General features: G+C 36.1%; 1 protein-coding gene across 2 annotated transcripts; it reads right to left on the bottom strand.

Moving 5' to 3' along the window:
• Positions 1-13,919: 13,919 nt before the first annotated feature.
• LOC141432045 (gremlin-2-like) lies at positions 13,920-46,783 on the bottom strand. 2 transcript variants are annotated; one of them, XM_074093413.1, is made up of 2 exons: positions 46,539-46,783; positions 13,920-15,746 (listed from the first exon to the last, which is right to left on the bottom strand). In XM_074093413.1, the coding sequence occupies exon 2, from the start codon at positions 15,744-15,746 to the stop codon at positions 15,075-15,077; it is 672 nt and encodes a 223-aa protein (XP_073949514.1). In that variant the 5' UTR covers positions 46,539-46,783; the 3' UTR covers positions 13,920-15,074. The 2 variants fall into 2 exon arrangements, with proteins under 2 accessions (XP_073949514.1, XP_073949513.1); XM_074093412.1 differs by lacking the exon at positions 46,539-46,783 and adding an exon at positions 15,872-16,004.
• Between the last annotated feature and the right edge of the window lie 15,415 nt (positions 46,784-62,198).

A 62,198-nucleotide genomic window follows, 5' to 3' on the forward strand; every position in this document is an offset into this window, starting at 1 on the left:
GAATATAAGCCCGATGTAACTAGTTGACCATTAGTCTTCAGTTGTGCTAAAAAAAACCGTGCAAATTTATGTTTTGACTATGCTCTCTCATACAGAGAATTGCGGTTTCGAGTAACAAGTTCTCTAAATTTTCGAAAATTTATGATTTTAATATTTACCGTGAAAACATTCGTGAGGAACCCTGTTTACCAATACCAGAGGAATTTTACTCCGTCGTTGTTCAGAGATTATTACAGTGTATTTACGTATGTTGCAAAAACGTCATCACATTTTGAAGATTGAAGAAAAAACGAACGCAGTGTTTTAGCCGTCCTGTTGGCAACACTGCTATGTTCTTCATTACGGTGTTTTGTGTCAAAACGCTGTCACTTTTTTATTTTAAAACATCAACAATAATGTTTAAGCAAAAATAATTACTTCGCGCGCGCCATTTCTTCTTTTTCTTTTCTTCTCAACTCGAAATAAAGTGGATCCAAAGTTAACGGAAAGTACGAAAAATCACAATAAACTACTTAATATACTTAACAATGGGGAAAACCAAAAGACATTCAATAGACCCGGAATATATTAAGAAGAAGATTAGAAAGATTACAAAGAAAATTGGAACATCAAGAAGAAACCTCGACTTCACCACAACGATCTACGTCGCCAGAACCCATAACACTACCACCACCACCGCCCCAACAACCAACGCAACCGCTACCGCCAACACAACCACCTCCGAGTATAAGCAAATCCTGAACAAGGGACTTCAAACGGAAGGTGTGTACAATAAATTTTTTAATCCAAAACTGACATAATACTAAGTACGAATGTTTAAATTTACAATTTTCTTGACAAATGCGCTATCACAACACATGCGGATAGACAACTTGTCAATACTACACCACACCATAAATAAAAGGAAAAGGTTTGGCCATAATCAATCATTATTTTAACTGACTAATGCGCTATCACCTGGCGGATAGACGATAAGTCACCACTAAATAAACATCGTAACTGCTATACTAAAAAAGTTAAAAACATTTTCAGGAAACATAGAACAAATCCCCGAAGAATTCCTAGCAGCTCTGGGCAACGAAGGAGAGGAAAAGTCGAAGAGGAGAACCAATACAAAGTGAGCTGGCCACAAGATGGATGCGAATTATGGCGGAGGGACTCACAAAAGAACAAATACAGACTCTAATCAAAAAATATCCACACCAAAAAATTTTCCAGCTGCGGTAGCACCAATCCTTAATAAGGAAATTGGAGCAACACTCTCAGAACTGTCCCTCAATAGGGACAGAAGAATCATTAATCGACAAAACATGATAGCAAAAATATTATCCTGTCTGGGGATGACATTAACAGACATCCTAAAAGGAAATATTAATAGCAAAAAACTGATTGAGCAAATCAGCGATGCTGCAAAAATCGCAGCAGAAATACACTGCAACGACAGCAAATCAAGGAAATTCTTTGCTCTCTCCTCGGCTACAAAAATAGTACAAGATGCCTGTAAGGAAACAAAAACAGGAAAACTACTATTCGGGGATGGCCTTAGTGATCAGCTCAAAACTGTACAGTCAGTCAGACGAACAGCCGCACAAATCCAAGGCACAGCAAATAAAGCTCCATCAACAGCATCCAAACCTTTAAACTGGAGAGGCCCATCGCATTACCAGACAACCAACCAAGGGGCCGCGGTGGCAGAGACCTACGAGGCGTCCTACTACCAACCAGACACCTCGCCGCCCTGCACCAACTCGGGGAAACAACATCACGGAGAGCCAGCCAGCGACGCTATTAGACCAGGTACATGCAGGTAGACTAAAAAACTGTATACAAAATTGGCTTACAATAACAGATGATCATGTTATATTAGACTGGCTACAAGGTTACAAAATCACATTCGCTAGACCAGTTCCCCCTGAAAACACAATTAGACAAAAATGGTCTCTAACTGAACAAAATTGTTTTGAGTTAGAAATTAATAAACTACTTAACCTCGGTGCTATATCTGAATGCTCATTCTGTAAAGGGCAATATACATCTCCAATCTTTCTCAGACCAAAACCAAATGGAACCTTTAGATTCATACTTAATCTGAAAGAACTAAACAAATCTATTGATACAGAACATTTTAAACTAGAAGACATAAGAACCGCATGCAAGTTAATGACAAAAAATTGCTTCATGGGTACTATCGATTTAAAAGAGGCCTATTTTTCTTTACCAATAGCCGAAGAGTCTAGAAAATACCTAAGATTTTATTTTAATGACAAATTATTCCAATTTAATGTGTTACCTTATGGATTATGCACCTCACCTTTTATATTCACAAAAATACTTAGACCTGTCACAACATACTTAAGAAACAAGGGCACACTAGTAACACTCTATCTGGATGACTGGATCTGCTTTGCCCAAAACAAACAAGACTGTGAAATCAAATTAAAAGAAATCACAAGCCTTTTAACAGACTTAGGATTTGTCATTAATTTCGAGAAAAGCAACCTTATACCAGCGCAATCATGCAAATATTTAGGTTTCATACTAAACTCCAATAACTTATCACTTTCAGTGCCACAAGAGAAACAGTTAAAAATCAGAGAAAAAATAAACTCATTTAAAAACAAATCCACATGTAAAATAAGAGACTTTGCACAAATCCTAGGTCTGCTTAACTCCTTATGCCCTGCTATCCCTTATGGGTGGCTTTACACCAAAATACTAGAACGAGAAAAATACTTAGCTTTATTGGACTCTGATGGAAACTATGATAACAAAATGTCGTTATCGACAATGATATTCCAAGAATTAGATTGGTGGCTCGAAAACATTAATAAACATAACTTAACTAAAACATTCAACTTTAAAATCGAAATTCACACAGATGCGTCAAACAGTGGATGGGGAGCAGTGTGTGGCACAGAAACAGCTTCTGGTTCATGGTCTGCAACAGAAAAAATTACCATATAAATTACTTAGAGTTAAAAGCAGCACTGTTAGGACTTCAATGCTTTACTAGTAACATACATGATTGTGAAGTACTACTCAGGGTAGACAACACTACCGCAGTCGCTTATATCAATAAAATGGGAGGAATCCAATTCCCTCACCTAAATGATGTTACCAGACAACTCTGGAAATGGTGTGAATCCAGAAATATCTGGATTTACGCATCTTATGTAAATACCAAGGACAACATAGCAGATGCAGAATCAAGGAAAATAAACATAGAGTGGGAACTTTCAAAAGACGCATACCAGATAATAATAACTACATTCGGAGTCCCATCCATTGACTTGTTTGCATCAAGAATAAATACAAAATGCAAAAAATTTATATCATGGAAAAGAGACCCCGAAGCCTTCGCAGTAGATGCATTCACCATCAGCTGGAGTAATGCATTTTTCTATGCATTCCCACCTTTTACATTAATACTAAAAACCTTACAAAAAATAAAAAATGATAGAGCAACTGGGATATTAGTGTTTCCATATTGGCCTTCACAACCATGGTTTCCTCTAATACACACATTGTTATCAGCTGATTTAATTTATTTTGAGCCAGATAAAAACTTATTATCATCCCCTTTCAGGAAAAACCACCCGCTGCACAAACAACTTACCCTGGCTGCAGGGCTGCTATCGGGGAAGCATACATAAAAAGAGGCGTTCCTGCAGCCTCCGTTAACGTCATGCTAAGTTCGCTCACAACTAACACATACAAACAGTATGATGTAGCGTTAAAATTATGGTGGCAATTCTGCAACAAATATTCAATCAACCCATATAAAAAATCAGTTACCTCAGTTCTCAAATTTTTAACTGAACGGTTCCAAAATAGTGCTTCATATGGAACAATTAATTCAGCAAGATCGGCCCTTTCGTTATTACTAGGACCCGACATAGGGAGGGATGACTCTATTAAAAGACTTATGAAGGGCGTTTTTAAATCAAAACCCCCAAAACCAAAATATGATTTTACATGGGACCCTGCTATAGTTCTAAATCACCTAACATACCCAAACAACAATATAAGCTTAGAACGCCTTACTAAAAAACTAGTTACAGTCCTGGCCTTAACTACTGGGCACAGAATCCAAACTCTATCTCTCATACCATTAACAACATAAAATTTCTTTGCAAAACAATACTGTAAAATATACTTACCAGACTTTATAAAAACCTCAAAACCAAGAGTCTCACAACCTACCTTGCTGTTGGAATCCTTTCAACAAATAAACTGAAATATGCCCTGTGCCTAATATTAGAATCCATAAATTAATAACATGGTCCTTTAAGTAGGTAAGCTGAACAGGTTCTTAAGGAGATTTTTTTAAAAAGCCATTCACTTACACAATGTCAGTGTACAAACAATAAGTGTAGATAAAAACAACAATAGGAGAAGCAGGAATAGATACCTCAATGTTTACTGCATATAGCACCAGACACTGCCTCTACTTCTGCGGCTAAGAAGTGGTTTTAGCATAGAGCTAATTCGGAAAACCTAGTTTGGACAGCTCTGTCTAGCACTTTTGCTAGATTTTATAACAGATTCTGTTAGATGTAATTTTTTAGCTCTGATATTTGTAACTCAATTAATAATTAATTTAAGTACTTAAACACGACTCAACTTCTATAATTAAAATAAGAAAGATTGTTGATTATACTATTGTGAATTGCTTCGTGTTATTGATGATTATTGTTGATTAGTCATACTAATTGAAATAAATATCTTATCATTTTTACATTGACAAACTCAACCCAACCACCTGCTGAAATACTCCTTGTAAGTAAATATATTACTATCACTCGGATATCTCTCTTATTTTCGCAAACTGTCTGTTCCGCAGAAGACCAAGGCTGTCTGATCGAGTTCGAGAATACGGCAGCGTTCAGTCGCGAGTACCAGCTGGCTCAGCGCTGCATGTGCGACGGAGAGCACATGTTTAGTTGCCCCGACCAGTCCGAGATGGAGTTTCGACTCCCGGAGCGCAAGAACTTCAAACCTAATGAAGAATAAGCGAGTGTTGCCTTCAGTTGTGCTAAAAAAGCCGTGGCAAATTATGGTTTTGACCTATGCCCTCTCATACAGAGAATTGCGGTTTCGAGTTAACAAGCGTATCTAAATTTTTCGAAATTTATGAATTTTTAATATTTACCGTGAAAACATCGTGAGGAACCCTGTTTACCAATACCAGAGGAATAAAATTGTAAAAGTGAAGTTCCCAATCCGTACTGGGCCCGCGTGGGAACAGGCCAGGCTCTCTCATTTTGTGAGGAGCTCTGTCTCAGCACCAGAACGTATATATAGTCCGGCAGGATGTGATGGACGATTTTTGCCGTTATAGGTTGATGCTATCGCAAAAAAAAATTGAATAAGAAGACTAGTGAGGTACCTATAGGTACATTCATGATCATAAGACATGCAGTACCTAATTATAACGTTGGTTTGATTTAAAATGTGAAAAAGTTATAATTGAGGCAAATTAATCAGACTATACGGTAACAAATACATATTGTGGCTTGTTTTGTTAAAACGTAGTTTATTACTTACATATTATATATATACTTTTCAGGTAGAAAATCCTTATCTGATGGGCGAGCGCCTGCCGATCGCTGCCAAGAAGGGTTTTGATGTTAATTCTTATTAAATTACTACAAAACAGTCTCTTTACTTTCTTAGGCCGGGTCTTGTAAAGCATCCGTTAGTTAAATGTCAGATTATATTTATAAAGTCACAAAAGTATTCTCTTTGTTTTGATATTATATTATATTTTGATATGTATATCAATCCGTTTCATTTCTGAAGACACAATTATTTTAAACGAAAATTATCAATTTCGTAAAATTTTAGAGATAATATTTTTAAAATTTATAGATTAAGCTAACGGATTGTTATAATAGCTACTTTAAAAGAAGCATAAAACGTCTTCTAGACGGTATCTTGTTGTACTTATTTTTCCTCGTATTTTCTGCAACCTTATAGGATTAGAATGGATAAAATCTTAGAAAAGTAGGTGTCAATTTACTTATTCATCTGAGTTAACTTAATTTTTGCGTTAGAAACCTAAATTGATTAAAACAAATATGTAAACAACGGTTGTAGATTGTTTTTGATGTTTAAAGTCGTTAGAGAGAGCCTTTAAATTTGTAACAGCTTGTTACCAATGTCAGCTATTTAAAAATTGAATACGTCTTTCATTTTTCGCTTTTTAACCGACTTCAAAAAAGGAGGAGATTCGGTTGTATTTTTTTTTAGAAGTAATGAATTAAAGTTGTGTAATTATTTCAAATTATTGCTACGTATTAAGTAATACTAGTTAGGAATATTTAATACCATTCGCCCGAATCGTACCAGCGAGATGGGTTATTGTAAATATATTACAAAACGGCAGTATAAAAATAGTAAAAAGTATTTTAAAGTTAAGAAGCCGAAATAGGTCAGCAGTTGGTTGATAAGTTCCTTTTTAAAAAGGCTCATGTTGAACGTCTAAAATAGTCTAAATTATCATCTCAGAACCTGATAACATTAATTAGGTACCTACTAGTCATATTTTGCTTGTTCAAAGTATTGTGCTTTTATCAACCAGAAACTTTTTTTTGTAAATATGTTGAATCCGCAATTTTTTCAAAATTAGAAATTGCATGATAGGTATAGATCTCACCGCATTGTTTAAAAATGAAAAATAATCTAAAAGTTAGTCTTAAATTATGTGCATCATAATAATATTTTTAAGGGTCTATATTTCATGGGTTAATGTTTCATGCCACTGAAATGTTTATCTAAGAGAATCGATCATCAAATTATGTCATGTATGAAATTACATGAGCAAATTGGGGTAGTTTTCACAACGTCACTGGGTAAATTTATCATCCTAAATGGACATAAATAAAATACTACTGAGAAGTTTAGCAAGCACTTAAAAAGACGATCGTCGCTATTATCAAACATTATGGGGCTGTTTCTTTCACCATCCATTGATTAAATTTATTCAACGGATAAATGTGATGCCGTCTCTGTTTTTTTTGTTCGAATAGACGGAGACGGCATCACATTTATCCGTTGAATAAATTTAATTAATGGATGGTGAAACAGGGGGCAAATCTCGCTAATTTTACTAAACTACTTAGCTTAGTTGAAGATTTTATGTAACAAGAGGCCTTATGGCTAACCCATTTGAAATTACGTTTGTTTTCACCACTTCTTTCTGTCACAGTGTAGCATGAGGGTAGAAAGATATGATGAATGCGATCGCAAACGTGAAGCAGCAGTGCTTGCACTGTTGTGTTTCTTCGTGGAGATTAAGACAGCCGGTGAAATTATTGGCACTTGAGGTATCCCATCTTATGCCTCTAGGTTGGCAACGCATCTGCAATACCCTTGGTGTTGTAGATGTTTATGGGCGGTGGTGATCTCTTACCATCAGGAGACCCACTTGCTCGTTTGCCATCCAGTCGAATAAAATAAAAAAAGATCATTTTATGTCGTCTAAAGCGATTAATTCGGATTTTGTCATTCAATAATTATCAGGAATGTCCAATTAAAGTGTTCTATGGGCTTCAAAAAAAACAGCCAAGTGCGAGCGGACTCGCGCATGAAGGGTTCCGTATAATCTATACAACATTCATTAGACATTAGCAAAAAACGGCAAAAAAGACACGTTTGTTGTATGGGAGCCCCCTTAAATAGGTATATATTTTATTCTGTTTTTATTATTTGTTGTTATAGCGGCCACAAAATCAGTGAAAATTTCAACTGTCTAACTATCACGGTTCATGAGATACAGCCTGGTGACAGACGAACGGACGGACAGACAGCGAAGTCTTAGTAATAGGGTTCCCGTATTTACCCTTTGGGTACGGAACCCTAAAAAGTGCTCTGAGGTCAAAAGATACTCTCCCCTTATTCCCAGAATTCCTTATTAATCTAGTCATGAAAACCTGATGATGGTTATCGTAAAATTATTTTTCTAGTCATTTCATTAGTCCTTCATGATGCTTGCAATTTAAAAAATTATGATATAATCAAATTAAGTCATAAACGTAGTCTTTAAGTATTTAAGATGTGTGTAATAATAATAATGTAATGGAACGAAAAGAAGTTGTTGCGATGCCATTATAAATAGCAGTAGCTTAATTTGTATTTAATTGTAGACGTCCCCCAAAATACGTCTTCCTTAGTCTTTATAAACCATAAAATAAATCGTATTACGTATTTTTTCATTTAGTTTATTAAAAATAAATTTAAGTATATTTTGGGTTTGATTTTATATTTTATTTCTCACTTGAATATTTTTAACTAATACCGTTGCAAATATACACACGATAATCAGTTACTAATAAGACTAGAACATACCCAATAAGAAAACAAAGGTTACCTCAACCATAGCATAAGACGTGTCATTTCTTTAAACTTGATCTTCTTTAATACGATTTGTAAAAAAAACCTATTATACATTATTTTTTGTTCAATAATATAATTAATAATACAGACTTATTTATGCAACCGAAGGCGGTTTAGTCACTATTATTTTAGGTACATAGGTATTTCGAATAGTTTTGTAAGACGCTAATGAGTCGGATCTAGTCAAAAAAGTAGTTTGTATATAGTTAGTAAAAATAAGGATATATTTTTTTATAAAAGTTGATATCAGTTGATTGAGATACGACTGCCATCCAAACTCTTAATAGGAAATAACCTAACCAAACTTAAAACTCTACTTTTTTAATACAGGCTTAGCAAAAAAAGTGGGTCAAACTTGACATACAATATTCGAACTAAACATACTAAAGATCTTTAAAAGAAATTCGCTTAGGTATCTACCTAACAACAACATAAGTAACAAAACTTTAAAACTTCAAAATCACTCTTTTATTTTAAATGCATTGCTAGCTGTGGTTGTGGTATGCGAAACCAAATTACAACCAATATACAGGATCGACGTAAATGATATATTTAAAGACATCCAAGTGTAACTGAATCCATAAGACTAGACAGAAATCAAAAATTATCAGAGTCACCTAGTTCCTATCTTAGTCGTATCTCAACAACACAAAACATTATTAAACATTAGAATTAACGGACGACATTTCGACAACATGTTGTAGGTTATGGTATTTATGTAAGTAAAAAGCAAGGCCGTTTATTGCCTATTTTATATTCACCTGTGCTAGATTCAGAACTAAAATTTTAAAACAACAACAAAATAATCACTTAAAAATCATGCTCTTTAATAATTAGCTGGGTACTTATTATGTCCTACTAGTGATCTTGATATAATAATTTTATTACGGATTTTCTATATTTTTTTTTTAGTTTTACATGATAGATTTTTTAGTCAGTTCACATATTTTGACATTTACATATAATAACAGTATCGTTAGAACATTTTTAAATTTTTGAATTTTGCGTCGTTTTTTTTCTCTATGAAATTATTTATTTAGCAAACCATCTAGTCACAATAAATAAAAGAACAACCTGAATTTCAAAATGCTAAAAAACACAATGCAAAAACAATTTGAGCACTTATTAAAATTTCTTTCTGTAGTGGTCTGTCACAGACCGCTAGGGATTCAACATAAGCAGCGTCAGTTTAGTATCGGTACGCTGTTAAATATCGTCAGTGGGAATAAGAGCTTTTGTTATTATCTACACTGCATCTATTTATTTGCAAGTCTTAAAAACGTTGATACTTCGATTTAACAACTTTAAACTTTACTTTGCATGATTTTTATATCATGGTAATGATAATACACACATACTGTTAACACTTATTTTTATATGTATTCTGCAATGAAAGAAAATAATACTTCTATTAATGCAGCTAACCGACGTACCTCCTTGCAAATATTACTGTGTGTTAGGATGAACCTTTATGGCAAACATAAAATAATGCTGGTCTACAAACGTTCCTAGTACTCGTAGTACCTATAGCTGACAAAATTCAATAAGTTAAAAAAAATCTCAACGCAATTGTCCTAAAGTACTCATATTTATTACAAAATATATATTCTGCAAGAACTTGATTATTAGATTATTGTTTTAAACATTTCTGTAAAAAAAACATTAAAATTGTTAAGTACATGTACATTAAACAAATAAATGCATGATATAGTACTTAATACCAAATTATCCATAAATTTTTCAGAGACCTGTTAAAATTAACACGGAAATAGAAGATTATTTATAATACGTAGTAGGTACTTATAGGTAGTATCGACGAAAGAATATTTATTACACCCGGATCAGTAAAATCATAAATAGTGAATAAATTATATTATAATTGAATGCAATACATATTTGAAGTTCTGGTCTGAGAAATAAGTAAAAAAAAAAAATTAGTACGTACATAAAATAGTAATTTTAAGTGCCGATTCATATTTTTTGCGCTTGAATAGCATAATAACTATTGTATATAAATTATTATAACAATCGTACAGTCAAAAAGATGTGAAATGGTAGATAATATTACAACGTAAAATAAGTAAAAAAAAAGTTAAATCGTAACAGTAATTTCTTTGAGTGAATTTGATATATTGACGCCCTATTTCTGAATATTTAACTTATGGCTATTCTTCTTACTGATTTACTTTCAATATTTTCTTCTGTGAAAGAAGCGATTATTCTTAAATTAAGTAATTAAGTATTAGGTAAACGTATAACCTTTGTTATGTTAGCTGGATTTAGATCTGAAACAATCGCTCACAATTCGCTCGCAATTATATCTTCAAAATTATGTATGTGACCAAAGAAATACGGTCTCAGGAAATAAATTGAGATTTATTCATTTACTCTTATTTTATATTTCAATCCTGTAAAACTCAGCTTAGAAGATACTCATTACTGTCTACTATTTTTAGTTTTCAACTGAAGTTACAAGTTTTAATAAATGCAATAGACCTAACAAAAAGCTGACAATACAATCAGCAGTTAAATTTTTAGAAGCACAAGAATAATATTAAGATAGCTGTAAGTTGTAGTGTAATTAGTAATAACTTGTACATTTGAAGCACACCAATGCGCAGCAGACCAAAGACAATTTTTATTTGCGAGGGTTGAACGAAAGAAAGTATGTCTCTTATAAGATAACCTATAACCTAAGAAACCTTAATATTAAATATCCTATTAATCGGCTCTACGATCTGTCATATGTCTATAGAGCTATACGAGTATGAACACAACAAATGAAAGTTGGAACAATCGATTGAAAATCCACTGTAATTTCCAATGCTGGATACTCTGATTGGCCGAGAAACTATGCAATTAAATAACTGGAGATCTGTAAATAGTACCTATAGATGAAATTTGTGTCGGTAATACCCAAAGTTATCACTGTGGGTGGTTGTTGGCTGTAATGCTTGAAAAAGATAAAAGACGTATCGTTTGTAACAAGAAGTGGGGTGGAGTACAGTACAGTAAGAAGGGAAAAAAGAAAGGACCTTTGGCAAGTAGCGACACACAGTGGCTATTGCCTATTACTAAGAATAGTCAGAGTCCGCCTACCATGTGACACTCGTAAGAGCAAGTAGGTGCATTTAATAACCGTCATAATATAATATCATAATTTACGAAATCACACTAAAACGGTACAAACTCGCTAAGGAACTAAGTTTTCACAACAAAAATTATGTACATATTTTACGTTATGTACCAGCCAGACTAACTTGACAGCTCTAGGTGGCTATTTCAATGTTTAACACCAAGTTCTGCGGACATTCCAATTTATTTAGTCGCATGACTCGATAAGCGACAACGTTTGAACACGAATATATTTGGACTTGTAACCTGAATACTGCTTAAGAGTTGAGATGTGTAGACCTCCAAGGAGTTGAGTAGTGCCTACAACTTGGTGGCCACCAGTGATGAAGGTTTCACTTTTACTTTTTCAACTTTGGATTTCACAATGGGAACATGCTCACTTGTCAAGATTTTTGACTACGTCCGCCAAATGTGGTACTCTGAGCAACTTTATATTTCCTACAAGTATAGGACGACTGACCTGAACGTTGTGGTCCATCATTTAATGGCATGACATGAGTTATTCTGGCGAGTTTGTTCTGCCTATATTTTAATGCCAAAGCTTGTTTGCGCTATATATTTTATGTAACCTTATTTATTAAGAATTAATTAATCCCTATTATAACTTTGTAGAGGTTTCGCACGATAACGAACGGAATAAAAGGTGGGCTTACGGCTTCGAGAACATTATCTCATATTACCTTTATTAATTTGTATAATTAAATATTATGTACTCACAGAATCAATGTTTAACCTACTGAATCATATGTGTTTACTAAGTTGCTAAACGCCCTTAGATGATAAGAGCTGTACTTTTCTTAAATTTGATGTCTTTCATCCCTCGTTGTTGTATTTAAGGTTTTAATGAATTATGGATAGTATAATACTTGATATGTCGACATAAGGATAAATTAAGGAAGCTTATAATATACTAGTAATCAAAGTGGGGTCTTATATGGCAAATATGTACCTAGCTACGTAGTAAACAATTGCTTAGGTAAAAGTTAAGGTTGGACTTCTCGAGGTAACTATCGGATTTGAGAGAAAACAAAAATGAAATGGTGAAATGGGTTACTACTCTTTGCTAGTGGCAAAATATTCTGAAGGAGTGACAAAATACTTTCACTTTAACTGAATAGGTTACTACTAATGCCACATGTTTGTAAAAATGTACCGAAAAAGTTTTCATACGGATGGATATTATGCAGGCAAAGTAAAAATGGAATGGAATTGATTGAATTATTAAATCAATAGGTAACACTCAAAATTGTTGAAAATTAATCACATCATATCGTTAATAACTATGTAAAAGTCTCATGTTATAGCTGCTACAGCTATCTTGCAAAGTATAGTTCGTAAATAAAAAAAAGCAAACGGATTCTCTCCGCGTAATTATCGTTAGCAATTTAAATTAAAGTAATAAATTTTCTAAAAATTGAAGAATTTTAAAAGTGCATTTTGTTTTAGTTTGTAAAACCAGTAGACACAAATTAAGTGACAAAACATTCAGAAAGTTCAATTGAATGGTTAATGAGGTTGCAGAAAAATACGAGTAAATCGAGTAAATTGATGTTCTATACTTATTCCAGTGAAATAAATCGTATTACTATTGGTGTAACTGGTGTTTTTTATTATCAATTCCTACTAATTTTATAAACGCTTACGCACTATGACGATATAAGCGGCCAGCACTTCTTGCACATGACAAACCGTGGCGGCCTAGATGATCCACTTCCTTACCACACTGGCATCACAACTGCAACTTAGGGCAAGTAAGTAGATGATTTTCGGTAGATAAATTGAATGCCGTTTCCCATAAAAGGACTAGGTGATTGCCCTCAATTATTGTGCACAATTTTTGAGATATTTTAATTTATCATACCGGAGACAATAGCAACTACATAAGAATGTGATTAGTTTTTTGGAGTCTTTTTTTGTATTTTTTATTTCAATTCCAAATTTGGTATGACATGCGCATAATATAATATAACCAATGAGAGGTTATTTTTACTTTACCTTTTTTATAATCTATCGTGCAATGAAGTGCCGAGACCTAATACTGGATCATCCTATCTTACTAATCGTAGACAGGTACTAATATAATCAATGTGAAGTTTGTGAGTGCGGCGGTAACATTTTTACGCTCAACCTCTGGAACAACACATAGACTAATTTTTATACCGATATTCCAATTTGATCCACGTAAAATTCCGAAATCTTAACCATTAAATCAAGGAACACGAATTCTGCACAGACCTCCGTTCGTCATAGAAAGTAAAGGAAGTCCACATTGTAGTTTTTTTTGTTTTCAATTCAACTGACAGATTAAATAGTTTACACGAGCGATGCCGCGGGTAAAGGCTAGTAAAATAATAAATTGAAACAAAAATATGTGAACACCATTTTTATTTCCAAACAAATTAGGTTTCTTATGTTTCTCACGTTATCGATGCGTGCCGCTTAGGCATGGCAATGATTTTTAAGCTGATACAATGATTAAATACTCACTAAGTAGTTTTTCTTTAAAAACTTTCATTACCTACAACCATTAAATTTCTTAAAATATTGGTGTCTGCCTCTAATACCATTTTGACGAACCACCGAAAGCGTTAAGAATTTGCGAAGTCAAGATTGGCAAGATCGTTCACGCCTCATATCTACTCATATTAATATACAAAACTAATTAGACCACACTTTAATAATTATGTAGTCTATTTTTTTACTAATTTTAGACATTGTTTAAAACAGAGCAATAGCAATCAACTTTAACTGTTACATTTTTTAGCACTTGTGACAGGTACATACTATTATTATTTTTTAGAGCAGAGATCAAAGTGTCTTATTGAACTTTAAAACAAATGAAGAAACCACTTTTAACATTACGTATCTATGATAAGCGTATTTTGTTTTTGCAACAATATTAGTATCTACTTAACTCTAATTTCATAAATAAATAAAACTACGCAGACAGATTGTACGTATTGAACGCAGTGTACTGGTTAATAACCCTCCTTCGGGCAGTCGGGTAAAACGTACCTAAATGCTATGACTAATATCACACTTGACAATTCCTAATTATTCTGTACTTTGAGAATTATTAAGAAAACTTATAACTGTAGAGATACGAGTGTTCCAAATGCGTATCTTGCCTCGAAGATATGTTTGGAACATCACTTGAATGCAAGGTCGCTACACTACGCTGCCATCAAGTCGTTCTTGCTACGGATAATTTAAAGCTCTTGCTTGACGGCTTGCAATCGAAGCCGCTATTTAGCAAACTACACAACTACTTGTTCAATATAGTAGCGTCTCATGACGTCATGTCTATTGACGTATGAGAGCACGCGATACGAATCTACTTAATTAACCAGTTCGCTTCGAGTTATTTGAAATGCACGAGTAATACTTATCAAAAGAATGGATAACAAATGTTTAGAATCTCTTGAGAGCTGTCGCCTCCCTCGGATCGTGATCCGGGTCGTGGCTTGCGCGCGGCGCCGGCGCGGGCGCCTGTCCGACGGTTGCACCGCCTCGGCAGTGGAGGGTCCACACCGGGCTCAGCGTCAGTTCACTCCTACCGGTAAACACTTGCACTGTTTAATTTTTTGCAGCCGCTTGCGCTTGTACGGCGGGCTCTGACCCGGACATCTCAGCGTCACTGTGATCCAGGTGAACTTCTTAGGTTTGCAGAACGAGCACGACTTGAAAGCCGGCGCGGGGCGCTCGTCGCTGCCGTCGCGGCGTCGCGGTCCTTTCGGGATGTAGAACGAGTTGCACTGTCCGTAACAAAAGTTGTTGAGAACCGTTGCCGGCAAACATCCCGGCTCCCGAATTTTCTGCACCAGGGGCTCGGTTTTACACCAATCCTGTTTAAGATATTCTTTTTTCGTAACTAAGAGCGCGTTTTTAGAAGACTTGAGTATTTTTCGATAATCGACACCGGTCGGTAGCTCCGTGCTCTCTTCCTGGTCTGGCACTGATACTATCATGGTGTCGGGATTGCCGTCGCCGAGCTCGTTGTGCGCGTAGGGCGGCGCGGCGGCAGCGGCGGCCTGGTCGGCGCGGCGGCGCGCTGCCAGGATGCGCTCCACTTGCTCGGTGTCGATGATGTCAAGGATGGAGTCGGTGGGCGTGAACGGCCTCCGGCCACCGACGCCGGCACCGGAGCACCCCCCGCAGGCTGCCAGGAGCGCCGCTGCGGCGAGCCAAATATGAGATTTCGACAAGTTCTCCATCTGTAACAAAAATATTTCTCAATAAATTCGAGTGTGCCGTGCTGTTTCGAACGAGGTCATTGACGTAAGGCTGCATTAGTTTTAGAATAGGTTCTGATGGAGAGGAAGTCGTAGGCGAGACTCACGTTCGGAGCAAACATCGTAGGTTGGTTCGGTGTCGGCGGGTGGCGGCGGCGAGCGAGCGGCGCGAGATGCGTGTGCGCTGGGCCGGCCGGCGGAGCGGTAATGAGGCGCTCAATGGACCGCCGTCGCCGCCGCAGCCGCTCAATGGACGAGATGACTCACACACACCGCCAAAGAACCGTTACTACAGAACGCTTTCGCAGACCCACCACCCGTCTGCCGGCATGTGGTTCGGATTACGCCTTTGCGAATTACGTCTTAATCCTGTCATTGACAAACAAGATAAGTCGTTCATATTTAAACAATGCGACATTATGATATTCGCAGAACAAAATTCCTTTAAATACCTTCCATGTAACTCAATTGTTTACCTGGCTAATAAATTAAGATCTTTTCTTCAAAGGCGACAAAGATAAATAGAATTCTAACGGTCTAAATTACTTTCTATGAATTTGTTATCTTTGAAAGAAAGAAAGAAAATACATTTATTGCCAACAATTAGGTAGGAATATAATAAATATTACACAAGAAGGGTACCTACACTAAAAATTAAGTTAACTTACTAAGTATGCGGGTTCTATAAAAGTTCGTGAGACCTTATTTCTAATGTTGTTATTGAAGGGGTTAATGAACTTTTATAAAAATCCCGCTTTTATTATAATATTTCTTCTTACGCTGCGGGGCTACTACTAAATTCGAAAATCGAAGTTCGTGTCGTTCCGTCCCTCTGACGCTTATACTATTTAATATGAGAGTGAGAGGGGCGGTACGACACGAACTTCAATTTTCGAATTTAGGACTAAGCCCTCTGATCCCTAGGGTAGGGAGATCTACAACAAATCGTGCGTCAAAAAACATACTCGCTCCACCGAAATCAATCAATAGGTCCGGCGCAGTTCTAAGTACATTAATGAGGACGTAACGCGTAGGCATCTTTTGACGCTTTTTAATTTCGTAATCTTTGTCCGGGCGAAGGCGGAGAGATTTTCTCACCTCGGCGGCGCCAAGCAAAGCCAGTGATGCGCGGCGGAGGCGCGTCGCAGGCGCCGGTGCAGATGCGGACACGGCTAGCATGTGCGACCGAGCCCTCGTAAACGCACTATTAATCTATATAAATCCGGATAAGTCCACCATCATAGTTATTTTATTCGGTAACTAAATATGAATAAGAAGTGAACATTTTGATGGCATGTATCTTTTGTAAGCTGCTAGGCACTCAAAAGCACACACACAGGCACAGCTAGTCTATATAAATAAAAAATAATCGACGAAATGTATGTACACGCATAACTTCTGAATGACGGCACCAAATTGGATAATTATTTTTTGTGTTCGTTATTGTCAGCACCAGGTTTGTGTTAAACTAAATCAAAGAAAACGAGAATGGGGACGAAGCCACGGGCAACAGCTAGTAAACTATAAACTCGAGCATATTTTTACTAAAACTTATTATCCCACTTCCGACTTACATTATATGTAGATGTAGAAGTTCGTATGTACGTGTGTATGAGACAAGAATCTACAAACCCAAAAATGTATTGAACAAAAAATACTTGGCAAATGCGATCTATTATATTTCTGTAGATGGGTACGGGCCGGCCGACCATATCAGTTAATTGGAGAGGTAAATCGGGAGTTTGAAAATCGCTGTCAACTCAACTCAAATCAACTTAAGGGGGTGATTAAAAAATTATCACTTTTACTTTTGTAGGGACGTCCCCAACCTGCGCAAGTTCACAGTTTTGTAGCGGTCAGGAAATATATTTTCACATCACTCAACATCTGAAATAGAGGCTCTATGCTAGTCGCGGAGAGCATGCTAGCCCTATTGATCAATACGTTTCCGCCCATTGCTTCCCACAATGCCCATAGAGACGTGCAACCGGAGCCTTCTCAGAAACTGCGCGGGCGCAGTGTGGGTGCGCGATTCAATTATATTTTTAACAAAATATCGTTAAAATTGCCATCATAATGTTAAATAATTTGTCTTTAAAATCAAAATTATATGGTACGGTACAGTCGAGCTCATAAACTTGTGAGCAAAAATTTGATCAAAAATATCTGAACACTTCTACACTTAGATAATATATTAAAGCCTACGGTTGGATTTGGCTAGTTTTCATATACAAATTATATTATAGCCTTCGCAAGTTTTAAATCTGTAAGTTCTTATATTATTTTATTATATTAAATTAAATTTGGCTTGGTGGTAGAAACTAGCCATCGAACATAGGGCTCTTCCATGGCTGTTTTAGTAGGTACTTAATAATAATTCGTATATGAGAACTAGCCAAGTCAGACCTTAGGCTTCAATATAGTATCCTAAGTTATAACTGACGAAATGCTAATATATTTTAAATTGTTATAAAATATTTCATATTATTATAAATAAATTTCAGGACTGACCATTGAACTTGGCACCTTGGTACTTGGCACCCATTTAGATCCCACTTCTTTTGTCGTTTAAGTAAACAATCAAGGCATATATCATCATAATATTGAACTTGGCTCTCATTTCACATTTATATTTTGATGGGATGTAATTAGTGATTGTTATCAACGTGCACTTTTCGTAGCAAAGGGTATGGTTGGCAGAAAAAACAAATACATTTGAATATTCACTTTTGTTCTTAACTATAAAATATATACTTACCTTTTTACAAGCTCACCTGTCCCGTTGTCTGTCTGTCTGTCTGTGATCAAATCTTACAAGTTAAATTTGAACAACTTCCAGTAGTCAGATTGACTTGAAATTTGGAATACTTATGTAAATCGTGTGACAATACAATAATCTAGTAGTGACATCCTGGTAGTCCAGCCAGGATCATCTCCGCAGGACGGGACTCTTCAACGGTTAATAGCATCGACTTGAAATTTGGTAAGTTATGTAGTTTGGGTGACAATGCAAGTGCAGTCAACAAAAAGTACAGTCAGAAAAAAAGCTTATATTAAAAATGTAATCCTTATATATAAAAAAACACGTCAAATGACTTCAAATTAATTTATATATTAATAATTACATACTTAAATTACCTTCCTGTCACTTCTGTTAACGTAAATAGAAAGGTCATTTAGTTATTTAATTTGGAATTTCTCTAATCGATGTAAACGACTGACACCCAAACATATTGAACAAATTTTAGTCGTTTATTCAGTACTAGCCGTTACCCGCGACTCCGTCCGCGTAGAATTCTTTTATCGCTATCCCGCGGGAAATATGCAGTTTCCCGGGATAAAACTATCCTATGTCCTTCCCCAGGACTGTATACCTACCGAATTTCATCTAAATCGGTTCAACGGCTTAATATTAGTAGGATCATTTGAATAAATGATTATAAATATGTTAGTATATAAATCGCATAATTTGTGAAGAAGAAGAAGAATATACTTGACTAAGTATGTTTATCAGTTATCTAGCACCCACTGTAGGAGATTTGTTCAGTTTAGGGCGTGTCAGTAGGCGTAAATTGTCCCACGATATTTTTTAAGAGGAACTAAAATTGCTCATTCAGGTAAAAAATACCTACGAAGAAATAGGCAGTATTTAGTATTCAGTCATTTTTTATTTTAAAGAATTCCATGCAATACAATATAGTTCAATTTTATTCAGATAATTACAGTGATACAAAATTTCAAAAAGTATCAATAAAATTCTACCTATGTTGTATCTAACTATTATCTACGAGTCAAGAGAGAGCCCGGTGACAGACGGACGGACAGACAGACAGACCGATAGACAGCAGTCTCAGTAATAGTACCTTTGGGTACGGAACCCTAAAAAGTTTAAACTGTGTAAAAAGTATTATATGGCTCGAAAATAAAAGGATTTTATAGTAACTTACTCCCGTTACAACAGAGTTGGAAATAATGTCAAACCACCTTAAATTCCTTAGCGCAAGCCCGGGCCTGAATAGAGAGGAAGCGGCCCTAAATCGATGGTTTTTTTACAACCGAACCGCTTAGCGTAAGAATTTCATTCATGGCCCGTTCATTCAGAAGGTTTGCTTTGTTTGTAAAAAAAGCCCTTAGAGACATGCCGTCTGCATAGCGGACATAAATATACCCATTATCTACGGGTGTTGTATTTTTACTACCCCTCGACGTATTAAGTAAAATGCCTTTCCAAATTGAAGTTGGAAAGCTATCATCATCCATCATCATCATGTCAGCCGAAAGTCGTCCACTGCTGGACATAGGCCTCCCCCAAAGCTATAATTTTGATAAAATATGCTAATTTATAAATGGTTCATACTAGTCCCTCTTGTCGTTATTATTTTCAATCCGTACTAATACTGGTACATATTATAAATACGAAATTAACTCTGTCTGTCTGTTATCATAAATAAGCCGCTGAACCTATTTATCGGGATGAAATTTGGTATGGAGATAGATTGAGACCCTGATAGTTTTATCCCTAAAAATAAACGAATTCTTGGCCAAAGAAATCGCGGGCAAATTCTACTCTACAATAATCACGTAAATATCGAAGCATTGTTATAATTTAAGCTTTAAACATTCGAAACAATAATACTTAATACAATGACTTTTAATTGATCACCACATACTTAGTAAGCAATACAGAAAACAGGTACTTACATAGGTATATTTGGGTGCGCCAAAGTTGCTATAATTTTTCAACCCCGATTATTGGAACTCCGGAAATGTTTGTCACAATTTTCTGTCATAATACTCACTATTCATACTTAGTCACTATTACTACCGATCATAACTCCGACCCATTTCAAACCATAATGGCAGTTGTCATAAATATCTCTGTAGAATAGGTCACGTCAGTCAGCCAATTTATTTATAAACAAACAAATAAAATATGCACAATAATTAACAGAAATAAATAAAAAAGAACTAAAATCTCTTATACTCCTTTTTTTGTCATACATTTTTTAAGTATATTGTTTTGTACTCATAAAACTCCATTATCATATATTTTTAAAGCAGACTTATTTGTAGCTATAAACTTCACTATCATACAATTTATGGCCTGCGTTGCTTTTGTTTGGTGAAAAATAATGTGATAAAATAAGTATTTCGATGACAACGCCATCAATGGGCGAAGCAATCAAAGTCTGTGGGATGTTATTACTGCAGACATTATATAACCACAATAGATGTAAGTAACAAAGAAAAAAAATATTATATTACATATGTACAAAAATCTGAATCATCTGAATCATGAAGTACAAACCAATATGACCTGAAATACAACAACTTTGTCAAGAACAGGCTTCTTCGTATAGGTATGTACTATTAAGGACTTTATTTGGTCAATATTTTACCAGGGATTACCAATTTCACATATGACAGCATTCCACAGTGATCCCACCATAAATGTCCATGTCACAAACTTATTATAAATAACGGATTTCGAACGAATAAAAATAACGTATCGTCAACATAACATATACTAACAAAAGTTAACAACATTTTATAAACACACCCTATATACCTTGCCTAATCTGAGTATAATATCACAAATAGCGCCTAAGTCCGAGGTATTCGGTTAAGAATGCCGCCCTTCTCAGAATGGTACAATCATTCGGATGCCCCGCTTGACACGTTCCCTGAGGCACATTAACTTTTTATAGTCCTGTCTCAAATTAATATTAATTTCATGCTTAATATATTAAAGAAACTGACCAAGTGTGACTTGGAAACGCACACGAGGGGTGCCGTACCACCACACAATTACCTACTAAGACCGAGAAAAAAGGCCGAAAAAAAAATACGTATCGTATAGGGACCCCGTTATTTTTTAAAGTTGTCGTTATGCCACTGGAATGGTATATACTCGTTCGTAGGATATAAAATACCCCTTACGTATTTTTTACGTGCCGATTGGGATTATTATTAGTTCAGAGGCCAGTGGACAGAGGTTCGTTAATGCAATTGAAAATTTTAATTTACTACTATCATAAAAAAGCGCATGACAGTTGAAAAAATCAAATTCTTATTATATAATCAACCAATTAAATTCTTTGTCATTTTAAGGCAGATCCCAAATCAGAAGAAAAATAATATTTAAGGCTCATTGACTGAATTATTGTATATTGATTGTAAGTCAAAATAGCGTTTGATGTCGCGATAGCTTTACTACTGAGGTTGAACCTTATTGGGATAAAGGAATTTCTTAGTTGACTATACATTATTAGCTAATCGATAATTACAGGATAACTGCAACAAGATTCTTCAACGATTGTTTGGCAAAAACTCAAATAGAATATACTGAGTGAACACAAATTATTCCGTGAATACTGAACAAAGGCTCTATTCCTATAATTGATTTCTATAACGTGCCACATAGAAGGTAAATGGTACAAAAACTAGCAATTAATTACTCTTTTCAAGTTTCGCAAGAAATGGTTGATCAGGCACGTGCTTAGAATATTTTATAAAAGATATTAGCTTTTGTCCGCGACTTTGTCCGCCCAGAAATAAATTAAAATTGATCCCCTCTTACTTATCTCCGAAACTGCGCCAACATTCTAGCCATTATTTCATCCCTTTTGGGGTTGATATTCAAAAGATATTCCATTCATATTTCACCCCTTTAGGGGTTGATTTATGATTGATACCATAATTTCTTATTTACAATGACATAGCTTTATTAGCGGTTTCAATTTTAAATACAACACTTCATCTGTTAGTTTGTCTCCTTTAGGGGTGAAATTCCCCCAAAAATCCTACCTTAGTGCTCGCTTACATAAAAGCTTGCAATCACGATAAGTTGGACCGTTGCGTTCATATATCAGTCAGTCAGTCAGTCAGATTTTTCTTTTGGATGTATAAAGTAGATTTACAATTGCGTGGCAAAAAAATGAACGCATTTTACTATTATCGTACAATTGCATTTTATCATGGTTTGACGAATGCCCGCATTACGCTCGAAACGCAGGCGACGCTCAGGCGCCGCGCCTTTTGTAAACCTATACACTGCGCTAGCTTTAGCCGGGGAGTGGGAATGAGAGAGTCCACTTTATACTATCAAACGAGCAACATTTTTACTTAAACATCGTATGCACGCGTATATGCTTAGAGATCTCAAAAAAGACTACCGGTTTTGTAGAAATTTGCTATATAAATAAGTAACTAGTTACGCCTCATCTCTCAGCAGAGAGAAAGAAATGCGAGTCATTACAGTGATAAAAACTTAACAGATTCGAACAAAATCGCTACCTGCTTTGAAAAATACTCATACGTAAACTAAATTGGATAAAACAGAAATGAAAAATTAAATACACGTAGCTTTTTTTAATTTTGTGAAGATATGAAGACGATTTTTTCTCACAAAGCACCTTAAAGCTCCTATAGATTATGTTTTAGAATTGATTTCGCAGCCCTGCTCTCTGACCTATCGTGCCCAATCGTTTCGATCGCTATTCTGAGCGCGTTAAACATTTCTATGCCGTCTATTTCGTAGCCAACAATGAATTATTGTGTGCTTACCTATTGTCAATAATTAAGAAGGATGTTATTGTGTTTCGTAAAGAGCTTTTGAAAATGCGTGATCGATATATTTTGGGAATAGATTTATGTGTCATTGAAATGTTACTAGCCCGCTATTATCTATGTACATAATTATATTTATTTTTAACACATTTTATTTAACCTCTTATTAGTCATCGCGTACTTTACAAAGTACAAATTTAACTTAATATAAATTAAAAACAATTTAAAAAACACTAAACTGGTAATACCCGGCTCCATCTGTAGAACTATGTATACATGTATGCTTAATAAGATTTGTTAAAAAAAATGACAATTTAATACAAGCTTTTTGCTGACTTTACTTTATGTTAACTGTACTTGCATAGTTATCCAATATTTAAACCAAACTTCAGGTCCGATTCAGATCGTGAATCAAAAAGCTTGCAAGGTTGGAAGCAAACAAACAAATACAAGGTGAAGTTAAATAAAAGCTTGTAAAAAAGTCGAGAATTGCAAGGTACATTAACTGTGCAAGTGCCACTACACTTACATACCTACTATATGATGTAATTTAACATGTAGGTAGGTAATCTAATGGGAAAAAGTTGCTGAGATGTTAATAGTACATAGATTCGTGTTATACCTACCTACCCAATGCAGTGTCACTCGTTTTTGGGATTCCATGCCCCAAAAGGAAAAAATGGAACCCGTACGCTCAGGAACGCGTGGAGGTGTCTAGCTGAAATTAATATAAAACACTCAGGTCTGCTACCCCATTAAGCAGTGAAAGAATCAAACTTATTTCAACGCAATCAAAACATACATTAAAAAATGTTTCCATACGAATTGCCCTGACCGCTAAACCTTTAGGGTAGTTAGGTTGTCCAGAAAACTTGAAATTTGGTATTAACGTAGCTGTTATAGCACATCCAATAAGAAAAACTGAAAAGTCTTAATTTTTTTAGGACTCAAGTATCATCAAATGACCCCACAGTACGTACGTTTTTCTTGGGAAAGGGGCTCTGCTAACACTGGATATGAGTATATGCCTACATGTGCGGAACCATCGGTGCGCGAGTCCAAATCGCACTTAACTGGTGTTTTTATCTTTAACTTACACACACTGCAGTGTGTCCTGAACATGACGGACGCTACGCGTTCACACTTAAATTCAAGTTTTTTTTTTACCCAGTTTGCGATTTAAAGCTATGGCTATGACTATCAAACTTTATGTACCTATATTCCCTTTCCTACCAACAAACAATTAATATGTATGTAACACCGTTGAAAAACTAAAAATGTATACATATACATACAAGTAGGTATTCCATATCAGAATAGTGCCGCTTTAGCGGCGCCGGCGCATTGCAGCCACCATCGAGCAAAAAATGACAGAAAAAGGTAAAGAAGTCCAAACGCCAGGTACAATACGAGACTTATAAATCAAACCGGGGGCTCTAACACCTCCTGACATGAAAACACTTTGTTATTCGCATGTACACATTATAAAATAAAAACACGTGTAAAAATTCGGGTTCCGTGATGTATGTATATTTTAAGTCAACACCAAATAAATTCAAGTTATACATATAACGTTCTAGTAATCTAGGTAATGTGTAAGTAAGTTTGGATATTTGTTACTTAAACATGCTTGCTTGCTTGTTTCTTTGAAATATTCATGGTTCACATATATTCGTATGTTTTGAGATCTCGAAAAAAGCTCTAACGATTAGGGTCATAACCTTTAGGAAAACAATAATTTTGCAAACGTCTAGCAAATCTTGATCGTCCAACTGCTAATTGATTTTAAAAAATCATTGTGACAGTAAAATACATGTAAAAATCAGTAAACCAGCATCTTTTGAGTGCTCTCAATCTTCTTCGCGTTTTTCCTTTTTGTATTAATAACTTTAAATTCTTATTGTGTAGTCAGTTTCACAAATGCAGTAGCCACGATATGTTCACCAACCTCACACTATTGTCGCACTCGCACTATTTTAATTTACTCCTGCTAATAATTGTGTTTGTGTCTGTATCTGTTTTTTCCCCTATAACGAGAAATAGAAACCTTACCTACCTACAATTTTTACCTTACAGGTATTATTACTTTGGAATAATAATTTGACTTTTGCTACCTACTTAGCAGATTACAAGAAATTTATAGACATTTGAGTATGTTGTAAGGTTCACAACATTTTTTTTATTACTCTAGAGGAACCCTAAGACCTTTTGCATGGATCGTCCCCACACGTATCGAGTCGAATATTGTTAAAGGATTAACACTTTTTTTGTGAGGAACGATTAGAAACGGATGTGAAGCGGCTGACAGAATAAAACGTTTGATCCTGTTCAGAATCGCGTTATGCATTGATGCCTTATGAAAACGTTATTAACTTGTTTTTAGCTTATTGGAACTATTTGGAACTCTGAGCAACACCAGCGTTAGTTTTCATGATCATCATCTGCCGGAACACGTCCACTGCTAAACAAACGCCTCCCTCTTAGAACGCCACAATGTACAGCAACTCTCCGCTTGTATCCACCGGCTGCCCGCAACTTTCACGATATCGTCAGTCCACCTACTGGGAAGCCTGCTAATGCTTCGCCTTCTGGTTCGTGCTCGCCACCCGAGGACCTTTCTCTCCCAACGGTTATTTCTTCTTCGAGCGGTGCGCCCCGCCCATTGCCTCTTAAACTTCCATATTTCTGACTGTCTTGCTCTACGCGCTGAAACAACAGTGGAAGTACAAGTGCTTCGCGGCAAAATTAATGAGTAAAACGGTGGTAGCGACCCGAACGGACCTTGTATAAATTGTTAATTGATGTGCCTAGCCTTAAAGCATTTATAACAGAAGACGGCGACAAGGACCACTTTCTCCTCTGACATTAATTATGACGGGCTTCATGGGGCATGGGAAAAACTTAGTTGTTTGCGTGTTTCGTACTCGTGTGACGGTTTTGCTGTAGTATGACTTTGTAGGAAGTGTGAGTGAAAAGACCATTGATTTTATCAGAAACGCTTTGTGTTCCGAAACTAAGTCGAGGACGAATCTAGTATATATTGAGATAATTATGTAACTTGCGCCCGATTTACTTTTCGTAACTGTTCATAGAAACGATTATTCAGTAAATTGATTTGGTAGCTCTATAAAAGTTAAAAAATATTTTATTTAATGTAAAGAAACAACGTACCGTGGAAAATCAGTTTCGGATACATTATATGACGCCGTTTGCTTCCGAATGCCGGACGAAAGCCCACAGAATCGGTTTTGTTTTCAGTCCTAGATTTGGCAGACTGCGGAAACTCTAATTTAACACCGAAACCGAAAGTTCAGTCGGACACACTAATCCTATAGACTCTATTTTTTTATGTTCAGCGACACCGCGCAAGTTCAAGCTCTTAGCTATAACTCTTTTTTACAATAGGCAACGGTAAAGGATTAACGTCTTTAACAATTTATTATTTTGTATCGATATTCCCAACGGCTTATTTCTGAAAGGTACATTTGCTATTGGACTTAATATATTTAATATTAAATGCGTATTTAGTGTAAGTTGTAGAAGGGACCTATGCAAATTCAATTAAACTGATTTACTTGTTAAACTATTTATACTTAGGTTAAAATGATATTTTGTTCTATCTTACGATAACTTTAAAAAATTACCGTCACTTTGGCCAATAAACATTCCCACCAAATAAATGTAGTATGCTTCTTCTTAAAATGGAAAGCTATAATAAACTTCTATTACTTATTACTTTTTTACTAGAAAAGCTGTATTTCTCATTAAGATTGCTAGAACTAACCAGTACAAACACTGAACAAGTTTGATGTTACATGAGCACTTGTCAGATGTTGCATAATTATAGGTTTCCATCTAGTTTTATAGCTGGTTAGTAAACATCTTTTTATAAAATCAATTACATCTCAGCTAATCAAATTAATTAGTTGCTTAAAGCATTCTTTATGGCGCCACTGAGCGTCACTGTATTCGCCGAATGCTCGTGCAAATGAAAGAGATGCACTATAAATTATAATTTGTCACGTGAACGACGGAGGTGAATTAAGTGAAACATGAATACAAGTAATAAAGCAGAGCTTGGATCAGATGTTCCGTCGAATTTTGCATTGTGTTATGCAAACAATTCCCTACAGTTTTCCCAGAAGAAAAGTAACTAGTTTTAATACAAGTTTACAATTTGTTATGTTCGTATGTAAGTAGATATCTATCTACCTATTTATGTAAGTTATCTTCAATTTTTGCAAGTCTAATTTCGCTTACATCTAGTCTGGGCTGTTTTGAAATTTGGTATGTATCTGTAATGTAGTTTGGACGAGAATGCTACCCGCGGAGTCATCAAAAGGTACGGTCAGCAAAACTTTTGTTTTTTAACCGACTTCAAAAAAGGAGGAGTTTCTATTCTGAGGTGGTCCCATTGTCACCAAGTCAAGATCTAACCATGGGATCCTAGGGAAATCGAGGGCAAACCTCAATTTTTATTGGCACACCTATGGCGATTTTGGCATTTTTAGCATTAAGATAATTTACATTCGGAAAGTATCATTTGGTTAACTGTACCTGATGAAGTAAACCGTAGTTGACCAATGGAACTAGTCAAAGCTAAGTAATGCTCGCTCGTCTATAAACGATCTTTATTAAGGAAGGAGCATTAAATTAATGATTCTTTCGAACTGATCTAATGCTGAAGGCGGAAGGCAGGCAACGGAACTCTGTTATAAAACAACGTAACTAAGCCGTGTTTGGGCTTAATGGAATCGTTATAAGATGTACTTCGGCTACGAATCACGATACGTAAGATTGTTTTTTTTTTAATCTTTTTGTATTTTTTATTTCAATTCCAAATTTTTACTTTTACGGTCATCCCGTAAAACCTAAATTGAAAATACAAACTGAAAAATAGATGCACAGAAAAACCAGAAAAATAAGACCAACACTGGGAATCGAACCCAGGTCCTCGGTATTCCGTACCGCGTGCTATACCGCTACAACACTGTTGGTCAACGGCACAGACACGAATTTCTCAGCAGGATGGGTTGAAACCCATAGTATGTAGGTGAGGTAGACGACTATTGTTCCATTCCTGCTGGCTTGTGCTGAGGCACCGACTTCAAGCTAGTAGGTACCTAGTGCTAGTAAAATATTTTCAAAGATTGTGTAGTCGGTTCCATTGTTTGTTATTTTTTTATTTTTTTGGAGTCGGTTTTACTTTATTGTTAAAAAAAATATTTTTTTATCGACAATCGACTAGTAGCCGTAGTAGTCTTGGGAGCCTATTAGGTTGACCTATGGCCTCTCTAGCAGATGGTCATTGGTTCGAGCCTAGGCATATCTCTGAGTTTTTGGAAATGGTGTGCGAAATTACACCATGAAAAAACATCGTGACGAAACGTACACAACTATGACGAAATCATCTCATCATCTCTCATTCCAGGAGGAGGCTTGTTCCCTGCAGTGGGACTCTATAAAACCGAGATTATGATGATTATCGAAAACTTTTATATAAATCTGCTTTCCGTAACTATATAGTTACGGCATAGTTAATAAGTAGAGCCGAAATAGAACAAGAGGCTTTTTTATAATTTACTAAACTTTAAGCTACATTTAAGCATGAGGTATCTTAAGAAACAAATAGCTTTAGGGCTACTGATACCTACTGAGTTGGAAATACTTTTTTTTGGGCGACTGATATGGTCAAATATACTTTATTTCATGCTTTAACATGATATTCACGTTGACGATAAAGCCCGATATAGAGAAACCGCGGTGACGATAACATGCTTACCTATTAAGGGCTGGTGATTTAGTGTACAGCTACGAAACTACGCATGCAGGAACACTTGCTATTTTTTGCACTGAATTATTTATTAGTGGCAACATTGTAACCTAAAATGTTATCTTTTTCGAATCGGGGAAAAAATCTTGCGTCGAGTTAAAAATTTATGAACATTCTTTATTTTTAAATTCAGTCTAGTTATACAGCTAGTTATATATCATGGCTAGTTTCCAACAGGAGACTAAAGATGGATTACACCTACATTGTATGGAATAGTTTCAATCGATTCTGGGAAGACTCTAAAGAGATTGAGATTGTTATATTAATACATAGTGAGAAAGATTTTGATGATTTTTTAATGCAATTTTTATTGTATAATTCTTACCTGTTACTTTGTAGGTACTTTATAATTAGTAAAGGTACCCACCATAGCTTGGAAAAGCCAGCAGAAAACGCGCTGATTGACGCAAACGTGTATTTGAGGGTCGCAAATATTGCGATGGACCCACTTTAAGATGCTTGCTGACGAGAGACAGCAAACACATCAAGGCGATTCTGTATCAACTTTTACAAACTTAACATTGGTTTTTTGGAATCTTTTTGTATTTTTTATTTCAATTCCAAATTTTTTGTTACTTTTACGGTCATCCCGTAAAACCCATATCGAAAATACAAACTGAAATATAGATGCATAGGAAAACCAGAAAAATAAGACCAGTGCTGGGTATCGAACCCAGGTCCTCGGCATTCTGTGTCACGTGCTAAAGCACTACACACTACACCACCACTGGATAACACAAACCACGACAAACTTCTGTTGTTAGGCCTGTGGTTGAATATAGTGCTCTCACATCGGTGAAGTCACCCACGAAAGACGTCGGGCATAGGCAAGGCAACATGCCAAAATTCGTCTGAAGCAGACACATTTGTCGAATACTAGGTTGGAATAATACCTAGGTTGTACCTACAATAAATCAAATAAGAAAACATTGTCGTATTTGAAATTTAATAATTACTATAGAGCAATTACTATCCAAGTAAACAAGTGATGACGCAAACACGGCACTTACTACCTCGCATATTTAGGATCATGACGTATTTATTAATTGTGTATTGTTGACTGCCAACGACGTGACATCTTGAGGGCAAAAAACTATGGACAGTGACCTCTGTTAAGGCTTGTGTCGTTATGACTCATTATATAGTCTAATTTCGTCTTAAAAATAATAACAATTAGGTGCCTCAGCACTAGCCATCAGAAGTCAACCTATAGGTCGTCTACCTGATGGGCTCTTGTATCACTCCTCCTGGCTCGTGTTGAGGCACGGACTTCAAACTTAGTACTTACTTAGTAAACTTAGTAGTACTTTTTAGTTTTTTCGGCGGTTTAATTATTTATCGCATTTTTTTTATTAAATAAACTAAGCGGTTAATTTTTCTTAATATTTACTTGTAAACGTGGAGAAACCTGAGATAGTGCTACGGTGACTATACAAAATGATGAGAGCAATGTATTTCCCGTGGACTCATTATTGTCGTCATCGTTGTACTATTTTTAATAAACCATTTAGGTACCTACCTACTTTTATTTGGTTTTAATTATACTATATGTGGTGCGTAAAACGCAAATATCTGCAGAGCTACTACGAAACTCGAAACTCGAAGTTCATGTCGTGCGGTCCCTCTGACACTTATACTATTTAATACGAGGGCGAGAGGGACGGTACAATACGAACTTCGAGTTTCGTGTTACGTACCTAGTAGCCCTGCTGTATTAAGTAATTTTGGTCATTAATATTTTGTAATCATTTTGTTATTTGAAGGTGCAAATCGATAGAGTTTTATATAACTGTCTTTTTTAGAACGTAAACTACCTAAATTAATTTAATAATGTGTGTATGTATATTAATATTAAGTTACAATAATTTTAATAAAAGGGAAATAAATGACACAAGTTAATATTTAAGGTTACGTTTCGCGTTACAAGAAAAAATACAGTCGAAACTGTATATAGCTACAACAGTTAGAACGACGTACAGTCAACTACAAAGATATCGAAATCGATACGGTCAAAGTTACAAAAATATGTGTACACGACCTTAACTTTGGCTTTATCGTTTATTTTTAGTCGACTGTACCTGCTTGCCGGATATTATAAAGATTTGTAGAGGTCTTTGTTATTGTTACTGGTTTAAAATTACTATTGTCTTAAATTATGTAACCTGACGGTTCATTTAAAGTCGGTCTAATCTAAACGGATTTGACTGTGCATCTAAAGAAGAATAAATATTATCTCACCTGAGTATCTACTTAGGTCCTATTAAGAAGCCAAGGAAGGCTTTAGCAACATATTAATAGTAAACAACTAGCATTCTTCCTTACTATTATCTAATTAAACCAATTTTGTTCAGTCAAATGTATAATCAACACTTCTAGATTGATTTATTGCTATTAACTTATTAAGACGTAAATCAAACTCGACGTACCTACAACCGCAACGCACGTTTATGCCGCTTAAAGTTGTCACTATAGCGCGCTCAGGCGTATAGGAGTCATAAAATCAGCATAATTAGCGACTGCCGTCGTTTACATTAATTCCTAAACAATTCTCATTCGAACAACATTGAATTAGAGCCGTAATTTGTGCGGTTCGCCGAGGCGTTACCACTGAGGGATGTCATTAACGACGACTTTTAATGTTTACTTGAAGCAGTTTAGCATAACAAATAATAGACATGTGACATTCTTCTACATATTAATGCAATTGATGGAATGTTACTTGTATGGTAAACAAACCAAGTGCGCATCCATTGTTTTTGTCTTGCTTTCTCATATTGTTATGATATGAGAGCTACAAACGATCAAACCTTTTCGAACCTTTCTAACTACCAAACTTGTTTTTCTTCTACAAATAGGTAGGTACTGCGTTACTAGTTTCATTAAACACATAATTAACTCCAATTTGTTTTTTTTATTTCTCTACTAGTAGCCAATAAATACATGCATCACGACGAGTCCTCAGATTATGAAATTGAAGTCATTTGTTTACGTAAAACTGACCGTGGTTGACCCTTATCACACCTGCTGAAAAGTGCAGGTAAAGCCAAAGGTGTACCTATCTCATTGCATCAGTAATAGTCTATTCACTCAGGTCTTGGGGATTCTTTTCATTTTGTCGTATTTCTTAATATCTTGTACATATTGATAATTTTAATAAGCTGCTGAAGGAGTTCCTCAGACATGAGGGACCGACCCAAGACAGAGAGAGATGTTTCCATAGAAGAAATCAATGAAAATGTACCAACGGCCTTTTCGCTCACTATTTCCTGTCCATCAACCCGACAGACGCTATTTGCTCCAAAGCCACTGATAAACACAGTGAGTCATCGTATAGAACATAATGGCGATACGTGAGCACAAGTGGTATCCGTATTCATCCGATACTGAATCAAATATGAATTATCGACAATCTTGGCTTAACATCCACTGAATTGACGAAGCGTGTTGATTTAGTTCGCGGCGTTTAATAAACATAGCAAATTGAAAGTGTTATCAAGTTATATAGTCAATCAACTTGATTCCTAGGCCGCCGTAGAACCTTGTCATTATGACATATTCGTTTATTATTATGCCTATGTTATTTAATAAGAATTGTCACAAATAAATAAAACTATTAATTAAGGTAAGGTTCCAGAGTGGCCCAGGAACCAAATTGGTATTTTGCTAATAGCATAAAATATCTAGACGTCTAAACAGAAAATTCCAAGCGCCTAAGTGTTTTTTTGGGGGTGGGGGACAGCTATATAAATGGTAAAGCATTTACATGATTAACTATAAGACACTAGTGGCACTACTCCTACTGATTAAAAGATAATCAAGAATAAAAATTTGATGAATCTCTTTATGTATCACGTTAATATTACTAGTGAAGTTTGTGAATTTTACAATATTTTTTTTTATTTCAATTTGACAGGTTAACGGGAATGAAAAAATACAGTGTATAAAATCAAACTCTCCTCGACACTGGACATAAGTACCAAAGATACGTCATAGCACAAAACTCAGTACGAGTACAAGCTCAGTACACTGTGAAATTTAGCAGATGTCATCGGCCCGTAAGATTTGTAGTCTGTCTTCGTCTACGGGGAAGTCCTGGGTAAAAAAAAAACAATATTATAACTGGTTCATCACTTAGATTAGAAAAATGCACATGTATTTTTTTTTAAACTGAACAAAAATTCACAAAGACAAAGCGCGTCTAAAAGCGCTCATAAATTGGGCAAGCATTTATATACTACCAATAAGTTATCCCGATATAGGTACCAATATTATAAATGTGAAAGTATCTCTGTTTGTCTGTTACCTTTTCAAGCTTTAACCACTGAACCGATTTAAACGAAATTTGGTATGGAGATAGTTGGAGTTCCGAAGAAGAACATAGGCTATTTTTTATCCCAGAAATATAGCGATAAGCGAAATCTACACAGACGGAGTCGCGGGCAACAGTTAGTTCATCGTATGTCATAGTGAATAAAATTCTTTTTTTATGAAAATAAATGTAATATGTACTTAACTACTACAGGAAAACGAAATATCATGAAAAAACTATTGTTAGTAGGTAAGTATGTCATCATAATGGTTACCAGTGACAAATTACTAATGACTTTCCGAATTGGGTGTCCAGACCACTCGATTGGTTATATACGATGGTATCAGGCAAGCAGCATATTTATTTGCCACGTGATAATAAGAAACTAATAGACAAATATAGTGCATTCGATGTTTGGGTGTTCAGTTGCAAGGAAACAGGGCCGCGTAGCGCGTGCCTTGAAGGCGTGGTTTGTGCAGATTTTATCGTAACACAGATCTCGTTCTAAAACTGGATATGACGCATTTTGAAGGCGTTGCTTGCGTTTTGGTTCGAAAATAGCCACAAATAAAAGTTTATTTAAAAATGGTCAATAATAATTGACGCATTATGCCACCGCTTTGCTCTGAAATCGTGTCAGATGCATCTGAACCATATGGGCGTAGAATTTGTGGGTAAAAAGCCCGTTTGGAGGAATCAATTTTTACTCGCCTAAATTCAATAGAATTTAGCAGAACTATTAGGTTAGGATAATACCTAATGCTACAAAAAAAATCTTGCCGTTTTATTATCTCAGCACTTTAGTTTATCAGGATAATGATTGCTTTAATAGGTTTTCCTCCCAGAGTATTAATCTTACCGACATGATTTCCCGGCAATGAGGGCGATGATTGTTCCTCTTTTCTTGGTATTTTTCTGAAAAAAATACTTAAAACCTAACATATTTTACAGCAGGTACTTATAACAAAAAAAAATACGACCAATACAACATGTAGCAATATTTATAACGTCGTTACAAAAAAATTTTTTACCGCAGAATTAATATTACACGTTACTACGAGTATTATCACAACCTTTATGGCAAATCGCAGCGCTGATTTTCAATGTAGCACCCTTTCATGAATTGTCGTCTCTCTGTGTGTCGGTCAGTCTGTCTCTGTTTAATTATGGCTTCACAATTCTCTATGATCTTAGTAGAGCCACTGAACAAGTTGGTTTTAAAAGTTAACATGGACAAAACGAAGATTATGTCCAACATCCAAGATAATTATCTATTTTTGGGTGATATGGAATGGACCTCCGAAAAGTACCTAACGCCTGAATCAATAAATTAGGTATTTATAATGCTGAGACAAAAATGTATTGGCAGTGCATGTAGAAGACATTGGCTAGATTATCACAAAGTGGATGGGGCATCCTTTCCCGAAATTTAAACTGAAGTTTATAATAAAATAGCCACTTGTGATACATCTAGGTCTTTGACACGGCCGTCTGACGTAACCTAGACTCACGCTATTGAACTCATTGAGGCTGGATCGGAGCAGGATGACTGATTGTGATTGGTTTGTGCCGATTATCTGGCCGTGTCTGCCTCGAGTCACATTGTGGCGAATAGATAACCGACGCAGATAACGGCAATGAGATCATGTATCGATTTATCTGTCTTTCTGTTATGATTGAATACGACGTTTACTTCAAGCTCGGAGTTTGTGAACCTACCAGCCGTAGGAAGTCTACTGTTGTATATAGGCCTCCCCCATAGACCTTTAGTTGCCTCGGTTACAAGCGGCTTGCATCCACCGTGAACCCGCGACTTCAAAACTACAAAATGAACAGTACAAAATTGAAAAAAACGAACACGTATTTTTTATACGCTCATTACTTTCGCAATTAGTTATTCGTACTAATCCATCCTACGACTATTATAAATGCGAAAGTTTGGGAGTGTACGATGAGTGTGCTTTCTAAGCACTCATTCACGCTAAAAGGGTTGGACGGTATTCTCATGAAAAATTGCAAATTCTCAAGAGTTAAGTTTAGAGATGTAAAATTACGACACCGATATAATTTTTGGGAGTCTAGAATGTACTGTAGTTATGGGGATGGGATCTTTGTGCTTTAACCTAATAATAGTTTACGTAACTAACTGCAGCTTACGGCTGGTATGTATATTTTATATAGCCTAAAAATTAAAGATTTTTGAAATATTTCCCTTGTTCTATTAAGCCTCTCTTTATGGAAAGTTTCATGATTTTATTATTTATTTATATACTGTTTAATTTATTACTATTGATACGGACCAAAATAACCCTTATACCTCGTAGTACCACCAATAAAGCTCAAGGAGTAAAACTAAAATGTTTTGAAGTACATATACTGGTAAAATACAAACTGTTACTTTAGTACTATGTCGCAGGTGTACTAACACATAAATTGACAGTATTTATGTAGGTTGTCCCACCCGTACCTCAATTAAACAACGAATAAATTTTCCAAACACGCAGCTTAGCAAGTTATAAATCCTTGGAATGTAGTAGATTTATAATTTCAAAGCAATTAGAATTAAATAAATGGCTCAATCGGTTTTAAGATTAGCTATTTCTTTTTAATTTGCTGTAAAGACACAGGGGTCCTCGAAATCACCAATAAGTACTTTCTTTATGTTGCATGTATAATTTGCAATAATTTGGTAGTCCTTAAGTATTTTTAACGTTTCCTGTTCATCAAAGTGCCGGGATGTTTATCCTTTTTTGGCAAGGACACTACCAGCCGCATATCGGTAGTGCCGTTTATAATTAACGACACTACACAGCCTTCTTAATTTCAAAGTAAAAGTAGACTTCTTAATTTCTAAGTAAGTAGCTCTTTGAGCTTCTAATTATTGTCAGTCATCGAATCTACTTTATCGGTCTTATCTTAACCTACGGTTTCATCGTATTATCTACATAGCATACATCTCACTGCTTGATACTGAACCTTTTTACACAGAAGTAAGAATTATGCCCTGCGTACTCGTTAACATTTTCCTCTAACTAAAAGATAATTTAATTATGCAAATGAATTATGGTTACAATTTGAATCGCTCTTTTTATGGGCTTACTTCCTCTCTGGCTAAAACTTACGTAATGTTTCCATGGGTGGTCGTCACCGAATGAGGTGAATTACTTTTTGTCACGGGGCAAAAAGTATGCTCTCTTTTTAATTGGGCCACGTGTAATGTCGTCATTTATGGTGAAAAACTATGGTGATGTCATCTACTGATTTGGACCGGCGAGGACTTTAGAACGTGATTCTTTATTAAATCCTTTGTCTAATGTAAATGTCGTAAGTCGTGTCCATTCCTATGTCAATCAATATTTGTGTTTCTGTCAAAGAAGATTCGGATTTACAGAAGTATAACAAGTAGCTTAATTCTATCCCGGAATGGGTAGTGCCGCAAGCTTTTAAAATATATTATTATATTTTTTTATATTTATAAATAATTATGACCGCCTATTATGATAGTAAATTACCAAATTAGGGTAATACTGAACATAGAATATATGTACTAAGTATATATAGGTAAGTCATATTAAATGATAATATATCGGATAAGTCACCTCTGCAATCGAGTTTAGCTCAACATGTTTCGGGCTAATCCGTAACCCTTCATCTGGGATCAATGCGACTCGGCGGCTGCTGCAACACGCGCACTGGCGCGCCACCGCTCTAGTAGATTTAGGGGCTGTTTCACCATCCATTGATTAGTGTTAACTGATGGTTAAATGTGATGCCGTCTCCGTCTATTCGAACAAAAGATATAGAGACGGAATCACATTTAACCTTCAGTTACCACCACGTTAACACTAATCAATGGATGGTGAAATAGCCCCTTAAGATTAGATACCGTGGCTACCTTTCCGCTTTATCATGAGATAGTTTCACTGTACCAGATTATTTTCACTGTCACCAGACTTACATAACTGAGTATACTAAATTTCACATCAATCTGACCACTGCAAGTGGATCAAATTGGACTTCTAAGATCTGAACACTAAGTACAGGTGAAAATAAACAAAAACTTGTAATAAGTTTTTGTTTAAACTTACATTTTTAAAACAAGATTTTTTGCTGACTGTACTTTTTGTTGACTGTACTTGTATTGTCACCCAAACTACATTTGCATAGGTACCAAATTTCAAGTCGATGCCATTAACCGTTGAAGAGTTCCATCCTGAGGAGACGATCCTGGCTGTACTACCAGGATGTCACTACTAGATTATAGTGTTGTCACGCGATCTACATAAGTATTCCTAATTTCAAGTCAATCTGGCACGATTTGATTACAGACAGACAGACAGACAGACAACGGGACACGTGAAACTAATTAAAAGCTTGTAAATAAAGGCTAGTAATAAGAATACTAGATAAGCCATCGTTTGAATTTTCTTTGAGAACCTACATCTGCAGCCTGTCCTGTTATTAATGCGCACGCGTTTTTAATCATTGTGTTTCTCATAGGTTATTAAAGGTACCTACTCACTGAGCTATAAACTTTGTTATAAACTCATCATCATGATACTGCGTTGGAACAATAAATTTTTATTTGGCTTTTTAGCCACATTTACAAGAACCTCGCGCTTATACCACGCGTGACATTGTATACTCCAGTTATTATTAAGTTCTATGGGTTTCTGATTGTGTACCATAGTTGGCGACTGACGTACGAGAACGTACTACTATTGTAAAAGGTACCTACCTAGTCATCCGTTAAGCTTGCAAATATAGCCTAATTTGAATGCCTGAAATATGGAACAAAATCACCTGCCATGTTAGTAAATTGAAATTTTCCGTAACTTTTTCCGATTGCAATGCGGGGTGTTACCCTGCGTCACATGGCCATCGTGGTAGGTATTATCGCTTATGACTTCACCGGACAAAAACTCACGGCGGCCCGGTCCATTGAAGTCAACTTTAGATGGTGAGCGATAGACGACAGTCACGTAGGTACTTCCATGTTTCTGATAGTAGGGTTCCATAAAAAATTATATGAGTGAAATACGAGTGAAATACAAACACATGCTCAAAGTTTGTGAAACAATTGCTAGTATACGAGCAAGACAACCCTCGTAAAGCTGCAATTCCACCACTGTATGGCACTGTGCGGCGGTATCCAATCATTTGGCAATAAATATTCATATCAAACTACGTTTCGCGAACTTTTGTTTCACAAATTAATCGTTTTATAACACCACATTTTCGTCATTTGGCAAAACCTCGTTTATCAAATCGATATTTAGCAAAAAACGTTTAATAAAATGCATCATTTGGTATACACTTTATTAAGAATAATTAGAGGTGGCTGTAGCTCAGGTTAACTTGGTTACGAAATAGGTTAGGTTAGGTTAGAGCTGAAGACCCTGAGAAAAACTAACTTCTGCCAGTAAAATTGGTTAGGTTGGTTAGGTTAGAACTGCGACCCTAAGAAAAAACGAACTGCTGCCTGTACAGTAGTTTAGGTTAGAACTGCGACCTCAAGGAATGCGAAACAAAAACGAGCCACGAGAACTAACAATCTATCCTAACCCTACCAATTTAGACATGTTATGTAAATAGTTTATCAAATAATCATGTATATTACTGATGTTTTGTAAAATAACTATTTTGAAAAAAGACTTGTTTGGGTAACGGACATTTTTTAAACGATGATTTATCATAAGATATGTTTGTAAAGAAACACTTTATTGATGAATTAGTAGAACAATTAATAAAAGTTAGAATTTATTATTAAGTATAGATTAAATTAAATAAAATAATAATAATAAGAAGACAAAGAAAACTTACCTAAGAAACCTTAACTAAATATATCAATATGTTACTATAAAAATAAAAATTATAAAAAGAACACCCCGTCCAGAAAGATTCTGCACTGTGGCAAGTTTCCCATGATGCTGATGCCGCAATTATCCAGTGGGAAACAAGGTGCGATCCGCTGGGATAATAGCCTGTTTACCTTGGGGCGTTGATATCAAGCAGCGGTGGATGCGCGGACGAGATCAAGCGGCGCATGGCTATCACCAGGTCCGCCATGGATCGGCTCCGAAAAATATGGAAAAACAGAAATATCACAAAAGCCACTAAAATGCGACTTGTCAGGGCATTGGTGTTTCCCATATTTCTCTACGGTGCTGAGACGTGGACGTTACGAGAAAGCGAAAAGAAAAAGATAGACGTTTTAGAAATGTGGTGCTGGAGTAGAATGCTTGGCATATCCTGGACGCAATTCCGAACCAACATCGCAATCCTCCAAGAACTCGGCATCTTCCATCGTCCAATGTCGCATTCTCACTTTCTTTGGCCATATCAGACGTCGAGAGGACACATCTGTGGAAAGGCTTGTGGTTCAAGGAAAGGTTGAAGGCACGAGAGCACGCGGCAGATCACCCATGCATTGGACGGACCAAGTTAAAGCTGCACTCAACGGTCCACTCCACGAGTGTTCGAGAAGGGCTGCAGTGCGGGAGGAATGGCGACGTATTGTAAAGCTTGCCACCACCCCTGATGTGACGACCACGACCGCTCTGCCAAGAGTGTGACGACTAATAAGAAGAGGAGAGATTTGTGCTAGCAAAACCCTAATGTTCAGACCAGCAGTGACCCGAAAAGGCAGTGGTTTGGGCCATTCCCTTTCAGCAAAGGATAAAGGTACCCAAGGAGCCCGTATTCGCACCTCTGCGTTTTTCCTGCACACGTACAAAAAAAAACTATGGCGACTTAGTCACAGTTTCCAGGCTCGGTTTCTCTTGTCGTCTTCTAAGCTAAAATCAATGGCAATTTTCTTTTATTAAAACTATGCAGTTTTAAAGCGAAAAAGCTATTTAATACCTATTGATTACTTCCCTGGACTGCTTCAGTCACTAGAAGTTAAAGACCGTTGGCACCATGTCATATCGAGAAGACTATCGACTGGCGGAAGAAAGGGATAAGTGGCAATCACTCCGCCGACAAGAGTAGGTATCTTTTATGATGATGATAATTTGGGTAGAGTAGATACAAATGGGCGGTGCAACACAAATTTATTTGTGTGCTACTTGATAGACAGAACGGCGATACAAATCACTACATGGAAGATTTACCCAACGTGGTGACTAAGGGGAATTCATATGTTTTAGTCTAATGGAACATAATAGAGCTAAATTGTATGAATTCTTTGATTGTTACGTACGTATTTAGTAAGCGTCTATGAATAATGTTCTTTTTGTTGTAGAAAATTTTACACGTATAGACCATCTGTAGCTCCGTCCGCGATTTTTTTTTTTATTCGACTGGATGGCAAACGAGCAAGTGGGTCTCCTGATGGTAAGAAATCATCACCACCCATAAACATCTGCAACACCAGGGTATTGCAGATGCGTTGCCAACCTAGAGGCCTAAGATGGGATACCTCAAGTGCCAGTAATTTCACCGGCTGTCTTACTCTCCACGCCGAAACACAACAGTGCAAGCACTGCTGCTTCACGGCAGGATTAGCGAGCAAGATGGTGGTAGCAATCCGTGCGGACCTTGCACAAGGTCCTACCACCTGCAAAATGCGATTGGGTGACAAATGAAGTCTTGAAGTAATAAATAAGACTTCAAAAACATCAATATCCATACTAATATTATAAAAATGTGCTATATATAATATCCATACTATTTTTATATTTGTATTATTTTAAGTTCATGTTTGTCTTGATTGTACCAACCTACTAACACCTCTATGGATTCTGTCCGAAATAAATGGCTTATTATTATTATTATAAGTTTTTCCTTCTTTCACGTTGAAACGGGGCGACGAATCGACGTGATTTTTGGCATGGAGATAGTTTATGGGCCAGAGAGTGTCATAAACTACTTTTAATCCCGGAAAAATGTACAGTTCCCGAGGGAACAGCGCGCGATAACCGAATGCCACGCGGGTGAAGCCGCGGCCAAAATCTAGTATGTCGTAAAGTTGCAAATGAACAAGTAGGCCATCTGATGGTAAGTAAAGACCATCATTTGTGGCCACTCTAAGCTAAGCTAAGGTAGAATACCTCTTACGCCTGTAATTAACCGTCTGTGTCACTCCATGCATCACACACAACTGCGCAAGCACTACTGCTGGCGAGTAAATAAAATGGTGGTAGTAATCGATCTAGACGGACCTAGATTTGTGTAAGGACCTGATATGTTCCTGCCACCATTTTCAACACATGGTATAGGCGTATAGGTATTGTTTAAAAACTTGATCAGGAATAGATATCTTCCGTTAGTGTCAATACTGTCAATCGTGCGTTACGTTTGCTAGTAAACATGTCAGTTGCGAATGCAGCAAATAGGTAGTAAGCAGGCGGCTATTAGCACGCGTTAGTGGGCAACTAATTGGCAGATTTGAATCAAGTCAATAATATAAATCAATAAACCAATGCGAGATCGCGGGTGTATTCGGTTACTGCAAGCGCTAGATTCGGCGTCTGGATATTAACAAGTCAATCGCTGTAATTAGTGCGACGCGCGTCATCGTTGCAATTTACGCTTGTTCTTCGTAGATAACCGACTTTGTTTAGTTGACCGGCCGGATCTAGTAGTCAGTGACCCTTACTATTGGAGGTCTAAGATTGAAATTTTGTGAAGGACAGTCACTTATTGTGATGAATACGAATGTTTTGCTGTCAAGGATGTTCTGTATATTAAATAGACTTTATTTCAATCTACATATAAGTATGTATATCCATTGCTTAGTAATCATGGTATAGCTTTGCTGAGTTTTGGACAGGTCAAATGATATCTTTAGTCAATTAGGAAAAATATTTCGTTGTGACGTCCATACCAAATAAGTTTTTTAGGGTCAAATTATTGTCATCCGGATTATTCCCACGTCAAAGCTGGTCACAACGGAAATAGCTTATTTATTGTTTGGCGGATACCTTTATATTCACTTTTTTAACAAATATTTTTTCTAATTGTATTAAGATCCACATTAATGCAAATAAAAAACTTACATACTTAAAGTCAACAGCGAGCAAAAGTCAGCCAACATCTGCTCTGTATTAAATGTTTTGACTTCAGTAACGCCCAAAAAAACTGTAAGAATGGGTTATTTCAATTTAAACCCTTTCTGTGGTGCCCATGTACCCTAACTATGCTAGTTCATTTATTTCGAAAAAGATTACCAAATGAACTAAGAACTAATGGGGATAAATCCTAACTTATTATCCCACAATTTGTGACGTTATAGCTCAAGAATATACATCTTATTGCAATTGTTTATTTACGCCTTTTCATTTATAAAGTAACTATCGTGGACAGCACTGGCTATGTATTAATATACGTATCGAAGTTAAAAAGACGTAACTGCGAATAGTAACAAGGTTCGTGTTCAGTAAGATCTTATTTTATTCGTGAGTTTTATGTACCGCGTCACAATATTCGTGACTTCGCTATACAAGTGACAAGAGTAGGTGTGTTGTATAACTTTATTACAGGCTAGTTTAAGACAAATTTATTACAACCAGCTGACAGGGTCCTAATACCTACTACATTGATCTGTCTGATTATTCAGTTGGTAATTACTAACCGGGATTGAACATACGACCCCAAACAGAGACAGGTCAGTAAAAAAATATTGTTTTTTAAAGTAAAGTGCTAATAGTAATAAGTTTTTAATACATGCTTCTCCTGCTGATTTCGCTATCATTGTCATCCAAAATTTTCGTACCAAATACGTCGATGCCATTAACCGTTGAGGAGCTCCGTCTTTCAGAGATTATCCTGGCTGAGCCCAAGCTCACTATCAGATTATCGTATTGTCACCAGATTACATAAGTATGCTAATTTCAAATCAATTCGACAAATCAATTGCGTCAACTTTGACTTGCAAAATTTAACACGCACTTACTGACATTGGTACCTACATACATTGCAAGTTAAATAAAAGCTCGTAAAACTGTTAATATTTAGTAGCATTTTAACCATACCAACGTCATTGATATCTAGTGACATAACAGTGACACGAAAACCTTATTTGAGAATTTTTCCCCATTATTAATATAATAATAAATACCTACGTTACTAATGTTTCATATGCAACAAAACAATAGGTAAGTACATGACACATTGGCGCTATGGGTGTGTACATTACCTCATAATTAATAATAGAAATCAATATGAGCTGAGTTAATTGATCTAAGCACTTCCTCATTCGTCATGTCAAGAAATAAAAACACAAGGCGAAATGCATACCTCAGTGTAACGTCAGTGATACAGCAGTAATAGCGTAATAGACTTGCAATTTGGTTCGTCATTGATTTAGACTATGCACCTCTGCAATTAAGCGCTTGCATCTAAAAATAGCTTGATTTGCCCAGCAGTGGGACATTACAGGCTAATTAAAAGAAATATTTTTTTTGCTTTTAAGTTTCAACACATTCTATAGACTTGGCATCACTCCTATTAGATACCTAGATCCAGGAGTCATTTATTAGGGAAACATATGTAGAGTTGTGTTAAATGTTTCTTACTTTATTCGTTCACTCTGGCATTACGCGTAGGTATATATAAATTAGTTCGGATAAGTATATCAAAAAACCTACGTAATTGTCGGCTCCATTTTTCCTTCTGTCTATGAAGAGTGTGTAATTAAAGTATTCTTTCCTTAACTTATCATGGGAAATAACCTCTGACGCACCAGGAAGTGAAATAGAATTAACAATTACAAAATTAATAAGGTAAAACGAACGGACGTTAAACGAATAGGTAGGTACTTAACCAGGCTCGTGCCTCAAATACATGCGATCTATACGAACTTTTTGTCAACTACCCTAGGTGTGTAATATAGTGCCACATAACATAATTCTAGTTTCCAGTCATTTCCGCCTATTTTAGTGCGACCGTATAGATTGTATGTCATGACGCAGTTGTTATTCGGGCCACTCGCGAGACGACTGTAAAACAATCTCGTAACTTCCCTGGCGCCACTTTACAATGTGTCTTTATGATCTTTTAACTTTCAACTACTTATTATTGTCTCATTTCAATAAACATAAGTACTAATTAGAGTTATCTCGGATAGCACAATCACGGCAAACGATTTCGCCTTGATAATTGTTGAGATGGTTTGATGCGTTCTTAATTGGTAACGGTCGTTTAGCGCGAATACGTAGTTCGAGACGATTGTGCGCTGTTAGTACACACGACATACATGATTAGTTGGTTACACTCTTATTAGTCCCTCCACTGTTTTATTACTTTTTTGATTCCTCCTCCAACCTGGCTACCTCGCGACGCGACCATACGTGCATGCCGGCTGCGTCTATGCTTTAGGTATCATCAGCCAAATATGTGGTTAACCACCCTAAAGTTGATAATCGTTTGCATGTCATAAAACAATAATGCCAATAGACGTGCCTGTCAACTTGAAAGTTTGACTTTAGCGACATAATAGACCACTTATTTGGCTGATGGTACATGTAAGTATGTCTTCGTCCACATCAAGTTTAAGGATCAAAAAACTATAGCGAATATGTTAATTTATTCTTAAAGTCTGTTTTTATCTTATCAACAAAGATGACAAATCGAAGTCGCGGATACTCGCGGACAAGCTTGTAAGCTCAAAGTAGGTAGGGTCAGCATCAAAAGTAGCTACACACTTTTGTACAACACAAAATAACTAACAGTATATTAACACATTTTATTTCTGAGAAAACAATTAAATTGATTACAAGTACAGTATTAAAGATTGTCCACGATAAAATCCGAGCATGCCTGATCTGGTGTATCTTTGTAATGAATGTTAATTTTCAAGCAGCACTTTTTTAAGTAATTAGTGGTTATGAAACTGCATAATAAAAATGTAATCATAATAAAAAGTTAGGGCGTCTGTGAGTTTTAGCTTTATAATTAGACTGTGCCTAAATTATTTTGTACAGCGTCTTCTGACGGTCTTTTCTTGGTTTTTATGTAAAGTTTATATATATATTTAAATTGGACTATCCACTTTATAGCTTACAACATTGTCTTTTCACGACAGTTAATAAATTTTTCGAATTGACTTCAGATTAAGGTAGTTTGGAAGTGTTATAACTTTGGTGAATTTGCCTTTTTGACAGAAAAATGCCTCCCATAAAAAAACTACTTCTGGTGCTTGGATTATAAAGTTTTCCCGACTCCCTCAAGTAGAAAACATTTACATCATGATTTTTATTGAAAAAATAATATTCTAATGAGCGTAAAACAGCTTGTGAAAATATAAATAAGTACAATACAAAATATAAATACAAAAAACGTTGTACAGAGCAATTTAGGCACAGTGAAATACATAAAGCTAAAACTCACAGACGCTATAACATTTTATTGTGATTGTATTTTTATTATGTAGTTTCATAACCACTAACTATTACAAAAAAGTGCTGCTTGAAAATTGGCATTTCATTTAATTACAAAGATACACCAGATCAGGCATGCCCGGATTTTATCGTGGAGAGTCTTTAAGTAAGTAATTATAAATATTATTGTAACTTGATTTATTTTAAGTTTCGATCTAAAATTAAAAATCGTAGTTTAGATGTAAATATTATGATAATATTTACCTAGGTACTCGACGACCAGCCGGAATTTTATTTTAGTAATTTTTAGTTCTTAATCCAGGATTGTTGACGAACTTTACATTGTTCTTTACTATGATATATCTACGAAATATTGTCTTTGCCTTGTTTTCAGTGAAAAAAAGTTAATCAGTTTGTAAGTTTGTTTGTTTATTACTTCATCACATCTGAAGCACTGAACCGATTTAGATGAAATTCGGTATAGGTACAGATATATTGAGTCCCGGAGAAGGATGTAGGATAGTCTTTATCTCGGAAAATTGAATAGTTCCCGCGGGATAGCGATAAAAGGATTCTGCGCGGACGGAGTCGCGGGCAACGGCTAGTAAGGAATAAAACTAATACCAATTTAATTCTCGGCTATTGTCACAAACCTGGTAAGATTTATTACTGAATGCAACACTAAAGTCAAACTTTAATAAAACTCTACCTAAAACTTTACAGAACAATCAAATTCTTACCTTCAACAATCATATCCAACAGCCAAGTGCCAGAACAAACCACATTGTCGCTCTTGCATATAACTTTTGTCAAAGTACTTTATTAACTTTCTATCTTATTCGGCGTAAGGTATTCGCGTTCCCACGGGAGACACGACCGCTTTAGGCAATGGATGGACTGCAGACTATCCTGGGCACTTCGGAGATCTGTGCCGAATGTCTGGCGGCAAACTGAATGAGAACCGACAGTATAGGTCTTGGGTGATACGAAAACGAAGTATGTACTAATACTACGGACACCATCGTTCATTTGTAAACTATTTTGAAAAAAAGTTTGAATTATTATTGAATTATATTTAATTATTTTTAGACGACCGTATGACCAAGTGGTTAGAGAACCTGACTACGAAGCTTGAGGTCCCGGGTTCGATTCCCGGCCGGGGCAGATATTTGTATGAATAATACGAATGTTTGTTCTCGGGTCTTGGATGTTTAATATGTATTTATCTATATAAGTATGTTTATCCGTTGCCTAGTATTTATGGTACAAGCTTTGCTTAGTTTGGGACTAGGTCAATATGTGTCAAGTGTCCCATGATATTTATTTATTTATTTATTATCATACAATACGGCAGATGTTCCACCGCAAGTTGTTTCTAAACTATAGTTCGCGACTGTACTTGAATTTAAGCAATGGTGTTGCTACTAAGCTGTGTACACTTCAAATTAGGTGATACAATACAAGAGGACGACAATATTACGGAGCCGTTCAAAAACATTTCAACACGTACTTGATAGTCTGATATAAGCAGACTAAATAATTAAAACATATAAATAAATAAATATCACGGGACAATTCACACCAATTGACCTAGTTAGTCCCAAAGTAAGCCTAGCAAAGCTTGTGTTATGGGTACTAACCAACGGATAAATATAATTATATAAGATAGATACATACTTAAATACATATTAAACATCCAAGACCCGAGAACAAACATTTGTATTTTTCATACAAATATCTGCCCCATTTACGTTTTTAAACTTGGAATAATTTCGTACAAAATACGAATTCCTTAGAAAAATATTACTTAATTTTTTCGCAATGGCTACGGAACCCTATTTCGGGCGTGTCCGACACGCTCTTGGCCGGTTTTTTATTTCTATTACACTGTATAGTTTATTCGAAGAAGCAATGTAAAGCATCGTTTTTGATGTTTATAGAGTGACAGGCGACTTCAAATTCGGCTCTAGTATTACGTACATTGATAATACTTTTTGTAGAAAAAAAGGAAAATTTAAACTTTTTCATTATTTTTCAAACTTGCTTAACTCTGTCGCTGATATCGTTTAGTAGTTTGACAAGGAGGTACTATCTATATTTTAATTATTTGCTCCTGTTAAAGGGCCCACCCGGAATAAGTTTTGAATACATAGTAGACATTTATCATATTATTATTGGACTTAAAAATATCAATCACGTAATTTGAACTCATTTCATTTTTCTTTTTTTTTAATAAAATTGATGTGGTTATTTCATTTCCTTCAGTAAATGTAAATAAAATTAACCGTTGCACGATGAACATGATTGAACTGTGATTTGCTTTACAATTCTCACAATGGTGACCGCACAACGTTTTGTAGCGTCCGACAACAGAATCCAATTTAATTCTGGTTAAGTACCACCGTGCAAAATTAAATGATCATTTTAAAATCAGTTCAACCTCTGTGGTTTAGGTATAAGTTTTACTGTAATGGAAAGGCCATTCAGGGTTCACCACTTATTTTTCATCACACTTGCTCGTAAACAGTGTCGTAACATGCAGGCTACCTTGGTTGCAACCCCCCAAATAAAACCCTCGACCTTAATGTGCTTGTCATGAAGCCCGTGGTCGGTAAATGAGTCATTGCCCGTACACATTGTCTTGTCATGAAGCCCAAGGTCGGTAAATGAGTCAGTGCCCGTACTGATGGTGCTGCGCGCGCTGCTGCAGGACTACATGGACCACATGCACAGCACACGCACGTTGCGGCGCATGCCGAGGGAGGTTGAGGGCGACGCTGCCAAGAGCACTGCCTAAGGTATCGCCAATATTTGGAAGAATTAAATTTTTTCTTTTACAAATATAAAATTTTACTTGCAAATGTGATGAAAAACATTGTATGTCGCACGGGCGGTACTAGAATTACGAACATCGACTCATTAAAGCCCTCAGTCTTCGACTTCGGGCTTCTAATAGACTCTCGTTCGTAATTCCTTATTTACCGCCCTTAAGACACAATGTACTATAATTTTGTATCAGATATAGGTACGACTTGATGCATTGTCTGTTTGTTTTAGCCGAACAAAAAGGGACGGCATCATATTTTTATCTGTCACATTAAATGTATCAATGAGTGATGAAATAGGGCATTGCAGAATTTGTGAAGAGTTAGAAATCAACTAAAAGTAGAACAACTGACAGCAAAATATTCAAAACATTCAGCGAAATATTTTAAACAATTGAGGTATTGGAAAATCCTACTAATATTAAAAATGTGAAAGTTTGTGAGTGAGTGAGTGAGTGAGTAGTAAAAAATCCGGCCAAGAGCGTGTCGTACACGCCCAGGATAGGATTCCGTAGCCATTACGAAAAAATCAAATTATATTTTACTAAGGATTTCGTATTGTGTACTGAATCTTCCAAGTTTAGGTATATTTTATACCTTAGGCTGCTATTTACTCTTAAACTAAGTACTAATAATTCTCAAGCAATCTTAGCCGCTATAATTTTCCCTGTAAATTTGATATATTTACTTACCATTCTGAATTTTTTCAAATTTCTCCACCCAATGAAAATTTGCACTTTCAATTTATTGAATCAGGCGTTACTTTGCGGAGGTCCATATCAATGAAAAAAGAATTTCCTGCTTCCCGCGACCTTACGATAGCTAAGCTTATGCAAAATAATGCGTGTATCATGGACAGTTCCGATCCGACCTTCAAATAGCGAACCTACTGTGTAAAGTTGTGTTAAATACTTGTGATGTATACACATTGTAAATCAAAAAATACCTCGTTGAGTTTCTTGCCGGATTCTTCTCAACAGAGGTTTTTCCGAACCACATTCATAAGTGCTTGTTGTAGCCTAAATTGAATAAAGATATTTTGACTTTCACTTTGACTTTGACTTTCGAACTCAACCAGATCTTCAGATTAACACAACCGTACACCACGCAACGCATTATTTTAGTTCATTGCACTTTAAAGTTTAATATTTCGCAAACAGATCACTGAATAAATAAAAATTATCTTCGCAACCCCCCAATGGTTTTAAAAGGCCTATCCAACGATACCCCACAATATAGGGTTAGTCGAGAAAAAAAATCACCCCCACCTTACGTCTATGGGAGGTACTCTAAAAATATTTTTTTAACTTTTTTATTGTACCACTGTCGCCGTGACTGATATGTATATTGTATATTCATGTCAAATTACAGCTTTCTAGTACTAACAGTCTCTGAGCTTACCCGCGGACAGACAGCCAGACAGACGGACAGACATGGCGAAACTATAAGGGTTCCTAGTTGAATACGGAACCCTAAAAAGGTTGTGGTCACAGCCACTTAAAAATCGGCCAAGTGCGAGTCGGAGTACAAACTCGCTCATGAACAATCATGACTCATGCATGAACGACTTTTGAATGTGTATCGTTACTAGTCTATTTGGGTTGTGGGCATGCCCATCGTGCCCACAGCGGTGGATCCGCAGCCATCGCCATTCATATCTCTTTCGAGCCATAAGGTGCTATTAACAAAAGAGTTTTCTCAAACATGCTATGTAATGTTTATGTTGTGTTCCTTAAAACAGGCTTCAAAATATACTGTTGCAGGCCTAGGCCTGCAAGACAACAGTCTTTTGTTTTAATGCAAAACGTCAAATATCCACGATAAAGGCCATTATACACGATTTGAAATTAATAATCTGAATTGCTGTGGTTCATTTATTAGTTACTGAATAATTTCACAGGACCATGAATATTCTATAGGTAAATATATAAATATTGCCGACGCGTTTTACGTCAAATTACAGTTTAATTTAAATAATAAAGTATTAATGTAGCTGATTAAATGGGCTGCAGTTCGTGTATATGGCCCTAAAAACCGAACAGAACACTATAAAAAAGGCAGAAATATTGACAAGTGTCATTGTCTTTTTTTTTTTGATTGACTGGACTTGGGCTTTAGCCACTTTCAAGTAAATACCATTGTCATTTCAAGTTTCATTTAAAAACGTGATACGTGATTTTTTATTTTTGCAGCCCGTTATATCTACATGTTTTAAACCAATTAGATTTTTTTGGAATTACGTTTTAAAAATTCATGTTAGAATGAAATAAACACTTATATAGATGGTATTTATAATTTGAGTCTGGTACAATTTTAGTTGTCTTACGAATAAAACATTGATTTCTAGGAGTTTTTATTTATTTTAGTGCCTGTTTAAGAAAAGCACTATACAAGCCTCGGCGTGAAAGAACATGCCAGCCTCGTATACCTATCCTTTCTATATATGTATAGACTCGGCCTGCAAGCCTTTCTTTCCCGGCCTCTGCAGTAATGTACTATTGTTAATGTTCTTTTAACGAATACTATCTCGTGATTGAGTAACGACCAAATACACTTTCCAGGCAGGCGCCGGCGCCGCCGCCCACGCGGTCAGGTCATCGTAGGTGCTGACAAACTACGTAAATTAGATGAGCGTTCTTAATCAGAATGTGTGGTGACACCAATAATAGGCTTTTGTTGTGTTGTCGCGTGAAAATGTATAAAAATAGACGAACAATAAATACACGCAAAATAAGAATCCAATGGTAGGTACCTAATGTGTGACAAATATTCAATACTAGCTGTTGCCCGTAACTTCATCCGCGTAGAATTCGTTTATCACTATCCGGCGGGAACTATGCAATTTTCCGGGATAAAAACTATCCTTTGTCCTTCCCCGGGACTCAAACTATCTGTATACCGAATTCTATCTGAAGCGAGTCAGCGGTTTAGACGTGTAGATGTAACAAACAAATAAATAAATAAACAAACAGACTTACAAACTTAGTGCGATTGTGCTTCGATCGACTTTTTTTCGTTAACTTCTAAAGCGAACCTATACCTACTACTATTGAGCTAAGCTAGTCTTCCTTTTAAAAACTTCTCTATTTTCTAATTCTATCTAAGGATTTTGTTTGCGGCAAAAACGGGTTACAGTGCGGCGAAGATCTTATTAAAGTGGCAAAAAACGGAACTAATGGGGCTATCTTGCAAAACTTTTTAAAGTTCGCTGTGAAGTCGCTGTTTGTATGTCTTGTTCGTAAATTTTAGTTTGTTATTTGAGATTAAAGTTCTAAAAAAAGTTTTAGTAAAATAAATTATAGAAAGTAAGCACCCTCGTGCAAACTTCACCCACTTTTATTAAGATCTTTGTGGCACTGTATAGTCGAATGCAAAAAAATATATACACCCACAGCGTCAAAATATGTATACATCGACCTTATTTGTTTAGTGGCATTAAGGTGTATAGATATTTTTGACGTCTTGGTAACGTATATAAATTTATGCTTTTGACCGTACACTACGCAATTTACGTGTTTATGTCCTGTACTGTCAGTATGTATGTTCTTCTTTGCATTGTATGTACTCATTGTTATAATGTATAGGAGTAGGTACCTAAATATATCATCTGTACTTAGCGTGGTCCTTTAAACTACGTAGATGTATTCTTACCCATGTGATAAAGAGAGATTATTTTTATTTCTAAAAGGTCTGAATTGCTAAGCAGTCAGATTATTTTTGCACTAGACTTACTAGGACGAGGAGCTTTTTCGTTGATTCAAGACAAAATTAACTCGCACTTTTGTCTTTAATAATTTATGGATTCTATTATGTGATTATAAATGTTATTATTTTTATTTCTCCTAGTCTAGAATCAACCAATATGATAAGTTAGGTCAGTTATATATACGTTCCATTGGTAATCAATCAACGCATGCAGCGGGTATTGATTCCGTGTGTTGGAGCGGCGGGCGCAGTTCGCACGGTGCTTTCTCTATTTTTACTCTGACCGCAAAATATCATCTCCATCGACTAGCGTCTCGACACCGACGGCTTGGGCTGACGTTATTTGGAAGGAACCAACAGCCAGTCGATACTTCTTCAGTGGCCGCAGAGACACAAACGCATATTCACGTTAAAATACTTGAAAAATATTGCCAAGGCGTCGAATCGTCCTAAAGTCACGGAAGCATAATAAGTATTTTCACTTCGAAAAATAACTCTTAGAGGTCGAAATGGGTTAATATTTTTTTCTCAAACATACTATGTAATGTATGGTGTGTTCCTTAAAACAGGCTTCAAAATATACTGTTGCAGGCCTAGGCCTGCAAGACAACAGTCTTTTGTTTCAATGCAAAACGTCAATACACGACTTGAAATTAATAATCTGAATTTCTATGGATCATTTATTAGTTACTGAATAAATTCACAGGACTATGAATATTCTATAAATATTGCCGACGCGTTTTACGTCAAAGTACAATTTAATTTACATAGTAAAGTATTAATGTATAGCTGAAAAATGGGCTGTAGTTCGTGTAAGCCAAACTGCACACTATAAAAAAAGTTTTGGCGGGAAAATTTACAAGTGTCATTGTCTTTTTTTTATTGACTGGACTTGGGCTTTAGCCGCTTTGCAAGTAAGTGCGATTGTCATTTCAAAAGTTTCGTTTAAATACGTATTTTTTTTATTTTTGCAGGCCGTTATATCTACATGTTTTAGAGCAATTAGATTTTTTGGGATAATTTTAACGTTTTAAAAATTCATGTTAGAATGAAATAAACACTTATATACATATAGATGGTAGTTATAATTTGAGTATGGTACAATTTTAGTTTTCTTGCGAGTAAAACATTCCTTTCTAGGAGTTTTTTATTTATTTTAGTGTATGTTTTAGAAAAGCACTATACAAGCCTCGGCGTGAAAGAACATGCCAGCCTCGTATACCTATCCTTGTAAACCTATCTGCCTGCAAACCTTCTTTCCCGGCCTCTGCAGTAATTTACTATTATGGTGTGTGTTGATTTGTGTGGGAGTGTGTATGAGGGCGGGTTATGTATGAAAACAACTTATCGCCTAGACAAAGCTATTGTGCATGTGTACTCGTAGAGCAGTTATGTAACAAAGAGTGATTAAAAATAGATGAGTAAAGTAAAAAGTTACAACAGCAGTAAAAATGGTAAGTTCCTATCAATGAAAAAAATTAGAAAAGTTCGTTTAATATGTATAAAAGACACATAACACAATTGACAAACTTTGAGATACTTGTACAAAGGCCGATTAATAAAACCGTGAATTTTAAACATACCTACTTCGGTTCGATTTCACGCACTGAGTTTTTGCGGTAGCATAAGATATTTATTATGTAGGTAATCGTTTTTGGTTAAGTACCGTTTTGGTTAAGTAAGTTTACATTACAATATTATCTAATGTGATAATAATAATAATAAATGTAATCATGAAGACGACGTATGATACCTACAATAGAAAATTTTATAGCGCTGTACCACAGAATAGACAATAATAATAGTAGCTGCACCCAACGATGGACCATTGTACCCGAGCCGGGGGAAATCACTCCCAAGTGAATATCGAACACTTGGTGGGGAATACCGAACAAGATGCCATTATATGCTCATTAAAGGTAGGTAGCTAATCATCTTCATCTCGTAACATACCATGTCTAAACAAAGGCATAATTTATTGCCCTAATGTTGTTTGTTTGTTGGGAATAAAATACAATTTGATCAATCGACGCGTGCTTCATATTACGTAACACCGACCCTGTCTGAGGGAACAGTATTAAATGGTTTGCGGTATGCAAGTATGACGCACGCTTGCGAATACGCACTGCATATGAAAACTCCATTGCAGCCAACATACACACGTTACAGAACACTGGAAGTGAATTTCAAAGGTTTGTTCAGTGACATATCTCTAGAGTCAACCGTGGACCGCAGTGGTGACGGTGGTGTGGGCAGCGGGTCTGTGAAAGGATACAAATTCAGGACACATCAACTGCATTGTATTTTAATGAACGGCGCGTTTAAACCCGTGACGCACAAACAAAAGATCAGTTGTTACTGATAAACTGTTACACGAATTGAATAAATACTCGTACCAAATGAATGTGACCGCACGCATCACAGTTGTTATTGCCCGGTGAAGAATACATTCAATATCATTGCCAAAGCAAATGTAAATATACAATTTAACCGGAATATTTCAGCAGAAATTGAATTACCTACTGAATTAGATTAAATGCGGCAAACGACTTGCGCCAATCAGCCACCGACAGAAAAAGAGGATGAGAATTTAAAAATTGATCACCTCCAAAAATACTTGCACAATCCACTTATTGAAATTAGGAATTGAGTCTTCAAAACTTTTCTGTCTCCTGGAGGACAATTTGTCAATGTCAAGTAATTTTAAAACATGACGGTAAAATAATCCCTCTCTCATATCGGATTACTAGCCATTTATTATTTATTTATCAATAAAAAATTACAGCTTTACAGTAACAAAACCAATGCACTGTAAAATTCAAATTATACACAAAAAATGCAAAAATACATACGACTCAAGAAAAACAAATTGGCCAAGGGACTTCCATAATTGGCCAGGATATCATCAACCGGTGCCCTGAGTGCAACAGCCAAGCACTGCTCTTCCTCCGACCGCAAATCTAGGCCCAAGAGGAGGTTACTTCACAGCGTACCCTTGCCAATAAGCGCGATTAATTACAGACTTACGTAATTTATTATAGCTATTAAATAATGCAGTGATCAGTAAACAATATTTATAAACAATTACTCGGACGTAAGTATCGATTTACATTATGAATAAATAATTAATAATCGGTAAATATCTTAATACCTATAAGGTTGAATCACGATGTTAAAACTCGTGGTAAATTTCAAATGTAATTCTTGTATAAATTCCGTAAAATTCAGAGATGCGAGTCCGGGTACGAACCCACGGTCCTCTGCTTGAGAGATCCCCCTGTTGTCTAACTTTAGTACCTAGTCTCATAGGTCAAATCACTAAACGACCACAGCTTTTACCAAGGCTTTTACTAGACTATTTACCAAGGCTTGACAAATACTTTTTTTTAATTTTGATAAAAAAAACTTACAAAACTTTTTCTTGAGCAAGCGTATTGCTAATAAAAACAAATAAAACTTATTATGTTTGTATTTATTTTATGAAATAGGGTAGCAAACGTGCATGCACAAACCAACTACCAGATGATTGCTGATGCGTTGCCAGCTTAGAAGGCTAAGATAAGCCTTACCTATGTGCCAATAATTTCACCGGGTCTTACTCTCCATGCCGGCACAGCAACACAAGCAGTGCTGCTTGGCGGTAAAGCGAGTAAGTGCTGGTTATACAAAGTTTAACAATGATAAGTATTACCTACCCTTGTCAACGGAAGCCCACGCGCCCAAAAAGTGACGAAGACAATACGCCCCTCAATCAACACATATCATGATTTAAATGCAAAAGTCATTTTTTATCCCTCATAAATATTCAATTTGTCAAATTAGCATGACTTATTTTGACCGACTGCAATGTGGGTGTGACGAATTTTTTTGCATAAAAAATACGCACCGCAATAATTGTCAGCTTTATTTTATTCGAGCTCTTGCGCGCGACATCGCCTGTCCCATGAGAATTTGGCACATTACCGGGATAAAAAATGGCCTATAAATTATCAACAACGATAATATGTGGCGTTATCTGGGAAAAGGTACCTTGTTGTCGGTTCTAGTTTCCGAGATAATCGCGCTCAAAGTAAAATGTCGAAAAAAAACATTTTTTCCTTTTTTACTCTATATTAATAAGCAGGGTCTAAATTTTAATTTCACAGAGACACAAGTTTTTAAATCGATTTTTTATGAGTTAAAACATCCCTTTAAGTATAGTAAGAAAGGTACCTTATTGTCGGTGCCGCTCTTGAATGCTTTCTGTGCGCTCGGTATCGGTTTGGAAGACGTGTCGGACGTCGGTACTTTGTCGGCGCGTCATCATCATCATCATCATCCCAGCCTATACGTCCCACTGCTGGGCACAGGCCTCCTCTCATAATGAGAGAGCTAGTAGTTCCTACGCGGGCCCAGTGCGGTGCTTGTCGGCGCGTAAAAAACGTCAATCAGAATCATCATAAAATGCGTTTAATTAGAGTAAGGTAAATCATCAATAACTGGCCACCATTAGGCGGTAGCCAGTTAGGGCCTTATCACACTAGCGATTTGGGGGCGAGTTGAAAGCGATGCGAGCGCCCAGCGAGTTCGTTTTGAGCGCGTAACGATTTTACCGCGAGCACGCAACGATATCGCCGCGAGCGCGCAACGATGTCGCTGCGAGTTCGCTGCGCCGAAGACGCCCTATTATTATTATACGAAAGTCTACAATATGGCGTTTTTGGCGCTAAAGCAGCGAACTCGCTACGCGCTCGCAGCAGCGACATCGTGGCGCGCTCGCGGCGATGTCGTTACTTGCTTGCGGCGAAATCGTTATACGCTCGCAGCGAATTTACTGCACGTTTGCCTCGCTTTCCTCTCCCGCAAATCGCTAGTGTGATAAGGCCCTTATTGACGATTTACGCCAATTTATCATTTTTTTTCTATTCGACTGGATGGCAAACGAGCAAGTGGGTCTCCTGATGGTAAGAGATTACCACCGCCCATAGACACCTGCAACACCAGGGGCATTGCAGATGCGTTGCCAACCTAGACGCCTAAGATGGGATACCTCAAGTGCCAGTAATTTCACCAGCTGTCTTACTCTCCACGCCGAAACACAACAATGCAAGCAAATAGCAGTTTTCACGGCAGGATTAGCGAGCAAGATGGTGGTAGCAATCCGGGCGGACCTTACACAAGGTCCTAACACCTGCTGGTCTTCAGAGGTTGATTTATAATAATAATAATAATAATAACGATTAATAGTTACAACTACAAGTCAAAAGCATTTTTTTAGATCTTATTTTTAACTATGTCACTAAACATTTTACGTCCGACAATAAGGTACCTTTTCAAATACGTTAATCATTTAGTGTTTGTTGAGACAAAATTATAGGATTTTAGTAAGAGTTTTAATACTACAGTGTTCTTAAATTAAGACTATTAAAATTAATCGTAAGTTATTAGTCGTTTTCAAATGATATCACTTCATATCACTAAATATTTTACCACCGACGATAAGGTACCTTTTCGAAAATATTATAGTGATTGTACCAACTTTTTACTAAACTTCACCTTGAATTCTGAGACTGAAAAAACTAGTTTTTTAAGATTTGTTGAGTTAATTTGGTCTCATTTGGCTATGTTTTATCGTACTAAATATAAACGTTTGTTGATTTTGACTGTTTAATTACATTTGTAAACCACGAAGTTATTTTTGCTAAAGTATATTTTTTTATATAATAAACAACGTTAATTCAAAACGGAGTAGTTCTTATTTAATGTCCAATTACGCATAATATTTTTTCCTTCGATAAAATCCAATGGAAATATACTATAAATAGAAAAGTAAGTAGGTAAAAAATCCATCAACCTTTTTTTTACTTTATGCACTTTGGCAAGGTAAAATATGTATAGGAAAACAGTTGTTCAATTACAAAATTGTTCTTGAAACCAGAAAGTCCGTACAATCTACTCCTCAAATAGCATGTTATCTATGTAACTTCCAACAACAACATACTTTTATTGGGTGTATAAGTTTGAATTCAATTTTCTCATAATCACCTTTTCTGGCTTTTAAGAAATATGCATAGGTACAAAGTATGTATAGCATAGAAATTGCACAGAATTGCAGTAACGTTTTACTACAGTTCTACAAGTGACGGAGACTACGATTTCATATTTTCCTTCAGTTAATTGCCTGCCATCTACTAGGAGCGCAGGTACGTACCTAGGTGGTAACTAAAATTTATCTTGTTTTCACACCATTAGGTAGGTACTTCCGATAAAAGTTTTTGTCATAATACTTCCGCGCTATAAGTCATGTCGCACGAGAATTTAAATAACACTACCTACTACTACTATTAGACCGTGATTTGATATAATGAGAATTAAAGATCTGCTATTATAAATTGTATGTAAATTTTTACGTATGTATATTCAGAGAGCGGAATTTTCATGCCATGTTTTGACCTGTCATAGTGACTTCTCTCTTATCGACTCTACCTAAATGATGTCGATATATATGACTTTAAATTAGATTGTTATCATGTTATGTAGAGCGTTCTTTTCCCGCATACAAATGGATATTTGACTGTAAAAGAAGTAGTTTAAAACCGGAAAATATTAAAAAAAACATCAAATCTATTTCTTTTATAGACATTAATGGAACACTTGTTAACATTACAACAAAAGAATTTCAGCATGAAATTGAAAATAAAACTGAACTGAAATTATTAAATTAGAAATTGTTATCCATTCATTGTTCATTGCATATGTCTATTTCACATCTTCAACTGCTCGAAAGTTAATTGGAAGAGATCGTTCTTTACCTTAAGCCCGCCTATTGTTGACCTCTACTTTAAATCTTCTTTAGTATGTACCTATGTTGTGTATCGATACATGTATGTATATCGGAAGCCGATATGTGAGAAGTCACTATGACAGGTCAAAAATGACATGAAAGTTCCGCTCTCTGGTAAAATTCTAACTATCAGTTCCATTTCCTTTCTCATCATCATCATCATCCCAGCCTATATACGTCCCACTGCTGGGCACAGGCCTCCTCTCAGAACAAGAGGGATTGGGTTATAGTTCCCACGCGGGCCCAGTGCGGATTGGGAACTTCACACGCACCATTGAATTGCTTCGCAGGTTGTGCAGGTTTCCTCACGATGTTTTCCTTCACCGCAAAGCTCGTGGTAAATTTCAAATGAATTTGGAAAAACTCAGAGGTGCGAGCCGGGGTTTGAACCCACGACCCTCTGTTTGAGAGGCGATAGGTCAAACCACTAGGCCACCATAGCTTTTTTTTAATTTTTTTATTTCCTTTCTCATCCCGGTCTAATAAACCGATCACTGTAACGGATTACAATACATATCTATCACTAAAATAGGTACATACCTATACCATAGTGTCCTAACAATAAACATAGCAAAGCTATATCGAGAGTTACACACAGTAGTGGCATATTGCCGACAGGCGCCTCACAGCAGGCACTGTTCCAAAAACTTGAGTGAAGTTACGTGTAGCTACGAGGTAGGACACGCAGTAGGTACCTAGCCGTATCAAAACAAGAAAGGTAGAGTAAATGTAATGGGATCTATTAGTGACACCGTATTGTAACAAATCCCTGTAACTGATTGACTGAAATAATTTTTGTCCAATTTTTATAAGTTCGCATTTTATTTAACAGATTTCATCCTAATATATAAAAATAACGTAAGTAGCTAGCTACCTATCTAACATAAATAAAGCCTTAGGTCGGTCGCACCTATCTGGCATTAGGTCTCACACAACACACAAATTTGTATTTTTGTTGAATGCAAGAAAATATTCGATTTGTAGCATTCGAACATGGCGGATGTAGACAATATCTAATTTTGCTATTTATGTTTCTTTGGCTAGTTGAAGTATAATTTTGATAGTGTTTTATGCGGCGATTAACCTTAACAGTGAACAGTGCTCACAATATTCTATATTGCTCTCGTGTCTGGCATTTTTTAATGCGCAAATTGTCTCCACGTGGTTTCTGGAATTTTACTATCAAGTTGCAAAAACTACAATCACCGTACAACGTCCCTCTCAAAGAGTTTACCTTGACACTGGCGAAATTGTCCTATTAATTAGGACAGAAAAGCCATATCTTAAAAGAGAAGAAGAATGCTAGAAAAAAATTGCATCCAGTAGTTTTACACATTCTGGGCCCAGCACAAATTGTTTGTTCATAAGTGGGTTTGGACATGAGTTGGTGTGTACTATGTAGCTTTTCAACCGTCGTATCCCGAGTGATAAACAGACTAAAAATCCGTCATCTAAAAATTCTAGTTATTGCCATGAAGCAGCTTGTAGCATTGCAATTTGTTTTAAGTTCGTGGACATTATTTACCTATCCTTACTTAGATTTTCGTAACACGTCACACGGAAACGGCGGTTGAAACGCTTCAGAACCTCACCCAAGTATAAAATCTGCAGGTATTGTAACTCCCATATCAATTCTGTACATACAACATGTCATCTTCTTAAGTTTTTAAACTATATATTAGGTATTGTTTATTACGGTGTAACTCGGGCGTTAGAAGGCAGACGGGCTGGCAGTGAGCGAGCGCGCCGCGCCGGCGGTTCGCCGGTAAACAACTTCATTTTACTTGCACGTATTACCGAACTTGGCCGAAGAATAGTCTGGCTATTAAATCCTTTCGACTAGTTCAAGGATGGGGGATGTTTGCTGCTTTGGCACGCGAAACGTGTGTATCTACCGTGAACGATACTGAGCCAAGTAGAATAGTTTACACTTTTGTTTAGTGCTTGTATGTTTTCGTTGGGAACTACGAAGATGCAAACCGATTATGATTAGTGTGATTACGATTATTAAAGGCTTTTTAGGGTTCCGTAGTCCTACAAGGAACCCTTATAGTTTCGCCCTGTCCATCCGTCAGTCCGTGGCTTACCTTAGTGAGTGTTAGTGTTAGAAAGCTGTAATTTTGCATGAGCATGTATGTTAACCACGTCAGCAGTGATAAACTAAAATTGTGAAAAGAAAACAAAATGGTATCTCTCCTACAAGCGTGGTGATCATTTTTCTTCGTCTATACGTGGTCTAAACTTAGGAGTTGTGCGGGGTAATCGTTGGATAGGTATTTTTATATTGTTGCTAAGACTAAGACCATTTTTGATTTAGGGATCCGTTTGCAAAATATTAGGGTTTAAAGTATATCGTAATTTTCGTTAGAGACAGACAAGTGTTCCCCCTACACGAGCTAAATTGTTGGGTTAAAAGATCTGGAAAAAAAAAATGATGACTGTATACAATGAATTTAAAAGGAAAACTATCACAGCTTAGTTGGCTTTACAAACGAGTAATAATCGATAAATACTTAATATTGATTGCCGTATGTTTGTACGGAACCCAACCCTGTGGCCCACTTTTACAGCACTTTTTTAAGTTATTATCGTTTCTGCAGGACGGAACTCTTTAATGGTTAATGGTATCAACTGGAAACTAGAGACTTGATGAACGTATGACAATGAAAGTACAGTCAACTAAAATTACACTCCGCAAAAAACTTGTATTAAGGCCCGGCTACATGTACAGTACACGTAGCGACTTTCTGCGTAAAAGCCAATTGTGCGGTATATACTTCCTTGTGCAAATTGTAATTTGCGGAAGTATGATTAAGCGTAAACCCTTACAAGTAATTTTTAACTAAAACTTTTTGAAATTATGTCACACGAAAGTAGGTACCTATCATTCGAAAGATTTTTGTATTAATTAAATCAAAATAGTTTTAAATATTACTGATTATATGTATGTTAGTCTGTAAGGTATTTATTGTATGGGCCAAGTTGCCCGAAATAAATAGATTTATTATTATTATATATTAATCGAAAATAAATGTGGGCTGCAGTTT

This window comes from Choristoneura fumiferana, chromosome 10, assembly GCF_025370935.1.
Source record: "Choristoneura fumiferana chromosome 10, NRCan_CFum_1, whole genome shotgun sequence".
Classification (NCBI taxonomy): Eukaryota; Metazoa; Arthropoda; class Insecta; order Lepidoptera; family Tortricidae; genus Choristoneura; species Choristoneura fumiferana.